A 63,814-nucleotide genomic window follows, 5' to 3' on the forward strand; every position below is an offset into this window, starting at 1 on the left:
GTGATTGATTTCAAAGGGTTTCGGAGAGTGATGTTTTTTTATCATTAAATAAAAGTTAGTGAATCTGCATGTTTTGATCATTATTTTTACACGGTGGGGTTATTATGTTGTTTGAATGCAAACTTTGTTTTTGTCCACTCACATATTTTCTGTTTTAACCCCCCCAAACAGTAGTTGCTCAAGGGAGAGTTGCAAGCCGTGTTCGAGACCCCGAATCGTGACCATCAGTAGATTAGGCTTTGAGTAATTTCTTTCTACTCAACTGGTTGTTCTTGTAAACTAAATTTGATAGATGCTCTGTTATTGCCCATGTTAGGTTTTACTTGTGAGGCCAGAAGGCCATTTAGTTTATACTGTTGAATGTTGAATGCATGCTGCTGGTTGGGACTATAATTATGTTTTTATGCATGTTGAATTTTGTTGGGATTGTTCAATTTACAAGGGAGACTCTGCCAAATTTTTGATAGAAAGTCTCGGTTTTTAGTAAGTAGGCCCCATATCGAGGTGATGTCGGTAACAAGACGGGATTTGTCTCGGTTTATGAGGAATTCCTGGGCGGGTCCTATCAGATATGCCAGTCTTCATCTCTCTCTCTCTCTCTCTACAAATTCAAAAACCAACAAATTGGAAAGAAAAAAAAAATTGAACTTTATTTGCATATGTGGGTGGGTTTGAGCGTTTGTGGGTGAAAAACATAATGTGGGAGGAGGAGGCAGGGCTCCGTGGGGTGGTCTCTCAACAACAAAGGGAAATTCGCTGGGGGGGGGGGGGGGGGGGGGGGGGGGGGGTGGGGGGTTGGGGCTTGATCGGAGGAGAAAGAGAGAGAGGGAATTTAAAATTTTGTTTTTTAATATTTTAATCAATTTAAAATTAAAAAAATGTGAAAAATATGGAACCCACAATGTCGCGTCGACAACTAATAGAGATATATCGACGGAAACTCTAATGGAAAAAAAGCACATTGTAACAAATTTAAAAAAAACCAGTGTATGTAATTATTAAATTGAGAAGATATAAACTAACATGTGTTGGGGTGTAACCACAAGATACTAAATTGTAATTAACCCAAGTGTTAATATACCTCCACTTTTTGAGAAGCCCTCTCGTTTCCCGCGATTACCATCGAGTGAAAGGGATTCTAATGCGAGTTGCTGAATTGGTCGATGCTGTAGTAGTGTGCTAGTCGTTGAATTGGTGAAGTTAGTGTGTAATTTCAGTGTTAGTTTTGGAGTTCGAATTTGGGAGTTAGAGTTAGGGTTAGGGTTTGATTTTGGGGATTTTGGAGATTTTGGGAAATTCAATAGTTGCTGATAATGGGGTACGAATTCCGTTCAGGTGGAAAGACTCCCAAATACTGTAAGGGCTTCTATAATGCATTTTATGTTGTTTTTGTTTGGAAATGGATGAGTTGTCATTGTCTGGAACTGTGGTTTCTTTATAAAGATTCATTTTTATGTGTTTGTGTTCGGTTTTTTGGTTGTTTTATGTTTAAAGTAAGGGTAAAGGAATCGTTTTCTTGTATATGGATGTGGATTTGGCTTTTGCTACATTTACTGTAGAGTGTAAGCTTTATGTATGTGGTCCCTTGGTTGTGGTTCTTGTATGTTGAATATGGTGTTTTTTTTTTAAACAGCTGTGGTCCCTTGGTTGTCTGGTTCACACCCAACTCAGTAATTGTTGCCCTTGTTGTCGTTAGCATTAACAACAAAACTATGACTTTAGAATAAGATATTGTTGTTTCAATTTTACAGCTAACAATGGAATGTGCACTCTAGAATTACATCATGGGGGCTGGTTTAAAAATGGGGTTTATAAGAAGGGTATGGTATGTTATTTGGACAATATTATAGAGGATTTTCTGTCCTTGTTAGATTTACTGAAAATTGGGAGAGGTCTTGGGTATGAGGTTGACATTTCTCAAGTTGAGCAACGTTTGGAAATTAGGTGTAAAAATCCTGAGGGTGGACTGGAGTTTGTCACATCAGATGCTACAGTGGTTGAAATGGTTGGTCACATACATCCAATAAGGTTATTGTGTTATACTATAGTGAGATTGAAGACTATCAGTATGATGCAAATGCAGAGAATTGTGATGGGGATTTGACTCAGAATTACCAAGTGAACGAGGTGGATTATATTGAAGTTGAAGATGAGGAGACTTTTGAGAATGTTGAGACAAAAGTGGCAAATGAAGATGCTGTCAAAGAGGTACCAAATGAAGATGCAAGGGCATAATTACCAAATGAAGATATAGGGGCACATTTCACTATTGATAATGAAGGGGTAGAATTGCCAAATGAAGATATAGGGGCACATCTGACAATTGATAATGAAGGGGTAGAATTGCCAAATGAAGATATAGGGGCACATCTGACAATTGATAATGAAGGGGCAGAATTGCCAAATGAAAATGAAGATACAGATTCAGAAATTAAAGACAGTGATTATGAGTTCAGTGAAAATGAGGCAGAGGATAGGCCAACTGTGAGAGAGAATATAGCAGATGAGGAGACTAGTCATGATGCTCCAGGACAGGTGTCATCAGATGGTGCTGACACGTCAGAATTTGATAGTGGAAGTGAGACTGATTCTGAGGGTAATGGTAGAAAAAAGATAAAACTGCCAAAGTTTAAGCAGTATAGAAGAGATGTGGATTTGAAAAATCCTGAGTTTAGATTGGGAATGAAGTTTGCAAACAAAAAACTACGGATAGAGGCTATCAAGGAGCATGCAATTATACATGGTAGGGAAGTGAAATTGAAAAAAAACGACAACAGATGAGTTCAGGCTAAATGTGTGAAAGGGTGTTCTTTCCAAGTATATGGATCAAAGATTAATAGAGAGGAAGGGACATTTGCAATAAAAACTTTGAGCCTAGAACATCAGTGTGGAAGAGTGGACAAGCTTAGGCATACTACATCAAAATGGCTTTGTGACAGATATGCAAACAAGCTGAAGTGCAACTCAGACTTTGATATGAAATCATTTCAAGAAGATGTGTTGGAAGATTACAAAATAAATGTGACCAAAATTCAAGTTTATAGGGCAAAGAGGCTAGCCAGAGATTTAAATGAAGGTACTTAAAAAGAATAGTATGCTAGATTGTGGGATTATGCAGAACAATTGAAAATTGGAAACAAGGGTAGTACAGTGAAGATTAAAACTCAGATTGTGAAGGGTGAGACAGTGTTTCAAAGGATATATGTGTGCTTGGTTGCCTATAAGAAGGGATTTTTAGAAGGTTGCAGACCTGTTATTGGTGTTGATGGCTGCCATTTGAAAGGGCCTTATCCTGGACATATCTTGACGGCTGTTGGGGTGGATGGGAACAATGGTTATTTCCCAGTAGCTTATGCAGTGGTTGATATTGAGAGTAAAGACTCTTGGATTTGGTTTTTCAATCTTCTTATTGAAGATTTAGGGATTACAAATGGAAAAGCTTGGGTAGTGATTAGTGACAAACAAAAGGGACTTGTACCTGCTATTGAGAAAGTACTTCCAACTGCAAAGCACAAAATGTGTGTGAGACACCTGTACAGTAACTTTAGGGCATCACATATTGGTCGTGCTCTGAAACATATATTATGGGCTGCAACAAGAGCTACAACTGTGCCTTCGTAGGAGGCAGAAATGGAAAAGATGAAAAATGAGGATGAGGAAGCATGGAAGTGGTTGAAGAAGGGACCTGCAAAAAATTGGAGCAGATCTCACTTCGAATCACATTTTAAATGTGATCTTTTGTTGAATAATCTATGTGAAAGTTTCAATGCAGCCATACTAGATGGAAAGGATAAGATAATTTTGAGTTGCTTGGAGAGGATAAAGATGTATGTGATGCTTAGGATGGCTAGTAGCAGGTCTGCATGTCAGAATTGGAGATACTCTGTTGGGCCTAGGATCTTCAAGATAATTGAGAAGAACAAGCTAGGTTCATCACAATGCATTCCTAGATTGGCTGGTGAGAAATTGTATCAAGTGAGCCATATTTATGGTGGAGAATTTGTTGTAGACCTTAGAGCAAAGACATGCTCCTGTAGGAGGTGGAATTTATGTGGAATACCATGTCACCATGCAATCTCAGCAATATTTCAAAGATGTAAAAACCCAATTGCTTATGTGGATGATTGTTTTAAGCTGGAGACTTATATGAAGGCTTATGAACCAGTGATTCACCCAATCCCTTCAATGGACCAATAGAGTAAATGTGGCATTCCTCCAATTAAACCTTCACTTTATAAGCAACAACCGGGTAGGCCTAAAAGAATTAGGACGAAGGAGCCAGGTGAGGTTGAAATACCAGCCTCATCCCACCAAATCCTATGCCTCCAAATTATATTGCCCCACCAGCCAAGCTTAGAAGGGTTTTCATTCAAACCAAAATTTGCCAGATTCAAATTTTCCAATAAACTCGATATCAGAGCAATTTTCTAAAGTTCACGGGTTTTCGGGAAAATTTCTACAACTTTACCTGACTTTGAAGCGTGGAGGTTAAGAGTGGCCCGGTGGTGGATCCTATGCACTTCTACAACCTGGTGGCGAAAAACAAGTTTTAAACTGTGAGTGGACAAAAAGTGAGATTCTTAAAATCAAGCTAAAATATAATTCCCCCATTTTGAAATAACTAGGGATATATATACATCGAAAATTTAACTATATCTCCATATAAAAGATTCTATAAGCATGAATTTGTATACTAATGAAGAAACTTACATAATCGATCTGATATAAAGATATTATTGCCTGGAAGAATCAAAGAACTGGTATACTGAATAAAAATACCAAAAATACACATGTGCAATTACTGAGAGACCAATATAAAATGGCTGAAAATCATCCTTGAATAAAAGAAAGCTCAAAATCCTTTAAAACTTCGTTCGACTGAATTTACTAAAAAAAAAAATGAGTAAACAATATCTGCAGTAAAAGCTTTAAAATCCTTTAAAACTGCCACCTAATTGTACCCCTGTTATATCCGTCAATTCCCTGGAAGGTCTCGGGCGCCACGCAGTCCACCCGAGCCGCAAACTGGCGAAATCAGGGGACTATGATCAGCCTGTCCCGCCGGCAGATTTCTCGGTGACACCAAGTCAGCTCGAGTCGCTCTGGCAGGATGCAGGGGACCGTAGTCAGCCTGATCCGCAATTCTGGCAGGTCTCGGGGACACAGAGTCAGCCGAGCCGCAATCCTGGCAGGTCTCGGGACACCAAGTCTGCCGAGCAGCAAATCCTGGCACTCACGGTCCGAGCGTCCCCGAAACTCGTGAGGCAAAGTCAAGTGCATTGACTGAACTATAATCAGACTGGATGTCCGTAGACATCGGTCCGACTCTGGGTAATCACCATAAAGAAAATGGGTACAAGGTGGGTTTAAAATAGATTCCTTTAGAAAATCCGATTAAAACTGAAATCTCAAATTGTGCTGCTGTCTCATCTGATTTCAACCTCAAACTCTGTTTTTATGACTTTTAAATAAGCAGCACATATTTATAAAACTGTTACTGTACTGATCAAGTTCAGAACCGTAATAAAACTTACTCAAGATCAAATAAAGAAACTTATTCAAATAAATTCATTTCTAAAAACTTATTTATATAAAATCAATATAAACTCATTTATAAAATTTATTTATATAAAAGCACATCAATCATTCATGAAATCTGTTTTATGAAAGAAGGTCCACTCACAGATGGTCCGAGCTACTTCGATCCCTCGAAGATCTCTTTTATAATTTTGTCGGGCTCCTGGTGCCTGATTATCCCGAAAGATTAAGTTAGTAAACTGCTGAATAAAAAGAATTTCAACTAAACACCCTGCCCCCGACTCCTAGAAATACGCGCTCTCGTTTCAGGTTACTCCTATGCCCACCTTAGCTTTTTGGACAGTTAAACCGGCTTTAATAGACCCGAACCCTCAATAAGCGGTAAGCTGCCAGTTCGGCCGATCCGGGACCCCGTTGGTCCACGATCTCCGATGGCCGATCTGGGCTCCTCTGAAGGTTTCTTACAAAGAAGGAACCATGTTCTGCGATTTTGGTCCGAAACGGACGGTCGGATTAGCCAAAATCGCGTTATCGCTGAAAATCCAAACCCTAGCCCCAGGGTTCGCGATTCCAGAGTATCCGGGACTCCGATTCGCGATCCGTCGAATCCTACGCGATCCTGAAATCACGTAGGCCGACATATCCAAAATTCAGCGCGATCCAACGATTACACGACACTGCGCCCACGGATCGCGCGATATGGAAAATCCGTTCGGGGCTCAAACGGACTCCGAATCGAGATCCGCGAAATCCCACGCGCTCGTGACGACACGAGGACCTCAAAACTGGCCAGAGCCGTGCCACCACCCTGGGCCACGCGCCGCCACACGCGCGGGACAGATCGGGTGTCCAAAGCGATTTCGGGTGGCCGAAGAATCTCGGAACCAAGACTCCAAACTCCTACCTTAGCTAAAAAACCCCATTTGGAGTCACTTTTGTTCTTGGACCACCCCCAAAAAGTGACCGGAAACAGTAGTTTCGAAGGGCCGAAGTTCGGCCGAATTTTCAAGTTCAAAATCGAACCCCTTAGAGCTAAAATCGATCGAGACCCATATACCCATTAGCTAGAACACGAAAAATAGCTGAGAAACCATACCTTCCTCGATCGATTTGGTGGAGAAACGAAGGAGAACTTCGAGCTGGAAGTTTAGGTAGCTTCGAACGAACCTCCGTCGGAAAACACGATTTTCCGGCCAGCTCAGGGCGGCCCCAGGGTTGAGGTCGGTTGGAGAAGGTAGGGGACTCGATGGCGGTTCCAACGCCACCGGTCCCGTGGCCATTGGAGCTCGGAGGCGGCGCCAGCACCTTCTGGAAGTCGGTGGCCCGTTTCGCGCAGAGTCTGGGTTTATATAGATGCAACTTCGAAATATTTACGGTTATGCCACTGAGACTCTTTTGACCATAACTTTTTCGTTACAACTCCGATTCTGGCCCACTCCGTGTCTACGGACTCCTTTCGCCGTGCTCTACGCAATGGCGCAAGCGAAATTCCCAAATTCTTTCTCGATCAAAAAGTCAAATTTTCCCCCATTAATAATGCAAGGGCAAAATGGTCTTTTTACTAAAAGATATTTTCCTTACTTTTTAGATATTTTCTTCCTTTTTAGATATTTTGTTAAAACAATGAAACCCAGCAGGTATGACTGTTAAACACCTTATTTAGTTTTATGTGTATGGCGTACTTACATTAATAATTTTGTTATACATTTGCAGGTTCATTCATCTTCAACCCAAATGGAGCAAGGTTCTTCTAACACAGTAAGAGGGAGAGGCATAAGCAGAGGGAGAGGCATAAATAGAGGAAGAGGAAATGTTGCTCAAGCTATTGCTAACCCTAATTCTCTACAAAGTGTAAGCTTTGGTCGTTCTTGTGGTTTTAAATTGCAAAAGTCATTAGGAAGCTGAAATCTTTAATTTTTTTAGATCGCAAGAGGTAATGGAGAGGGAGGTAGATGCATAAGTAGAGGAAGAGGCAATATTGCTCAAGCCCCTGTTTACCGAAATTCACAAGAAAGTGTAAGCTTTATTTTCTATTTATTTTCAATTTTTTATTGCTTATGTCATTGGAAAACAATAAAGATCAGTAACTTTTTCAGGTGACAAGAGGTAATGGACAAGGAGTCTTACCATCTTCACATATTGGTTTAGGAAGAGGTTTACCATCTTCAAAGCTAAGTGCAATTAGAGGAAGAGGCTTAAGAAGAGGCATAAGTGGAGGAAGATGCTTAGGAAGAGGCTTACCATCTTCATGATCAACTGTAGGTTTTTGTCATTTGGTTTAGTTCTTAGTCATTTCGCTAATTGCCAAATTTTCAACTGTTATACACCTGACATTACTACATTGTTTAGGTGGCAAGAGGAAAGGGACAAGGAGGACCAGCTTTGGACAACATTTCCCATAATAATAACATGGGCTCAATATAAGGGAAATTATTGCTAAGGTTGTCCTATTTTGTATATTTTGGGATATGTAATTTTCTGGCCATAGGGATTTTGTGACAAAAGGGACTGATTTTGACTTTTGACTGTGTAATTGGTTTTGAGTTTGAAGGGCTAAAACTTTGTAATTGCTTGGCTATTTTAGGTTAGGTACTTTTTTGGGCAGGAGGATTTTGTGTACTTTGTGTAATTGGTTTTGAGCTAGAACAGCTCAAACTGTGTAATTGGTTGTCTGTTTTGGCTTATGTACTTTGCTAGGCAAGTGCATTTTGTAGTTGGAATTCTGTAATTGGTCTAACTGGTCTTCAGTTTCATGGGCTGTAATTGGAATTTGAATGTTTATATGGATGTTCATTTTGTAAATTGCCTGTGTGGTCAACAATGGAATTGCTTTTACTTTGTTGTACTCAATGGAATGGCATCTCCCAGATATTCATATAACCTCAATGCAAGAACATTTCAGAACACTAATGCACATTCAAGGGGCACTTATGCACATTTCAAAACAGTAATGCGCATTTCAGAACCATTACATTCAAAAGGAACAAACCCCATAAGAATTACAACTTCCCACTCATCAAAAATGTTATAAACAAACCCCAAGACAAAATCAAGGAAACCCACATTATCAATTGTTTTTGCCCTTGACCCCATTCCAAAACCTTTTTTTCCTGAACCATTTCTTTCAATTTCTGCTGCAGTCCTTTCTTTTTTGCTTCCACAGCTCTCAATTGTTCTTCCTTTGTTCTACCTTCCCTCTCCATTGCTCTAAGTCTTCTAAGCAAACCAGGGACCACTTGTTTTCCTCTTGGACACGTTTCATTATCCACCCACTTGAAATAATGCACACCTCTTTTGCTATTCTGGCAAATCAAATCTTACTCAATTCCAGACCTCATCAAGCAATTACAAATGGAAAAGAACAACTTTTGCAACCCAAATAATAACTTATCCAATTTTTATCACAAGCATTGAACCTTCTTCCTGGGTTCAAATTTGTCCAAGAAGTCCAACGAATTATCTTCATCCCACAGGCGCAGTACTGACTTGTCCGCCTTGATGTCGTTGAAATCTCTAACATTGAAATCTCCGACATTGCAAACCTAGGGTTGGTTGAGCTTCTAACAAAAATGGGAGGGAATGCGATACTACTGTGGCTTGGTCGTTTTAGAAGAGGATGCTCACCTTAAAATACGGTTTTGTCCCTCAATTTAACGGAATAATACACAGACTTTGAAGGAAGGACAATTTTGGTACAAAATAAAAAGTTTAAGGACGTTTGAATTGAAAATTTTAGTTGATGGACCAAAATGATATTGGAGCGATAATTGAAGGACCATTTAATTCATTAACCCTTAATCCAATATAAAATGTGTGATGAATTTATGTTAGTAAGAGTAATTTAGGAATACGTGATTGGAGCAGAGAATAAATTTAAATTTCACTAAAATTTTACGTGAGTGTGTAAAGTGTGGGGTAAAATAAAAAATTGTTATTTGACTCAAATTACCCTTCTCAAATTCAATTTGGCTTACTTTAATCTCCCCACTATGCACCGAGTTCGAATCCCTCCCGTCATTTAGATGTTTGTGGCGCTCACAACGCTCAAAATTTCGTCGCTCATCCTCCGCTTCGCACCCCTAAAGAAGCCGCGCATCAGCAGCCCTGTTTGCGTGACGAGGAGTCCACGGCCCCTTGCAGCATTTAGGGTTTGATCATATTTGGATCAAACCTTTGAAATTTCCTTAAAATGATGACCCTTTCTTCAATCACTCGGTTCATGTCCTCCTCAGTTGGCCTCACAAGTCACAAATTCTCAATCTTGCGGTTCTCTTCTGCCTCAGATGGGGAGATAGTCTACAATCGGCTGCAGGAAAATGGTGGCAACATTGAGAAAACCCTTTCATCAATCAATGTCCATTTGGACTCCAAATGTGTAAGTCAGGTCTTAAAGAGATGCTATCCTAGCCAATCCCAAATGGGTCTTAGGTTTTTCATATGGGCTGGTCTTCACTCCAGTTATAGGCATAGCTATTTTATGTACAGCCAAGCTTGTGAACTGTGTGAGATTAAGCTAAACCCAGGTGTGATTTTTGATGTTTTGGAAGCTTATAGAATTGAAGGGCGCGTTGTTAGTCTTAAGGCATTTAAGGTTGTCTTTAATTTATGTAAAGAAGCTAAGCTTGCCGATGAAGCTTTGAGGGTATTAAGGAAAATACCGGATTTTGGTTTGCGTCCAGATACTACTGTGTATAATGTTGTTATAAGGTTGTTTTGCGATAAAGGTAATATGAATGTGGCTGAAAGTTTGGTGAAAGAGATGGGCTTGGTGGATCTTTTGCCTGATTTGATCACATACATGGTAATGATTAATGGGTTTTGTAAGGTGGGTCGGTTAGATGATGCTTGTGGGTTGTTTAAGGTTATGAAGGGACATGGTTGTTTGCCTAATGCTGTGGTGTACTCGGCACTTCTTGATGGGTTTTGTAGGTCTGAGAATATGGAGAGAGCTTTGGAGTTATTGACAGAGATGGAGAAGGAAGGTGGGGATTGTAGCCCTAATGTAGTAACATATACGTCTGTGATTCAAAAGCTTTGTGACAAAGGTCGGTCGAAGGAGGCGTTGGTTATTTTGGACCGAATGGAAGCTTGTGGATGTGCCCCAAGTCGCGTAACGGTTAGTATTCTAATTAAGAGTTTTTGCATGGAGGATCAAGTTGAAGAGGCTTATAAACTGATTGATAGAGTTGTTGTGGGACGTAGTGTTACATATAGTGATTGCTATAGCTCTCTTGTTGTGTCTTTGGCAAGAGGTAGAAAACCTGAAGAGGCAGAGAAGGTCTTGAGGATGATGCTTGATAGTGGGTTGAAACCAAATAGTTTGGCGTGTAGCATTATGTTAAAAAAGGTTTGTTTGGAAGGACGGGTGATAGATGGATTTTGCTTGTTTGATGAACTTGAGAAGATGGAATGCTTGTCTTCCATTGACTCTGATACTTACTCAATTCTTTTAATGGGCCTTTGTGAACAAAGGCATTTAGTGGAGGCTGCAAAGCTGGCAAGGCTAATGCTAAACAAAGAAATTAAGCTGAAAGCTCCTTATGTTGACAGTATAGCTGAGATCCTGAGGAAATCCGGAGATGAGGAGTTAGTTAAGCATGTGAGTAGAATTGCATTTTGAAGTTGAACAAAAGACAATGCTCACCTGTTTTTATGGCTTTTCTTTGCTTATCTGGAATTGGGTTCTTCTACTAAGCTCAAAGTCTCAAACCAAGTAGAAAACAATCATTGAGTTAAGTTGGTAGGTGTGGAAGAAGGGAATTCATGCCCTGGAAATACAATTTTGGTAGCAGAAGCATTGTTGGTTCGGACGCAAAACGGGTTTATTGGTGCAGGGGCTCATGCGCTGTTTTACCCGACTCTGCTTTACAATGTCATTGGGAATAAGCTTTAGGCTGAGTTTCTGTGGTGGGACAAGGTCGATGAGGTACAAATATAATTTTATCAAGCCCGTTTATGCTTATATTTGTTTGTCATATATATATATATAATTTGTTTAGGTGTCTGGTTCATTTTAAATTCTGATTTCGATTGGATAGCTTGTGAAAGTAACTGGGATCTTTTTCTCCTTTTCTTTTGTTTTTATTTTTTTAATGTGGGTCTTTATCCTTTTTCTGCAGCTGTGAATTAATTTGCAATTTTTGTTTATCTTTTGTTTTGATCTCAGTTAATTATAGATGTAAATGCGATGCAGTTAATTATATTAAATGAAAGAAACTTATTGAGTTTGCATGTGGAGTTAGATGGAATCAGCACACTTAATGAGCCATACAAGACTTTGGTTCCAACGTCTTTATATCATGTTAGTGGTTTCCTGGATTTGCATTCTCAGAGTTTGCATGGTTGGAGATAAACCGATACATTTTTCTTTCAAATGAAATATTATTGCTTCTCAGAGTTTATATATATATATATATATATATATTTATATTTTTTGCATGAAATATTTAGGGCCTGTGTGGCAATGCCTTTATAAGTGGCAAGTGCTAAAAGTACTTTCTGATAGCCAAAAGAGCTTTTGATAACGCTTGATAGAAAAGATTACAAGTGCTTCTAGGTTAGTGCTTTATGTGCTTCCCCCAGGAAGTGCTTGCAAGTGCATTTTCAGGAGTCATTTGGTTTTTTAGTAAAAGTTTGTTGTGCTTCTAACAAAAGTGCTTCTCAGTAGAAGAAGCATTCCCAAAATGTCATAAGTATCTGACAGGATTAGCTGGTGCTTTGCCATACTATTGTACGTATTAATACGTGAATGCTCTGGATTAAAATTGACTTGGGTCATGTCTATACTTGACTAGAACTTCTGCATTTTTGTTTTGTTTTGTTTACATTATTTTTTGGGCTCTAATCTAACCATTAAATTTTTGGCAGTGCCACGGAAGTAACCATCTGGTGATTCCTACAAGAGATTACTGCTTTGCACCATCACTGAGTGATACATGTTGTGCTGTAGACTTCATTCATGGTAAGCATTTTTGCATCTTTGATTTGATTATGTTGAATAGCATCTGATATTTCACGATTTAGCATAAACTAGGCTCTATGTACCTAGGACATTCTGGATACAAATGACATGAGTCATAAAACAGTTGAAGCTGAAGACACTCATCCAGTATCGTTCTGATATGCAAGGGTGCAAGTGTGAGGCTTTCCTTCTGGATTTTTCCAGTATAAATAAATTTGTGTGGTTAGAATATCTTGGACCATCTAGACTACTCATGTTTATTTTTATTTTTTGGGGATGAACTTTTAGAATCCTCTAGAGATATTTTTTGTTGAAATCTTTGTGTCATTTCCGAACTGCTTTGTGGAATTTTATTTTGAGGTTACAAAAAATCATTTAATTGGAATTTTTTAAAGCAGTTGTTGCTTCAGTAAGGGGGTTTTGTGTTAAGTCATCATTTTTCTACTTATATCTACTGAGATGTAGACTTTGTTATCTGCTACCTGGTTAGTACTAAACTCTGAAAATAACAAATTACTTGATGCAGATGACACCTGATTCTGCCTATGAATGAATATCTGAAGTCAATTTGTCCAAGGTTGCTTTTAGCCTCTTCTCAGTGACAGGTAACGTAAGAAACTCAATGAGATTTGTAATGACATTGTGGGCTCATTCTCCCTGCCTATGAATATCTGGTGTTCGAAACCCTGGAAGTTTTGTTAAATTTTCTTTCTTGTGGGAATTTTGGTGTTTTTTTTGTAGTTGATTGTAATTCGTATTTGATTTATGTTTACTGGTTTAGTTATTAACTTGCAATTTGTTTTTTCAGTTGTGTGTCTATGTATGTGATGAAGAATAGTGGATAAGAAAAATGCATTGCGTGTCTGATTAAGTTTTCTCTGCATTTGGCAGTAATAATCTATGAGTTTAATATCCTTGTTTGTCTGATTATCTTGGCTATGCAAAGAAGTATAATTTCTGAATGATCTGCGGACATTGAATTCCCAAACATGACCGATTCTTAAATTTAATTTTCTCGATTCATTTGTTAATGGTGGATTCGGAAAATGTTGTGAAGGAGAACACTGAAGATTTACGGAAGGCAACTGAACCAGAGGCTGAGGTTGTACATGAACCAGCTGTGGGAGAGAAGACAAATGCTGGTGAGACTGAAAATGAAGATATAACAAAGATAAGAAAAAGGAAAATGTAGATCCATGTACGGAAGGTACCTCTTTGAGCACCCAAACAGTGTGAGTGCCAATTACGTTCTGACTCACAATGCTGAACATGAATCTTGCGTAAGAAGGGATACTCCCCAGAACCCCTGGACCAAGGATCAAACCTGCCTGCATGCAATTTACGTATATAGTATAGATACGTTAACATCCAGCATTTGCATTTGAGAGAGACGGGAATTCCAAAACACCTGAGAATGTGATGAAGGATTTGGGTGGTGAAGAAAGCCAAACCCATTTGCCTTTCGAGGACTGGAAATGTAGAACTTCCGTCTCCACCGGACACAGCACCACCATCAGTCCAAGTACCGACAGAGTGAATTCTGGGAGGGATTTCCAGACAAACAAGGGCTATATTATTCTCCGTTACGTTTAACCACAATACTTGTGAAAGATTCTTCATGATTTCAACTCTCTCTCCATTTCTTATATATTATATCGCACGGATATGTGATCATTTATATTCTAGTTCGCTAGAGATCAGTTTTGTTAGTTTTCATGATCAGCTTTGATCAAACAATATGTTAACTGGAACAAAAACATGATGCCATGTAATGTAACAGAGAAACAAGAGGTGAGGTGAGGAAAACCCCTTTCAAATCAAACAATATGTTAACTGGAAATAACGGTCTTCAAACAAATTGACTGGCATTCCTTCACTTTCCTGCCGAGGCGAGCGAGCTTGTCAGTGTCAGAGTGGTGGCTTCACAGTTCACTAGTGATTGGATTACCCCGTATTTTACTAGGAGAAGTTGCTTTTATTTGTTTCCCGAAAGAAGCGGAGATTAAACTGTGTTAATAATATTTTGATATTTACTTTCCTTTTCCCACAAGGAAGCTGGGTGGAGTTTTGAAAGCCAAAATATTATTTTCTCCTTATTGCATTTGGAAAGTTTCCCTATAAATTCAGTTCAGACATGTTGCTGGTGAACTAACAAGTGTAATTTCACTTCCCTTCTTGAAAGTTGCTTTGCGAATCAAGCACACACCGATCATCATGGAGGCTTCAAGTCCTTCTGCTTCGTCCAGAAAAAGAAAAAGAAGACAAACCCCCATGCCACGAATTGTCCTTGCTCTCGCTGCTCCCAATAGCAACCCCGCCAACAACAATGCCATCGAACACACCGTTTCGTGCACCAAACCCCGAAGTAATTGCAGCGGCCGGAGGAGAAAACAAGAGGCGGCGGCAGCCCAGCAAGAACATGAACGCCAACTCCATATTCCCACCACCAAATGCACCGTTTCATCCACTAAAATCCAAAGCAATTACAGCCTAAGACCAACAGCTCGCGGAGGCCCGAAGACAGCGCCACAAGAACAAGAACATGAAGAAAAGAAGGGAAGGTTGAAGGTGGTTCGGATCCGGATTTTGGACCCAGATGAGACGGAGTCTTCTACAGACACCGGAGAAACTAATATAGCCGTTAACCAAAAACCCAAGAAAAAGAAAGTTGAAATAGTGCACGAGATTCGGATGCTGGAGAGAAACTCTTCTTGTCCAAAAAAACTTGAGACGCAAGAAACAAGCAAGAAAAAAGAGAGCAAGAAGAACTATATTGGCAAGAATAATAAGCAAATTTGCTTCTCATCTCGATCGTCATCACCATCTTGTAACGTTGAAGGGCGTGAAAATGAAGAAATACTAAAAGGATCATCAACAACATCATCAGTTGTGCAAATGGCAGTTAGAAAGATGGCTCTTTACGACGTGCCGGGTCCAATTCCTGACCTGGAAGAATTTTTGAAATGGGATTATGACCTTCACTTTTTGCTTACTTTCTTTGATGATTTACCCTCAGACTCCGACTGTGAAGATTATTGAGCACGATCAACTAAGTTCATTTCAAACTTTATCCACGAATATATATATATATATATATATATATATATTTTAACACAACTTAGGCATGATTATTAGGTACAAATTTTTGTACAGTCCACCACGATCTCACATTCTATTTGAGGGAAAGTGATGAAATCGATTGTGTTATGTATTCTTAGTACCTAGCTAGGGTTCTTAATTTCATGGAATTCATTGGGGTTCTTTCTTCTTACCCATGAATTTTGGGTACTAAATTTGTTTGCAGTATATATATAGCAGGCTGTGCCACAATGATCCCAATGCTTGTAATTGATTTTATGAAAATTCTATTGGAAGAAATTGAAGTGATGAATTACATTTCCTATATTATGAATAATGTGCCAAGCATTCACCTGCTTTGTTTTTTACTTTTTTGAAGCTTATGCTGGATGTAGGAGGAAGAGAAATAAAATAAAACAAATGGACACTAATTTCTTAGAAGAATAGGCTCTTTCATTATAATTCAGCACAATAAAATAACAATGATAAAAGACCTATTTAAAGACTTCTCTTATCATAACTGATTAATCCAATCTCATATCTTAGATTCTTCATCAACCCACTAATTCATGAAGCTAACAGTTTATTCAATTCATTAATACATGAACTTATTAAAACAGAGAATAAGAAAAGACTCAACATAATAGCATATTAAAACTTCTTGAATGCAATAATGATGCATATTTGGTTTAATTCTCCAACAATGCCTCCCGTAAACCAAACTTGCTTCTAACTCCCAATCTTGCAACATCTCTTTTTTAAATCTGTCCACCAAGAGGTTTTGTAAACACATCAGCCATTTGTTCATCTATCTTGCAATACTTCACATGAATAACACCTTCATTGACAAGCTCCCTCAGAAAATTGAGTGTGGTCAAATAGAACAGCATCTTTTGTTGCCACCTCTTGAAATTAGTTCCATTGAACTTCTCAAGTTTCTCTCCATGAGAGGAGGAAGCAGGGATCACCATAGGTAAAGCATGAGCCACACATTTTCCCTTCAATAAAGAGGAAAATTCACAGTTTAATTCAAAGTAAACTAACAACTTTTAAGAAACTAAAATAAATTTAAGATTTAAAAAAAAAAAACCAATAAATATAGCAATTACAAAAAAAAAAATTTCGTCCTAAGATTGTCGGAAAAAAATATAAAAATAATTGCTATATTTACAGAATTTCGAAAATAAAACTTCACTATAAATTCGAAATAAATACAAGAAAATTACGACAAGGTAAATGTTAAGAATACTTTACAAATGATCGAGTCTAGAACTTGGTTATATCTCCTTAAGACGAAATTGCCTCATCACAAGTGCTTTTAGGATTTGCTTGGCAAACGTCTCCCAGGATACAACGATGGACTTCTTGTTGAAGTAGCACTACAATCCCTAAGAAAAGCGAACTCAAACTTGTGTATGAATTCTTTCTTACTAACTCACTATATTTCTAAAAAAATATAATGCTATGAATACTCTAAAGACTAATATTATTGGATGACAATTGGATGAATGAAATGTTGTAGGATCTTCTGTATTTATAGGCAACAAGGCCTCTGTTCAGAAAAGATGTGACTGAAAAATATTAACAAATGTGTCTTTTAATGTTGCAACCATAAGCCAAGAAGTGCAATGTTTCAATTTCTATGAAACAATGCACTTAAGCCAAGAAAGTGCAATGTTTTAATTTTTATGAAACAATGCAACTTTTGTTGTAAAGTATAAAGTAGTGGAGCCCACTTACTATTTGTTTGTAGACTTTGGTGCATGAGTTTATTGCACATTCACGGGCATCATTTCCTTAGCCTATAAATAAGACATTATTGTGCCTTTGCATGTACACCTCCAATTGAGAGAAGAATGCGAGTCAGGCAGAGAAGAGGAAGAGAAGGAAGAAAGAGGGTGAGTGAGTAGAGAGGAAAGAGAGCAGAGAGAAATTCTCCAAGAGAGAAAATTCAGTGAGCCACACATATTGTAAACTCTAAAGTTGTAGCCCTATTATTTTATATAGTGGAAAAGTTACTGCTACTGCTCTCCGAGGACGTAGGCATAGCCGAACCTCGTTAAATGCTGTGTCTCATCTACTTTACGTGCAGCTCAAAATTCGCACATATCCCAGTCCATTTTATAACAACTTTTCATATATGAGACTTTGGAAAATGCCAAAGGAGAGAAATTTTTTAAAAGAGGCCAAAATGGACAAAATTGCCCTTATTTATTTTTGGATTTCCTAAAGAATCCTTTACATTTGCATGTCTTTGATTTGAAAGTTGAGAGGTTTTTCTGTCTTTTTTGAAAAAGTTTTGGCTTTTTTCAAAAGTGAAAGTTTTTTTGTGGCTAAAACCTAAATTTACTATGAAACAATGCAACTTATCACATAAAGTATTATTATTTTACAAACGAAATAAATAATAATTTATTTTTCCTTGGTTAAGAACATGACTATTCTCAATGGATACATACCAAAAAGTCAAGTACTTAAAGTCACGAGTCCCACAATTTAATTTCCATTCAATTATTAAAAAAATTAAATATAAATATTATAATTTTCTAACACAAGTAGAATCTTGGACAGAACTTATAATGATTTGACTAAAATATACGGCAAAAGAGCCCCTGATGGAAGATCAAGTTGTTTCGGTAGGAACATGGAGAAAATGGGGATCAATATCCACCTCAGCTAGTAAAAGAGCTCAAAGAATCATCAAAGAAGAGATACAAGAACCCTTGGATGAGAAACCACATATAGTAAAAAGGTTGGTTGGCGATGAAGAAGACAAAGACTGCTGCTCACTTGAAACTGTACCTGGCATGGCTGATGAGCTCTTCTTGGAAGCTTCTCTAATTCTAGAAGATGATAAGAAAGCCAAGATGTTGCAGCTCGAAAGAAGTGGCTATACAGAAAACTTCCCCAGTAGCATCCAAGTAGCTCGTTGGTATGCAAGTGTAGTTTTGATATGCTTATCATCCTTGTGCTTTTTTCTTCACGTAAATTACATACACGGAAAGAGTTTCCCTCAACATAATGTAATTCCCTTGTGTATATCAGTAAGTTTTGAGATGGGCTAGAAGGCCAAAGCTGCCTCTTCTCTTCTTTTTTTATTTGTTTATTTATTTTTATTTTTTTAATAGCAAATTAACCTCAACAAATGTTAATTTGCAACCAGATTATCTCCACACTATTATGAGTTTAGGTTTTGAAGCTTACAAAGTTGTAAATCAAATTTCATACTTACCAAGAACTGCAATATGTATTAACAATAATTTCATACTTAAAAAGTAAAACAATAAATGAAGTTACTGATCAATTAAAGAAAACAAAATTACCCAGATCAAGGAAGAAAGAAAAAAAACTACTGTGTCGTTCTTCTCTGATGAAATAGAATTACTGACTATTCTGTGGACCAAGGTGGTTGCCAAAAGTTGGATCCAAATTCCACTCTGTAAACTGGGAAGAGCCAAAACAAACAGACACAGAGATGGAGACAGTGTCACGACCTTGACAAAAGATTGGTACTTTTGCTAAATGGCATGGCCATCTCATTCTCTTCTTTTAGAATTTGCTTTCTCTCGCTCGCACTCCTCTCTGCCTTCTTCTTATCCCATAATTCATATAAAAGACATAATTCATATAAAAGACATAGCTCATAATAGGAGTACCCCAAGGTTGGAAGTAACTACTCCAAAAGTAACCTTACCCCTACGATGAAAGTTTTCCAAACAGGATTCCACTGAAAATAATAGCACCAAACCACTTGTTTGACACAAATCTGGAACCAAGACGAGCAAATGCTGAGGTAAGCTGATCATGTTCAAGGCAAAACAAAGCAAAGAAATCTTAAACCAAAATGAGCTTTTCCTTCCCTAGTGTATGAAACCCTCCAACTTATATTTTTTTCAATATTTACCTTTTTTGTTTCTCTTTGATTGGAGAAATATGCAGTATGGTAAAATTAACATTGATGCAAACGCATATTTAATCTCTATGATTACTTGAAATCAAGATCATATCACGAAAAATACGCACTTTCTGTTGCAATCAACCCGGGATGAAAGGTCAGCAGTCCATATCTGCCAAGCTAATTGCCCAGATGCAGCCCCCAAAAATGCATAGTATGGCCACCCTGCTCCATAGTTGAAAGATTGGTGTGAGGATGTGGCAGAAGGAAAAAGAATTGGACTGAAGTTCCAATAACGGTAAAAGAAAAAAATTATAAAAATAAAACAAAAAGAAAATGAAAATAAAGGAGGAAACAAAACCGATTTCAGCATTATATCCACTGAGTGCAAGACTGCTGCTGCACATAATTCCAAACCCAGTAATCCACTCCTTAGTTGAATCACCAAATCTCAATGCAGTAGACTTAACACCTACTTTCAGATCATCTTCCTTGTCCTGCAAGTATAGTCAGAAACATAATTTGTTGGATTGCATTGAAATAGTTCTCTTATTCCTACATATTCCACAGTTTCATCACACTCAAATCTTGGAAACTACAACTTCTGACCATGTGAGTACTGTGACATATTTGCTTTACCTGATGTGCGTATATCGTATCATACACAAGTGTCCAGCAAACTCCAGAAAGGTACAATGGGAGCACTATAGCTGGATCAATGCTTCCTTTAACTGCAGCCCATCCTAATAAAGCTCCCCAATTAAAGGTCAAACCTAGAAAGGCTTGAGGCTGCACCAAACGTGATAGCATTTACCAATTAATTAGTAAACTGTCATGAAGTTTCACATCAAAGTTAAAAAAGGAAGAAAACTTGAGGGTACGTTAAGAAACCGGAGGTTTAATTACCCAGAATGTCAACCTCTTCATAAGAGGATAGGAGAAAACTAGCAACAATGATGAAGCCCCCAAAACGCGGCTGTCAATTCCAATGAAGTAAACAGAGGTTCATGTGCTTGCAGATCATATTGGTTTAACCAGATTTATTAACTAAAAAAGCCACTGATGCAAGGGCAGATATACAAAGTAAACTAACCTATAATTATTCAGTTGAAGGAGAATTCCAAAACCCAAAAGCAATTGAAATCCAAGAAAACAAATCCCCTGAAAAGGTGTCAAAAGACCACTTGCAACTGGCCGCAATTTTGTACGTTCCACCTGGAGTTAAAAAGGAAAGGCACTCACAAGTTCACAACCACAAGATAGAAAACAAAACAGGCAATGAAATAAACTGCAAAGGCCAGTGGACATTACCATGGTATCAATATCCCGGTCAAGGAGATCGTTTATGGTGCATCCAGCGCCCCTTAAGAGCAGAGCCCCGCATCCAAATAGTGTCATCATCTTAATATCAGGAAGGTGCCCTGGGCTTGCAGCCAATGTTATTGACCTGCACCAACAACTATGTCTTTCACACAATTTCAACTTCAAACAAATTGACCAGCATTCCTTCACTTTCCGTCAAACCAAACAATTCAGTGGAGAGACCAAAGTTTAAGAAGTTGAAGTAAGAGTCGCTTACCACATACAAGGCCAAGCGAGCAACCAAGTGCCAATGGGCCTGTCCAGGCGAGCGAGCTTCGCATAAGGGCGAGCTTGTCTCGGCAAATACAAGTCGATCCAAGAAGCCTCAACTTCAACCTTGACGTCATTGCTGCCCTGATTTCCGTCCTTCTTGGCGCCTGTAGATGAAGACGAGCTGGAGATGTGGGCTACGAGTCTCAGATCAAATTCGACGCAACTGGGAATCCAACGGTGCCTCTGAGTGAATGGGCCCAACTGGGTTCCGTTGGGATAAGCGTTAGGGTTAGAATTTTTCGAGGTGGTGGTGGTGGTGGTTGGTTGGTAAGTAGAAACTGCGAATAGGGTGCGGGAGAGAGAAAGTGAAGGTTTCACTTTCAGAAACCTACGCGAAGCGCTAGAGACGAGCCAAAACGACGCCATTTTCAGAATTCACTTTCCTCCAAAACGACAACACTTAAGTGGGTCGATATCGATATGGAATTTCTTTCTTTTGTAAGATGTAAGAAGATGTCATCTTCTTGGATTATCTCGTCCACTGGTAAATTGAAGTGATGGCTTTGTGCATTTGCAATTGCTTTACGCTCTCAAACCACAATCCTTTGAAATTCTCAAATTCAATTCCCAGAGCTTCTTTGTTCCAAAGACACACTCATCTTCATCCTCCCAGAGAAACACCATCATCACCTTGTTTGACCAAGAGAGACCTCGGCCTCTCAATTGTCGCTATTTTCTTAAATGGGTTTTTGCCAAACTTGCAAAAGGCCATTCTCGCTCAAGACTTGGATCTTCAGAGGTACACAGATTCCAAGGAGGGTTTCACTCTCCTCCGGCCCTCCTCTTGGATAAAGGTGAACCAAAAGTTCAAGCTTGTATCTTTATTGCCCTCTTGTCACTCTGTGTGATTATTAATGTATTGCTTTCAGTTTCAGTCAGTATAAGTGGATTTTGTGTGGATGAAAATGGCTGCTTATGGATGGGCAGGTCGAAAAAGCAGGGGCAACTGCTCTGTTTGAAGAGGCAAATAACGGAAGCAACAATATTGGTGTTGTGGTGAACCCGGTTCGTCTTACGAGCCTTGGAGAGTTTGGCAGTCCTCAATTTGTGGCTGATAAGCTTATACAAGCTGAAAGGCGCAAGGTGAAAAGTGCTTCCCTTGAATGTGTTTTTGCTGTTATTATTATTATCTTTCTCTCTGAAGTTGCTGATGGTGATTTATGATTGATGTTGGTAGTAACTGAAACAAGTGAAGTGATTACATAACTGCTAAAGTTCAGTAGCAATTTTCCAAACGTGTTTTACTTAGTTCAGTCAAGTACATCTCCTTCATGACTTTGATCTGCAAATCAAAGTCAGAAAGACAAAGATGATTACAAACAACATTACAGCTACATGCTTGCAGACATAATTATCACTAGATTTCTTTATTTCTTACTAGCACATGCTTCTATTAAACTTTTTCTGCATAATCCTTTAAAATACATTGCCAACAGAAAATAGCTTGTGCATGCAACCATGAATTCATGTATGCTTGTATGTAATGTAGGTTCAAGACAGTGGCCGTATATCAAAGTAAATAAGTTCAAGATAGTCACAGATGACTGAAATTTTACTTCTTCTCTTCTGAACCATATGACCCGACTGGTCTGTAGTACTAGTATATTCTTCTTGTGTCTAATACGCCACATGAATTTTTTGTTGTAATTTGGATGAGCCCGTTTTATTATGACCTGAGATTATTGGTTGCTGCTGCTATCTTTTATCACTGAAAGGCTAATTGAAGTTGAGGGTTTGAGCGTAATAATGAAAGTTTTGATTGAAGGAATATTATAAGTTATGTATGTGCAACCTCAGTATAATAATGTTCTGATATTCCCAATTGTGTCATCACAACTTTGGATGAATATCACCGGATTGAGCTTACAGTATATTTTTTTTTTCCTTTTTTCTTTATTATGAAAAGTATCACTTCTCTTATTTTCAAAATATTAAAATTTATAATTGTCTTGTTAAACCTCTCTGTTCATACACAGGAAAGTACAAAAGATGCTGTGGTTATTGGATTTGCAGAGAGACCAGGCCAGGGCGGCCTACAAGTATACGAGTTCGAGTATGAGGTTGATAGCACAAGAGGAGGGATGAAGAGGATCTTTTCGGCTGCATTTGTGGCCTCAAAGAAGCTATACCTCGTCAATATCACTCACTCAGACAAACCAGAGAGTCCTCTTAACTCCAATACAAGAATAATGCTAGAACAAGTTCTTCATTCCTTCGATGCAGCACCTTTGACATAATATCACTGCACTTTCTTCCATCATGACTATTTTACTATTCTTGCCTCTGCCTAAGCTCAAGTAATATTTGTCTTCAACTTACTTTGAAAGAGATCAAAGTGATATTGTGAAAGTTGAAACCACAATGAAAGTAATGCGGTCTTCCCTTTATTTCTAATCTCCAAGGCATGGACCAACAAGGAACCACAAGACCACAGAGAGCCATTTGGTGTTTGGGATTTTTATGGTGAAGGAACCGGCACGTATTTGTTGTGCTTGGTGGCTCTTCCAAGGTAGGGTGAAGAATGCAGAGAGTTTTCTGTTTCTTCTGAGTGCTAGGTTTTTTCTCCGACCTCTCTGCTCCCTTCTTTCATCTTGAGGCCTCCTATTTATAGGTTTTTGTCGGATGCTTGACCTAAATAACTTTCCTTGATTTGTGGGATTTGATTTGATTTAAATCAATTCCCATAATCTGGCAATTTAACCAGATTATCTTCAATTGATTAACTTGATTAATATTTGATTTAAATCAAAGTCCATCACAGAAGATTCTTTCCTTTAATTTTGTCTTCATCTTGAACCGTATGATGCATTCCGTCGGATGTCTCCATTTGTCATTTTTGACAACTAATTCAATTTTGATGAGTCACACGCCACATGGGTGAATTACGAGGCCCACGATTTAATCCACCGAACCCTAATTATTTTCTTGTCAATGGAATTTATTACACCAAAATTTCTTTGTCTACAAATTGCCCCCACTTCATGATGCATTGTAGACATGGGCCTTTTCACGTGTAGGAGGTGCAGCTTGAAGTGTTCCCCTTTCTTTTCTTTTCTTCTCTTTTTTTTTTTTTTTTTGGGTTAGATATCATTGAGAATATCTAACCTATTTCCAACGTTGGTTTCCCTTTTTTTTTTTTTTTTTGGGTGATATTATTAAGCTTAATAATATCCAATATTGGTAAGATCTTGGAAAGCAAGATACTTTCCTAAACTAGGAATGAGAAACCCTAGCATCACTAGGAGCTTTGATGGTCTTTGGTTTCTTTAAATAACACTATGTTCATGAATATTGAGATCAACCAAATAGAACAGCAGAAAAACTCCTCTTGTTGGCGAGAAGGTCTACGACTTTGAAGTTTGCATCATCCGAATCTCAGCAACCAAAGTGGTGAGAGTTGCTTGTTGGTAAGCCTGAACCCATTCTTCTGGTTGGTAAGCCTGAATCCATTCTTCTTCTTCTTCATCTTTTTTTTTTTTTTTTTTTTTTTTTTTTTTTTTTTTTTTTTTTTTTTTTTTTTTTTTTTTTTTTTTTCCGCAGCACATCTATCCCTTTTTCAAATTTTTTTTTTTTTTTTTTAGGTGAAAGTGAAGAATTTATATACCGCTTTTGGGTTTGATTTGATAATAGGTACTTTGAAGTGGAAAGTGAAGAACGACGGCGTCTATATACCGCTTGGGTTTGATCCATCTCTCCGACTTGGTGATAACCCGCTCAAGCGCTTTAGGCAGGCTTTACGTAAGTGGAGGACAAGTGAAGAACGTGGCGTCCCCTAGGTTTATACCGCTTGGGTTTGATCCTATACCGCTTGGGTTTGATCCATCTCTCCGACTTGGTGATAACCCGCTCAAGCGCTTAGGCTTTACGTAAGTGGAGGACGAGTGAAGAACGTAAACGTCCTATACCGCTTGGGTTTGATCCATCTCTCCGACTTGGTGATAACCCGCTCAAGCGCTTAGGCTTTACGTAAGTGGAGGACGAGTGAAGAACGTAGACGTCCTATACCGCTTAGGTTTGATCCATCTCTCCGACTTGGTGATAACCCGCTCAAGCGCTTAGGCTTTACGTAGAGGAAGACAAGTGAAGATTGTTTCTCGAGACATTCCACCTTTGCCCGGCTCTTCAAACTTGTATAAGTAAGCTCTTTTTTTTTTTTTTTTTTTTTATGTGACTGAACTTGAAATTATTTGTCCAAGCTGCCTACGTACCCTCGATGAAAAGGGATCAAGTCATCATGTAGTTCAAAGATTTTTATTATTATTTTTTTTTTTTGGTGTCCTAACTTTTGCTTGAACCGCCCTTTCAGGTTTTCAGTTCAACGGACTTTCTTGCGCTCTAATTTTTTTTGCTTAGACTGCCATTTCGGGTTTTCAATCTAACGAGCCTTTTTTTTTTTTTTGGGTGCCTTGCGATTTTCTTTTCGAATCTTGTCCAAAACGGTTTTAGGCTCAGACCTTTTTTTTCTTTTTTTTTTTTGGTTTGCCTATTTTTTTTGCCTTTTTTTTTTTTTTTTTCATTTTTTTTGGCGAATTTTTTTTGGTGCCTTTTGCGATTTTGGCTCGTTTTGCTGCGAAAGGAGGCGTTTTTGCCTTTGCGATTTTGGCTTCGTCTGCGAAGCGGCATTTTTGTGCCTTATTTTTTTGGCTCATCTGGAGCCTTTTTGGTTTGCCTTGTGCGATTTTTAGCGTTCGTAATTTTGGCGAAAGGCGTTGGTGCCTTGTCTGCGTTTTTAGCCTCGTCTTGCGGCGAAGGCGTTGGTGCCTTATGCGATTTTGGCTCGTCTGGCGAAGGAAAGCGTTTTGAGTGCAATATGCGATTTTGGCTTTCGTCAGGCGAAAAGCGAAAGGCGTTTGGTGCCTTGTGCGGTTTTGGCTCGTCTGCGGCGAAAAGGCGTTTTGCCTTTTGGCGTTTGGTGCTTTTATTTTTTCGTCTTGCGAAAGGCGTTTTTGCAAACCGATTTTAATGAAAAGGCGTTTGGTGCCTTGTGCGCGATTTGGCTCGTCTTGAGTGAGGCGTTTTGGTGCCTTTGGCGATTTTGGCTCGTGCGGCGAAGAATTTTTGCGAGTTTTTTGCTCGTGCGTGAGCGAAGGCGTTGGTGCGTTTTAGCAGTTTCAAAAATGGCTGAAAGGTTTGGTGCCTTATGCGTTTGCGTTTGGTTGTCGGCGAAGGAAAAGGCGTTTGGTGTGTTTTGTGTCAAGTGAAGTGAGAAGTATCCTCCTTATGTTTTTCACCTCGGGAGGTGCTCGACGCATTATTCTTGAAGAATCCCTTGGGGAAGAAGTCATGTAGCATGATGGGGCTAGGCGACCTTTGTTTCAAGAGTTCATCTTTTGGAACCATTTTGTTCATATTTGATAATTCATTTCCTCTATGCCTTTTATGTGATTGAGGAGAACTTCTTTTGCTTACAAATCTTTTTGATCGAGGAGTTCTTGGCAAAGGTGCACTCTTATGTAACTTCTTCCGAGTAGCCAATGCCCATCCTTCATTATCGTCATCGAATGAATCGACACTACTTTGACTTTTCACTCCAACACACTCATACGGATTGAGTTGATGGGTTTCAGAGAATGCCCCTAGTGATTGAAGTGAGGGCAAACGTGCAGAACCAGATAAGACAAACGAGATCGTAGCATGGTTAGACTCTACCACCTTGTCAAGATCCATTTCGATTCTTCCTTGTTGTGCCAACTTCATGATGAGATCTTTCAACACGAAGCACTTTTCCACTGGGTGATTGATGACACGATGGTACATGCAGTATTTCGGGTGGTTAATATGATTCATCTCTTCAGGGCGTTTGCACTCAGGTAACTCAATCACCTTCTTCTCAAGTAAGTCTTCCAGCATGCCTTCTACGTCAGAGTCTGGAAAAGGATACTTCTTCTCCTTCATTTCTTTTAGGGTGTGTCGTCGTGGTTCTTGATCTTGAGTCGACTTGGCCTTCCTCGCATCTTTCTTGCCTCGAGTGGAAATCTTCATTGGAGTAGCACTGATCGTCATTGACTCCAAGATGCGTGTCCTCAAAGAGTCTGCCCCATTTCTCGACGACTTGTCATTTCGATGATCACTCACCATTTCCTTTCTTCCATCGTGATTAGCGATACTTAGCTCTATATCATGCGCATGAGTGGTCAATTCTTCAAAGGTACGGGGTTTGATCCCTTGAAGAATGTAGAGCAGACCCCAATGCATACCTTGAATGCACATCTCTACAGCCGATAACTCTGAGACTCGATCTTTGCAGTCGAGGCTTAATGAACGCCAACGATTGATGTAGTCAACAACAGGTTCGTCTTTTCGCTGCTTTGTGCTAGTGAGCTCTAGCATGCTAACTGAGCGACGAGTGCTATAGAAGCGGTTGAGGAATTCTCTCTCCATTTGTTCCCAACTGTCAATTGACTCAGGTTCCAAGTCAATGTACCAGTTGAATGCAGTGCCTCGGAGTGATCGGACAAATTGCTTCACGAGATAATCGTCGTTAGTGCCAGCGCTGTTGCACATCTCGATGAAGTGGGCAACATGTTGTTTAGGGTTACCTTTTCCATCAAACTGCATGAACTTTGGAGGTTGATAGCCCGTTGGCATTCGAAGGTTGTCTAACCTTTTGGTGTAAGGCTTGGAATAGATAAATGTATCTTGAGAAGGCCCACCATATTGAGCCCTGATGGTGTTCGTGATCATGTCCTGAAGTTGTTGGATAGATAAAGAACCCACCGAGGCTGTGTTGCCTTTTCCGTGCGACTTATCATCCGACTCTGTTTCATGGCCCAATCCTTTCTCACTGGATTCAGCTTCATGATGTGATTCTTTCTTATGCACGTCTTGACTAGGCTCCTTATCTTGATGTGTCTCCCACTTGTTAATGAGAGAAGCAATCTGCACATCCTTCTCCTCGACCATCTTAGTCAGTTTGGTGACCGCTTCGCTCATATGGGCCAGCTGTTCTTCAATAGACATAGCTCCCGTCACCATGACCTGCATAGCCATAGAATAAGACTCACCTACGGATGCCGAGGTAAGCTTCTTCTGTTGATCGTCAGGCGGGGATCCATGGTATGAGCATGTGCTCGAGTCAGCGTCTGAAACAGGCGAGAGTGAGCGTCCTCTCGAATTTTTCGAACCCGAAAAACTCCTCCCTTCACTCCGAGAGTTTCTCTCATCCGCCCGAGAGGTATTCTTCTTTTGCCCCAATGAGGCCAAATTGATAACCGGTTCGCGCCTTCGGTGAACATCTTTCGCCTTGGCTTGAGTCGGTATGGAAGTAACATGTTGAGTTGCGGATATCGCCTTGGCCTTGCTCCGGGTGACGACCCCAGCAGAATCTCCGCTTGAGAAGGAGGCGCTCACGCTTTTGCCTCTCGTCGCGGGAACAGATTGAATCTTCTTGGAAGCCATCGTTTTTGGTGTGTTGATTGATTTTGGAACTGGAGAAAGAGATGAGAGGCAGAGATTGTCCCACCGGGCGTGCCAAATTTGTAAACACGAATTTCCTGCGACAAATGAGACAAGAACACGTGTACAAAATAATATTTGTATTTATGAAATTTAGGGTTACAATCTCTGTATTGAATCCTCGGATTCGATCTCCAAAGTGTTTAAAGAAAATTTGTGTTTGATACAAGGGTCGTAGAGACTTGATCTTGATCAAACGGGTAGCACGAAGCTTGTTTGGTGTTTGGGATTTTTATGGTGAAGGAACCGGCACGTATTTGTTGTGCTTGGTGGCTCTTCCAAGGTAGGGTGAAGAATGCAGAGAGTTTTCTGTTTCTTCTGAGTGCTAGGTTTTTCTCTCTCCTTCTGACCCCTTCTTTCATCTTGAGGCCTCCTATTTATAGGCTTTTGTCGGATGCTTGACCTAAATAACTTTCCTTGATTTGTGGGATTTGATTTGATTTAAATCAATTCCCATAATCTGGCAATTTAACCAGATTATCTGGCAGATTTAACCACTTGATATCTTCAATTTGATTTTAATCTGAGTCAATCACAGAAGATTGATTTTCCTTTCAAAGTCTTCAGCACGGTGTTAGTGTAGAAGTAGCAAACATCCTCTTCGTTTTCACCCATCTTCCCTTCTCAAGCCCTCTCCCAAACTCAGTAAGTTTTTTACCCCCATCCTCCCTTCTTGTGGCCTCCCCAAAACTCAGAAAACTCACAGAGCCAAACAGTGGCCGAAGAAGGCAGAGGGGTTCATGCATTGGATGGGAAGATAAATTTTTTTATTCAATTAAAAAGTATTGAAACATAGAAAAAACAGTTATCATCAAATAAAAACCAATCACAGATTTTTCTTGGAATCAAGTACATGAGAAAAACTAAAGATTGAATGTTTCAAATGCCTAGACACCAAAAAGCATGAAATATACTTGGAATGATTTGATTGGATTGTCTTATCGCAAGCAGATTGGATCAGCAGATTTTTTTATTAAAAAAAACGCAAAAAGACAAGAGAATAACATGAGAAGGATTGAATAAAGTTGGAAGCATATATCTAGGCGTTGAAATAGGGGCGGCAAGCAAGCAAGCCATGCAATGCAATGCTATTGTATATTTATATTATTAAGCTTTGCGCAATGCTAGACTTTGCTTGTGCGACTTTCTGCATAGAAAATTTCAAAATTCCAAAGCCCACCTCCCACAGGAAGATACTGTACGTATCCAGATCCCCATTCCATTTAAATATTTCCCAGTATATTCAATGAGAAGAAAGTATCTAATTTTCTTGCCCCCATTGTCATTGAACCTCTCTCTATCTCTCTCTCTCTCTCTCTCTCTCTCTCTCTCTCTCTCTCTCTCTCTGTGGTTGGTTGGGTTACATTTTTTTTAAATTTCCATAAACAAAAATGTCAAACTTTTGACAGAAAATGTAGAAGCAGTCAAATAGTTATGCTCAGACAAAGTCAAGTAATTTTGTTCAGACATGACATCCAATAAAACAGTAAACTTAAGGAGAAAGAAAATGATTGACCTGTTTGAGGAATAGACAATTAGAAAAGTCAGACGGGGTAGGGGGTGTAGGATGATGAGTACAGAGGGAGACAGAGAGAATAGAAGTGTGAATGTGAGCTGGGGAATGGGGAGAGCATGAGAAAATTTAAAATTGGGCCGTTATTTTACATGTTGAATTGTTTAATGACGAATTTTCAAACATGGCAACTGTTTGAGGCTTACGTGCATCATCACCTAAAGTCATGTAAACCTTTAAAAAAAACTAGTGGCATTGAGTACAAGGTTTACGCTAGTTTGCTTGAGTCTCTCTCTCCCTCTCTCTCTCTCTCTCTCTCTCTTCGTTGTATAAAACCCAGTTGCATATTTATAAGCTGCTAATTTAATTTTGAGCTAAAATGGTACACAACCAAGTAGATGCATCAAGAATCCAAGAGATGGATTCAGGAGAAAAGCGCCTTAATGAGCTTGGTTACAAGCAAGAACTCAGAAGAGAGATGGTAGGTAATTTTTTTATTTGATTTCATGTTATGTTTGATTATCATATTAACTTGAGCTTTGTGGATTGGATACTTGATTTTCTGCAGACTCTGTTCAAAACTCTTGCAATATCATTCTCCACGATGACACTTTTCACTGGAATTACTCCCTTGTATGGTTCAAGCCTTGCATATGCAGGTCCTGCAAGCCTTGTGTGGGGATGGGTGGTGGTATCATTTTTCACCTGGTTTGTAGGAATTGCCATGGCAGAGATCTGCTCCTCTTTCCCGGTTTGCCACTTCTCACTTCTAATTCCTTTTTTATATATTATCGAGTATGTGTTCGCCTATCCTACTTTTACTCTCAATAAACTACCACGGAGATGGAGATTTCTTTCATCCCATTCTGCGCTTCAAATTCTAACCATTGTTCATTATCGAATAAGCATGTTTAATATGACAAAAATGAATTATTAGTTTAATTAAGAAACATGTTAAGAGGATTGTCCCACTAGAACAATTTGTTTCCTGCTTAGAAAGTATGTTTTGAGTGAGAATATTGCACTATGATCAGTTGCGGGAGAATGGAAATAATTCCCTGCTACAAGATGAATATAATAAATTTTTATTCCAGCCATATTTTGCTTGCTCTGTTAGATTTTAGAGGCAGTAAATTAAGTTGTTGACTTGCGAAACAGACTACAGGTTCTCTTTACTTCTGGGCTGCCCATTTAGCTGGCCCCAAATGGGGTCCATTGGCATCATGGTGCTGTGCTTGGCTTGAGAGCATAGGGCTCATTGCCGGCATCGGTACTCAGGTACTAATCTTTTCATTTTGAAAGAAGAAATTAGTGATATGTATATATATGTTGAATTTTGACCTAAACACTTTAAACTTGATTTGAAAGGCATATGCAGGATCACAAACACTGCAAAGTATCATTTTATTGTGCACTGGAACAAATAAGGATGGAGGCTATCTTGCACCAAAATGGTTGTTCTTATGCATGTACATTGGCCTCACTCTTATATGGGCATTTCTCAACACATTTGCACTAGAAGTAATTGCGTTTATTGACATAATATCAATATGGTGGCAGGTAAAATCATCTTTTGGTTTCTTGCCTGCTTTTTTTATAGTTTTTTTGTGGGAAAGTGGTATATTATGATTCTGTTTTAAGTCACTATTTTGTACTGTGATTGATACCATGTTAATGTCAAAAGGTGCTAATTCTACCTTTATGAATAAACTCTATGGAGGGTTTACATATTCCCATTAAGTGTGTTGGTTTTGTACATGTACAGAAAGTTCATACTCCCTACTATGTGGATGAAGAGAAAATTTAGAAAACTGATATATGAATATGATCAAACTTCCAAAGAAGCCCTGTAGATATGTTCCTTTGGTTTTTTCATTCCAAGCCAAATGCAGTGGGTCCAAATTAGGATACGTCTACATATGCATATGTAAACCACATTTACAAAAGAGAAACTACTTTGGTTTCAATTGCTGAACCTCAACACTTCCTCCCCAGGCAGGTGTGTGTAAAATGTGTTTACTTACCTTAAGTATCATATATCATGCACGATGCGTGGGTGTAATTAATAGTTAATCATCAACTAATTCAAGGCCTGTTTAGAAAGCACTCAGAAAATGCACATAGATGGAGAACAAAAAGGTGCTATGAACATTGAATCCATTTCAATATTTCCAATCTGCCTTCCATGTATATTTGCAGTATGCCTCATTTACATTACTTGTTCATTCAATTTCGCTTTATCTACCGTGGACTAAAGCAGCGATTTTTTGTTTCGCAGGTCATTGGGGGGGCGGTTATTGTGATAATGCTTCCCCTTGTAGCACTGACTACACAGTCTGCATCATATGTGTTCACAAATTTCAACGTGGCCCCTGAGAGAACTGGGATATCAAGCAAGCCTTATGCAGTGATTCTATCATTTCTTGTTAGTCAGTATTCATTATATGGATATGATGCTGCAGCACATCTGACAGAAGAAACCAAAGGTGCAGACAAGAATGGTCCTATTGCTATTCTATCTAGCATTGGTATCATATCAGTGTTTGGGTGGGCATACATCTTGGCCCTTACTTTCAGCATTCAGGTATGAGGCAAAGCCTAATTTTATTGCAATTCTGGTAGAGCGGGCACCTATTTGAGAATCCAAATTACTTTTAAGGCCTCTGCTAATTAGTGTGCAGAGTGCCTTCATTCCTCTGTTTTGAAAGTGCACAAAATGAAGTCAAATGTTAATTTGTCCATAGTGAAAAATTAATTTCACATGTGTAGTAGACTTCTATAGTTCCATAGTCCGCCGATGCGATGGCAGAAACTAGTAGAGTTTTTAGAGTTTGCGCTAACCATTTCAACCCCAAGCAGTGAAAATAATCATTGTATTCTTTATTCTGGCAATCCTTCCCTCAGTCTTTGTGCAGTTTTTCTTTTTCTGATATGACAATCTTTCATGGAATTCGATTAAAGCATAAATCGATTGTTGTAAGTGCTTTTTATTGTTGGAATATTATTAAACTGATTCTTTTTCTGTGACTTTTCACTCAGGATTTTAGCTACCTATATGATCCGACCAATGAGACTGCTGGAACGTTTGTGCCAGCTCAAATACTCTATGATGCTTTTCATGGGAGGTACAATAGTTCCGCTGGAGCAATCATTTTACTGTTCATAATTTGGGGTTCATTCTTCTTTGGCGGGCTTTCAATTACTACTAGTGCTGCCAGAGTGGTAAATAGACTTTTCCTTTTTACTCCTAAAACAGCATTTATACCTTCACTTGCTGAGAACAGCACCTTAATCCTAGATTTACAAAAGTAATCTGTTTGGTCTGGCACCGCCAAAAAAGTTGTTTACGGTTTAGGGTATTTTCAGGTATATGCTCTATCAAGAGACAAAGGGATTCCATTTTCATCCGTATGGCAAAAATTGCACCCAAAACACAAAGTTCCTTCCAATGCAGTTTGGCTCTGTGCAGCCATCAGCATTCTCCTTGGACTTCCAATCTTGAAAGTTAATGTAGTCTTCACTGCAATAACTTCCATATGCACAATTGGATGGGTAGGAGGATATGCAGTTCCAATCTTTGCAAGAATGGTAATGGCCGAGAAGAACTTCAAACCTGGGCCATTTTATTTGGGGAAAGCAAGAAGGCCAATTTGCTTTGTTGCCTTCCTGTGGATTTGTTATACCTGTTCAGTCTTCCTCCTCCCCACTTACTACCCAATTAGTTGGGATACATTCAATTATGCACCTGTTGCTTTGAGTGTAGGTTTGGGTCTGATAATGCTTTGGTGGGTGTTGGATGCAAGGAAATGGTTCACAGGACCTGTTAGAAACATTGATACTGATAATGGAAAGGTATAAACTTATTCACAAGTTTGAAGTAGTAGGTTCAAAGTTTCCCTTCTACGGCTTCTAGCATTTTGTTTTCTTGCATCTATGTCCATTCATTGCATTCCAAATTTAGAATCAGTAAGCAATCCCCCATTTGTTGCCTAGGGCATTATTTATATAAAGGGCAAATTTATGCGACAGAACAAATGCTTATGTTGCCGACTCTGTATACACAGGCACACACACACACACACACAAACATATGAATTATTCCGGAAGAATTCATGCCATAGTTAAATTTAAGAACAAGTTAAGCAAGTCAAGTACAGAGTTAAAAGCAGCAATCTTTAAACATGCATGTCCAGAATGCAAACTAGGGAACTACTTCCCCACCTCAAAGACTTGGAAATTGTTTAGTAGTCCAGAATGGATGTACCGCGGATCTCAATTCTGTCAACTCCTCCAAGAATTTTTTGTAGCTTGAATTCTTGGCTACAACGTCTTCGGAGACCTCCTTTCTTTCCACCAGTCTAGCTGCGTACATTTCAAATTTATTGATACTATCCCACAGCAAAGCCTGCTTGCTTGCATCACTCTCGCTTCTAGCATGAGCTACACATTCTCTAGCTTCCTCCACCTTGGCCCAAAAGCAGGAATCCTGAGTCAAACCTGCAAATTTGATTCTCTTACTATTTTTCTCCTCATCAACCCTCTTCTCCCTCCACCACCTGTCGAATATCTCGAACCTCCTCTCTCTTCCATGCTTCAAGTAATGACCCTTGACAAGGTGCATATTAGACCTATAATACTCAGCAATCTCCAGTGGCTCTACCAGGAGTATGTAAAACTGGGAAGCATTCACCCATTTTGCTCGCCTGTGAAAATCGTGAGGCAGCTCATTTTTGTCCAACATTTCAATCACGCCATTCCAAAATGCAGCAAGTTTGTGGCGGTTCATGTTGACTTTGTGACCCCTTTTTGAGGTGCCCCTTTGCTTGAAGGCGTCGTAGTACCCTAGTTTCTCATCAGACTTATCACAGGATCCCTTGTACCATTCTATTTCAGCTCTGTAAGGTGTGATCCTGGAGAGCCGAACAGCTAAATCAGCACACTTGAGGTTTGGTGTACGTCCCAATCGCCTCGCTATCTTTAGGCACTCTTTCGCAGGTTCTGAAGCTGATTCCTGAAATTCATTCGACAAGAGATGAATGGACGGAAAAAAGGTTAAATAAATTGGAGAATGACGGTGAAATGTTAGTACCTGCCCACTTATTCCCAAGGACTGCAATGCCAATGCAACCCCTGCGTCCCAGCTTGACTGAGGAAGCTCCCCTTGCATGAAGCTTCTCTTGTTCAAAAACTGTGAACAAAACTTGCCAACATATTCTCCGTACTTGAGATGATCCTCAATACAGCAACTGGGGTTACCAGCAATAAACGTCAAGTACATCATCTTGATGACAGATGCTGCATTGTCCACACAGATAGCCCCCTCTTGTGAGCAAAACAAGTAGTTCCCAAATGGGCAGTAAGAACTAGTTGCTCTCTCTTCCCCTGCTTCCGATGCCACTTGCAAATGAGCGGCGACAAACAGAAACAGTTCAGCTAAATTTGCTTCGTCTCCAAGCTGCACACCAAGATTTCCGAACTGAGGAGCAGTCCAGTGTTGCATTAAGAGATGCAGTTGGGTGGTGCATGATGCCAACGGAGCAAAGAGTAGCCTCGGCATGATGTCGTACTTGGAAACCACATGGCAAAAGTTGCCACCCCATCTTTCTCGGAGGATTGCTCGGGAAAGGGACTCATTGCCAAGCAATGGTGAACCAAAGGTAATGCAGAGGACTGAATGGGAAGAGGAGACAGATTGGAGGTAGGAGAGGAGCCAAAGAGCACAGAGTGAGGCAGTTGTTCCTCCTATAGAATGGCCTGTGATGACAATGGACTTGCTATTCTTTGTTACTTCCACCATCTGCACCAGCCACCACCATATATTAATTTTTTGGAGCATTAATTAATTGTATCCTACTAATCAATGTTACAATTAGAAAGCTAAATCAAAGTGGACAAGTTAATCCATTTACTTTGATTTTGATGGCAAATCACAAATCTATGTCCAGTTTGATCCCTCTAGTTTTAGTTTTCATGATTCTAGGCATGTGGTTTACTAGTTGTTGCAAGGCCAAGTCACATTTTCGGTTTTTGTGGCTTGGCTTATTTTCCACTTTGATCCTCCTCGTTTCAATTTTGGGAATATTAGACTTATAGTTTCTTAAGAGTTACCAATCAAGTCTTACAAGTCTAACATTGCTAAGAAAAATAAACAGAATTCTTATGTTTTGGGTTGATTGCAAATGTTTTGTGGAGACAAAAGTTCCCTCACATTTTGATTTCATCTATTAGTTTGACAACAGGATTATGAATTAATTGCAAGTCAAATCAAACTACAAGATTGAAATTGCCAAAATTCAAATAATATGGACCAAAGTCGAAAATTACGGAACTAAAAATGTTATTTGGCCTAGTTGCAATTTAAGGAAAATGACTTATTTTGTCCATTTTTTAATGGGAACATGTGATACACTTTTACACCTCTAAAACCTTCGATTAGTCTCACATATGTCATTCATGTGCCAAATTTGTTAACAAAATTTGACAAAATGAAGTCGTTGTTTTGAAATCGGAACAATTAGTAGGAAATTTTGATGTTGTTTCACCAAAAAAATAAAATAGAGTTCGGTTGTATCTGACCCACCAAAATATATTAGTTATTTCAGTAAGTTGTTGTCAACCACAAATTTAATTCAAGATATTTTTATTTTTTTCCTATTAAATGAACAAAAAGAAAGTGACGCCGCTAGTGAAGTCAGCAATATTGGAACATAATGTATAATGAACTACAATAATTAATTCACAAATTATGAGGTAATCATTTTTAGTATCTCTTTTTTTTTTTTTTTTTTTTTTAAATGTTTTGTTTTGTTTTGTTTGTGGAATCATTTTTAATATCAATAACGTGGCATTAAATTTTAACATTTTAATTTCAAATAACATGAGTATTATGTATACATATTCAAAAGTAAAAATGCCTTAATTAGATAGACTCGTGCACAAGGAAAGATGAATAATATCATAACTGTTATTAGAAGGTCTAATTCTGAAGGTGAGAGCAAGAGGTTGAAGAGACCTCGAGTAACACTTGCATCTAAGAGAAACGGTGAATATGAGCCTTGCAAGTATAGTAAGACAAATTATGTAAGGTCAGATGTAAATGGTAATATGAAAAAGCAGAAAATGTGGAGGTGGTTTGTTGAGTACAAAACCATACTACTTCAGAGTATCTTGAAGGTCATTCATTTGCAGGGTGACTTTCTAAAGGACATAATATCTTGTTGGTGGACATGTCTAAGAATTGGGCCCGACATGTCTAAAATCGTATGTAGGTGTAAAGAGTGTGTCCAAAAATAGAATTTTTGGGTTCCATTAAGTCACCCTAACGAAGTCTTTCATTTGAACAAAAGATAATAATAAATGTTATAAATAAACTAATTATAAAGTAAATTTTGTTAGGGTGTACTAGAACAAGGCTACCTCACCACTAGATATACTCTAAGAGACTCCAGATGTATTTATTGTAAGAATAAATAATTTAATTTTTCTTAATTTTGGTCATAGAAAGAAATATAATTTATTTTTGGCAATTTGTTGACGAAAGATTTTGGCAGTGGGAAAGCAATCTAGTCAACACGTCTTCTAAATTTGCTTTTTGTTCGTTGGTACGAATTGTTCTTTTTGTCAAATAATGCAACAACCAGCCAAACACGCAGGAAAGCCTCCAACCACAATTCCAGGTTCAAACAATAATTCTAATTCTAGCTAATTAAAGTAAATTATTTTCTCTCACTAAACAGACCTAATCAACATATAAATGTAACAAAAAATTGCCAGGGAGATATAAGTTAAAGTGATTACATGGAACTTAAAATGAAGTTTTGTTAAAATTGCTTTTAGCTTTTGCTTATTAAAGATTCTTGCTATAAGGGTTTGTAGCTGAAGTTAACCATTCGAGGTCTTCGGTTCGATTCATCTTCTCTTAATATTGCTTGTATCAAAGAAAAAAAATATTCTTGCTAATTTTGTGTTTTGGTGAACACCAATCATTAAAAAAAAAAACATGCTTAAACGAGTTCCAATTTATACTTCAAAGACCAAGCAAATCCATGACTTGAAATAGAACTTTTGACGTACACAATTGAAATCAAGTCTGTCTGGTAGTTGGCATGCAGAGAGAATATTTTCATGTGGCACTTAATATCTGGCTAAGATTAACTCTCCTTATCTCAAAATATCATGTGTGTGCTTTCTTGTGTCGATTTTTCTCGTAAAAGTAATCAAGTTACATGAGAAAAGAGATAAGCACAAAAATACGACTGCTCGTTGTAGAAATTTTCCCAATCAGAAATATTGAATTGCATCCTGGCCGTCGTCACTACATGCTTAAAAGTTTGTGTTTGTTTGTTTGTTTTTTTTCTAAGATAACAATCATAGCCTAAAATATCACTTTTGAATTTGGGTGAAAACATTGGAAATGAGTAGAAAGATTTATAACTTTTTGAAATATTTTTGTTGTTTCTTGACCAGCAGCAGCCGATGCACGCAGGAGTACAAAAGGGGTTGGAAAAGGAGGTTATTTTGAAAAGAGTCGTGGGCAATATGAAAGAAATTCAGAATATTTAAGCAATATTCAGAAAGCGAAGTTGTTTTTGCTTCTGTATTTTGTTTATTTATTTATTAATCTTGTCAAATAAAGAACAAATGAAAGCGAAATACCACCATTACTAAACTATTGACTTGACTAACTATTATTATGAACAAATACTTGACTTGTATTTGCAGTTAAACCAATCAAAGGCCCTTTATTCAAATTTTAAATATAATTATGATTTCTTATTAGACATTTATCATTGATTATTAGCATATAATATGCAACAATAATGTCCATATTTTGTTCCACTACTCTTACCTTTTTCTCTCGGGATTTCACAAATAGGTTCATTCTAACATTACATTTTATTTATAAAGATAAAAATAAAAATAAAAAATTTCCTTCAAGTCCAATATTTTAGATTGGAAAAACTCCATCGTGTACTTTCAAATCAAAAAATTATAACACACTAAGAACTAATTAGAAAATGACAATAATTGAGAGGTTTTTTTTTCCTACAAAGAAGCGTTGTAAGAGTTTTTATATAAAATATCATGTTCGAATGGGACTATCTGTAAAAAAAAACTATTCTTTCCCAGTAATAACTGTCTAGTATATAAAAAGTAGAATAGAACACAAGAAAAAGGGCTGATATTATAACTAGCGATTGCCTGGGGCGCAAGACAACTAACAAAAAGTAAAAAAAGAAAAAGAAATGCATGAATGATATCAATTATCTGACCTGGCTTTGGACAGCTGGGAAGCAGCCCAGGAAGAGATTGAGCAGCCCTGCATGCACCATGACGGCCTCTTCCTCTCCATTATTATTGGTTAATGGAGAAAAAAGGCCGTGGCCAGCGCTGCCCAACGCCACCAGATTCCTGCTGCATCTCGAATATTCTTCTTCTTCTGATGATGATGGTGGTGGTGATAGTGATGATGTCATAATTCCGTTACTGGAAAAGGCAAAGTAACAGACATCTCCGATTTGGTGGGGTACAAAGCCGCCGTATGGAGCAGCGGCCGCCGTGTTGGCTACGCTGCATAGCTTCCATGCCTCGCTCAGCAAAGGCGTCGAGGCCAAGAAACTTGCCACCATCTCGCTGCTCTCAAACCTGCATGAAAATATATAAGTATATATGAATATGATTAATTAACTAATCAAAGTCTTCCCTTTTTTGTTCAAATATTTCCGAAGAAAATTTCTTGGTCATGATCAAATTCATTATTCATGCAGGTTGGAAATTACAGGAGAGAGAGAGAGAGAGAGAGAGAGAGAGAGAGAGAGAGAGAGAGAGAGAGTTACGGCGAAGCTTCGGTATCCATGGACTGACCGAGTGATTCGCTTCTTCTTCTTCTTTGGGGTCTTTAAGCCAACCAGAGTGTTAATGCAATTTCGTGCCTATACGCGGTACTTTTATAAGGGTTGAAATAAACAAGTGCTTTTTTTCTTTTTTTTATTATTTATTTATAGGGGAGATTCCCTATTATACCTAATATAGGAATTTAAATTATTAAAAAAAATTTATATGAAATGGACACACCCAATGCTCATTTACAACATAACAAAAAGACTTTTAACTTTTTTTAAATTACAAAACTTACATTGATTTCTTAAAACAAACTCAACCCCAAAACCTCATATAAAAAAAACCCAAAACACTTAACAGAGCATCAAAGTAATTTAATAATCAAAATTAAATTCAATAGGGCCCGCTGTCATTTTTCAAGTTTTTTTTAATAGAAATTAAATAGTGTAGGATTTATCTATATTATTAGAATGGGTATATAACTAAATATCTTTTATTTTATTTTATAATAAGATGAGCTTATTAGTGAAATTCTCTTAACAAATCTTCACTATACGCATGTTATAATCGTTACTGTTAATTTCCTAAATCACAATTTAAAGATCACACTTACAAAACTCAATCGCTTTGCTTGAGGTGCAATTAGTGTAAACTTTCATTATTTTGTGAGGTTTTGGATTTTAGTGACACTAATATTATAATTAATTATAAAAAGTTAGTTGGTTGGGTCTATTTTATTCATGCAAGAAGCTTGACTGGCAGATTGAAATACCGTGTGTTTTGGGGGTGGGGCACTTATTAGGGATCTGTATGGCTGGCCTTGAGAGTTGCACGACATCTAAAATCCAAACCGTACATTATCATTATTGTTTTTTTATTTTCAAGGTACCTTTTGATGTTCTTGTTGAATTGGTCTTTTTATTTTTCTTTGGGCCACATGAGGTGAGTGCTGCTGATATAAACGCGGTTGCTTTTGCGTCTTTAAGTGGGTTGGACTTGGAGGTGAAAACCTTTGTTTTGTTTTGTTCACGCCTCCATGTCATCAACATTCAGTTCAACGCGACTCTACTTGCTGGGATCACATCTCACGGCAGAGCATCTTTACTAACTTGGAATCGGAGTGAACGTGAATCCATATTAGCACAACCCAATTATATTTTTAGAAAACAAAGAGAGCATTAAGGCCCTATTCGGTATCCTACTTAAAAAATTATTATTATTATTTTAAAATATGAATTTTAAAATAGTAATTTTAAGATTTAAAAACTTATTTGGTATTGAACTCCAAATTATTTTTAAGATCTAAAAAACTGAAATTAAAATCATAAAATCAAAAATCCTAGATTCCTAAATTGAAATTACAAAAGAAAGGAGAGGGAGGAGAGATTAAGACGTGAGAGAGATAGCATGGAGAGAGGGAGGAGAGATTAAGATGCGAGAGAGATAGCGTGGACAGTGGGAGGAGAGATTAAGACGAGAGAGAGAGAGAGAGAGAGAGAGAGAGAGAGAGAGAGAGATTTTTTTTGTTTTTAGTAATGGGGTGTTTTTGAGTTTTTAAAAATGGGCCTACCAAAAGGGTTTTTGTGGTTTTGAACTTAAAATCTGTTTTTGAGTTTATAAAATTGGATCTAAGTAGGAATTATTCTCAGTTTTCAGGATTATCCAAAGCGAAAAGAGTTTATAGCTATCAACAATTCAGACTAATTGTACAACCGGTCATTTGCCTCAACTCAGTAAATGCCATTCGATTTTCTTTCTTTCTTTATGTTGCTGGCTTATGTATAATGTTTCATTAATTGAAAACTGCAATTCATCTTTGAAACGAACTAAAAAAAGAACATTAAATCTACATGTGATGTGACCAATAAAAACCCAACCAAAACAAAACAGCAAAAACATGGTTTACTAATCCAACGTCAGAAGCTATATTGCACTGGTAAAATAGCACAATCACTGCGAATTTGGTGCATACTAATAGCACTCTTACCAGGATTTTTTCATACTTATTGCATTTTCACAGAAGAGAATGTTCTGCTGTTGGCGGTTGGTTGTTATAGCAAAGAATCCTCAATGGAGAATGTCTAAAACTTTATCACTGGCCTGACCTTGTTGCAGCCGCGAGAGGTTGAACAGCAGCTAAAGGATTCACCTGGTATGAAAATGCAAGCTGCCACAAGTCTACCAGAGCATTCTTCATTGATAAAGTTTGTCTCCGAACAATTCTGAATGAAACATAATAATTTAAACATCAAATCAGTAAAGTCTACCAGTGCATTCTCCATTTAGGAAAACCAAAAAACAAAACTGAACAAGTAACATATATATATTCAGTAAACAAGTGACGCATCAGTCATTGATATAATATCATGATGTCACACCAAAACACCATTCCAATTCTACATGGGGGTGTTACGATAAATAAGCATTCAAATCAATCATGCATACGGACATTAGTGTTGTGTGTCTACGTGCACACAATGTGTCCAACAGCCAACTCCTACAAATCCAGACATGCTGAATTGTAATGAGTCTTTTGGATTTATACAATGTAAAATATAACATAGATATCTGTGGTTTGAGCATAAGTTTTCATTGAGAATAATTAATATATATCAAAGCTATTTTGGAATATTAACCTTGTAAAAATTTCTTTGCAAACAATATTAACACCTGAGTAACTCTGCTCTCCTGTTAACATAAATGAAGGTGATTCTCTTCAAGCTTCCAAATGAAGTATTAAGCATGGGTGGACACAAGTGGTGTCCTTTGGAGAACTCAAATTCAAAAAGGTCCTACGAATCAGATATGAACACATTTTCAGTATTATCCTATCAAGTTCAATTCTTTATTCTATATCATGTGAATCATCCATATCCACATGAGACACTGACAGATAGTCTCCGCTTGTTTGTTGTCATCTAAATAATTTCAAACAATTATCCAGCATCATTAACAATTTTGTATGGCTAATGAGGTGTCAATGTGTCATCCAATTCACTAGTCAATTTTGCACAAGGGAAAGAGGGGCAACCAGTTGAGTGCAGATAATCAGCGTTCGTAACTAAAAGAAGTATAGAAGTAACAAGTTAAAGTGACCTTTGTTATTCAAAAAATTACTGAACTGTCCACCCAGGCAGTGACCACAGCATTATCAGAGCAGCGAGAAACATAAAAAGGCTATTGATTAATTTCAGACAACAGGTCCATTACCAAAATAAGGATATTGACTAATTTCATGCAAACATGTTTGTTTTACCATACAGAAGCTAACCCATGTCTAGGCGGCAACTATCTGAGATGATGACTAGAGGGAATGGAACCAATATCAAGACCATGGACATTGAATACATACATGTTGACTATGAAGAGAGAATATCTCACCTCTTTATGCTAGCTTGTTTCCTCCGGAAAACATAATATATGAGCAGAATCAAGAAGCCCAGGACAATCTTTCCATTAGATATTACCACCTGAGCACTTCCAAATTTCAGAGTGATGGTACGGAACCACCAGAAACATGGTTCCAATCTTTTAGATAAATTAAAAACTGCTTGGTTCTTAGCAGTGTCTCCCCTTGGAGGGTATTTGTTTTTTGGATATCCGTCTGGCACAGTTATCTGCTGCAAACATGACGAATGAGCTTCATTGTCGTCCACCAGCAAAGATGAGAAGGTACCTTGTGAGGAATTAGTGGCTTTAACAGAATGCAGTGAGTGTAATCTTCTAAGAAGTACCTAGGAAAACACATGGAAGAAACTGAAGTGGTATCAATTTCTTTTAACCTAAAAATTCGATAAACTGAATATACCATTTTAAATTAAGTTAAATAACGCAACTTAGCAATATGTCAATAATTCAAGAAAAGAAAGAAGTTAAAGGACAGTGTCATATCACATGGGAAGAAAACTTCTTCAATAAGTGAGTAAGCCATACTTGTACTCAATAAGGAGTGCTACTCACCATGCAAAAATGGCAGAGACCTAGTACTCCCATAAATAAATTAATATAAAAAGTGAAAGGTTTTGCATTTATTTGGACGGTTTCCAGTTCTCAAATAATTTAAAACCACATGACCTTTTCACTTTATCGAAAAAGAAATATGCTACTCAATTACCGCATATGAGTACCAGGAAAAATGTGTAAGAATACCGAAATTAAATTTGATGACAGCGTGGGGTTGGACCACTGAGTGTCTTGCGAAATTCAGTGGCGTGGTACAAAGAATAGGATACGCAACATGATTTCAACTTGTTATAAGGAAAAAGCTCATTTTTCAAGCACTAAGTTCAACCAGAAAATGTCTTATGTACTTGTGTGTGTCTAAAGACCCTGTCAGCAGACAGAAAGGCGTTGCCCTTCTAACATTGTAGAGACAGTGTCTTCTGAATCTCAGTCAAACCATATCTAGACAACAGAGTTTCTCTAGCATGAGACTGCTATTTGTGGTACAATACCATATGGGAAACCTCACTCAGAAAGAGAATCTAAACCCCACAACAAGCTTTTGTCTCCAATTTCACAAAGAAAGGCCTTCTAAAAATAAAACAAAAGGCAAAGAAGGGTGAAATTTTTATAGACATAGAGTGAACTTAACCAATAATACCACTTCAATTAATTCTCATGGTACAGAATCAAACATATGAGGAGTAGATTATTTACCTGTCTTCTGTCCTCAGGTAATTTAGCATTCTCGACCCAAGAGCGTGCAAGGTCAACATCATTCAAAATGGTTCCCAGAAGTTTCAGAACATAGACCTCAACAACTTCTAGATACTTATCAACTCCCAAGAGAAAAGGCCCATCACATTTTTCCGTATAATCTGCATTTTCTTCTGTACCAACAAGAACATATTGTTCATCGACAAAAGTCCACCTGCTAAGGAACTCTTCCAGAAATTCTTGAACACCAAGAGAGTGCCCTTCTGATATATAAAAACATATCCTGAAAAACAAATTCAGACAGAAATTTTGAAAACCACAATTTCCAATGATGCTTTTAGAATCAAACAATATGAAATCGATAAACTTTCAAAAGGCATTTTAAATACTTATCAAACAAAGAATCCGAATAAAGATAACTTGAGCAGGAGATAAGAGTACCCAGTGAGAAGAACTTGAACAGGAATAGTAGGAACAAAAGCAAATAATAGTTTGAGCTCGTGCAGAATTTCTGATGTCCTGCATCAACCCAAATTAAGTCACATTCATTATGAAAAAGGATAACTAGGAGAATTTCTTAAAGATAAACAATCAATGAGCAGTTGAAATAGAATAGAATTTTAAAATAACAAAGAATCTGCAGTTGGGTAACAGCCGGATGAATGTATTCCAAAGAACACATTACTTTTGAACTAATATAAAGCCCACTAAATCATTAACTTCCCTGGAAATTTATAAAAATCTCAGCCATAGTAATTTACATCAATTCTGAAGTGATTGCATAATATATAGAAATTACATAAAGGAAAAGACTGAAAAAGAATTTAACATACACAATGAAAGGAGTAAAAATGTGATTTTAGATATTTTCAGCGGTGCAATCAATCAATTCCACAAAGATTGAAGCTACCCTTACAAGAATAGATGGACATACCTTCCAAGTTCTCTTAAGGATTGGACAAGCACCATACCAGCCGATTCCAACATGTCATACAATTCGAAATGGTCTGTGGCTTCAAGGTCTTCACCATGTTTAGAAAGACGCTTCAAAATAGAGGAGGCTGATGACGCTGCCTCCTCATACATTGAGCAAACAAGGTAGCTGAAAATTATCACAATAAACAATTGGAGACAGAATAGGAGATAGTATTGGATTATAAAATGGGTAATGAAATTAAAGCAAAACTGACCTCTCGGAAAGCTCAATTTCTTCCCAGATTGCAGGATCGGAGCTTTTGGAACTCATCTCCATTTCACAGTCTTTCTCTGACTTGCCTTGTGAACCGGATTCTACCTGTTGAAATTGAATCAAATGGAGCATTGAATATACCAAATATTAACTTTTGCATGACAACACGTTGCTCAATGCGTACCTCGGTTGAAGACGAGCAATTGCTCTGACTCTCACTCGCCTCAGTCTTCATTCTCAATCGCACGGAAACCTAGTCCCTGGACAGAGCTGGAAAATCAGAGATTCCGTGGAGAAATGTGGAAGTTTGAGGAATGCCACTTGAAATTTTAAGCTATGTACATGATTACTGAGTGAATATTAATAAATTCTATAATCAGGGCCCCCAAAAAAAAAAAAAAAAAACTAATGAACATCCCTTTGCATATAATCGATTTTCCTGTAATCATAAGTTTCTCAATAGTGTAAAATAAGCAAATGAATGAATAAAAGCACAGAAGAGGGAAAAAGAGAAGAAGTACCTGATAGAGCTGGAGAAGGTTGCGAATTCTGTCCTAGTGTTGGAGGTTTCTGCAGACTTTATCGAGGCCGTTATGCATACAAATTAAAACCTTCTATTCTATTGCGCATTTCCTTCTGATGCTCAAATCGAACTCACAAACAGGAGTGGAGGGAAGGGAACCCAACATTGAATTTGAGGGGAAAGAAGAAACTGAGGTAGAAGAACGTGCAGAGAGAAAGGGAAAGGAGATAACTGTTTTGTGAGAAATCTCTTTTTCGGTCAAGAAACTGAATTTATTTTACCCTCCATTAATAAATGGAAAATTGGATGTTTTTACAAATCATAGATTTACTTTTAAAAAAATTATGGTGACATTTTGCTCTTTTTTTTTTTTTTTTTTTTTTAAGGTGACAAGTTAAATCTTAAAAGTTCAGGTGACATCGCTATAATTTTTTTTTAATTTTATCTTTTAAATATTTTTACTTCTATGTAATGATTTCTTACATTGTTACTCTCATTTTATTAAATTACTAGCCCCTTGAGAGTCTTAATTGATTTTTTTAAAAGAAAAAGAAGAAAACCAATTGTAAATGATTTGGCTTTGATGACAGCTTGTAAGCAACAATTGTACACAAGGAGGGATAGTAAATGAGATATTTTGCTTGATATAGAGCAAGAACTGAGATCTCTCCTTCTTCTCCTCTCCCATCTTGAGAGTTGTTAGCTCATCCTTGCTCGAAATTAGATCTGACAATATTGTACATGACCTGTTAACAAGACATGAATTCGCAAAAAAAATTAGTATTCAGGTTCGGGTATCGTGTCGTGCTGATATCCTATTGACTCGTTAGCCACACGTTAAGCTAACGAGTCATGTCTTATAGTATCAATTCGTGAATATCCATTAACCCATTAAGCTCAGGGGCATTTTTGTAAATTTATATCTTTCTTCTTTTTTCTTATTTTTCTCATTCTCTTTCTTCTCTTTCATCTCTTCCTCCCCTATTCCCCCGACTCTCCCACTATCTTTCTCTCAATAAGTTTCTTGTCTTTTCATTATTTTTCTCAAAAACTAAACATAGCTCTCTCTCTCTCTCTCTCTCTCTCTCTCTCTCTCTCTCTGTGCCACCCTCTTCCTCCTCCTCCTTAAGCGAACCCTCTCTCTCACTGGTTGTTGATTTTTTTTTCTTTCAATTTTTTCTTTTTTTGGGTTGCCGATTTGCTTATATCATGTAACTCTAATTGTGATTTATTGGTTTTAATTTATTATGTTTTGTGAAATTTTAGTTCTATGGATCCGGGGTTGGTATTTTGTGAAGTTGAGAGGGTGATGTGATTAATGAGTGTTTTTTCAGTTTTTAAAAGGAGCTTGAATTGATATATTCATAGTTCGATTCCCTTGGGTTAAGCCCAGGAGAGGTATGTTGGGTCATTAATGGAGGTTTATGGATTGGAGAAGGAGGAGAAAAAGAGGAAGATGGGCGTTGTGCAGTGGTTCTGGACATGGTTTTTTTTTTCTTTTTTCAATTTTTTTAATTCTTAAAGTGTGAAACGGGTCATGTCATGTGATTCTGAATTGTAACGGGTGGTGTTCATGTTTGACATTTTCCACCTGTTTTCTTATTGTGTCATGTCGTGTTAACCCATTAAAAAAAGCTGGTTTATACGAACTCGATACGAACACTACAAACGTGACACGAATGCTAGGCCTACTTGAAATGGGTGTTTTTCCCTTGAGCTATGTCTCATATTTGGGGCTTCTTGCCTCTTATTTTGATTTCTTTCCTTTTTGTCTTTTTTCCCTTCTTTTATGCCCAATCCTACAAAACCTGAATATGTACTATCTCCCTTTCCTTTCTCCCCCCACCCACCATTCCTCTTCACCCTCCACTTCTCATATCCACAATCCCATCATCCCCCCTATATTTTGATGTAGTCCACTGCTTGTCTACAATTGGTCCTCGACGGTTCTCAATCATGCCTCCGCTCCTCAGTTCCACGGCTGCCGCTCTCGTTGCTTTTCCTCGATGGGGATGCGATTACAGTGCAGTTTGCACTACTTTCTTGGACTATGAGCACTTCTTTGCCAATGGCTTGCTCACCCCTATTTTTTGTTCGAATCTTTGCTACATCTTGGTACTGGTTACCAGTGGCGGATCTAGGAATTTTCCTTGCAGGGGTCAACGTTTAGAAGGCAAAAAAATTCTATACAAAATAGAACCCAAAAAAATGAAACGATAATATTAAAATTCTTAATTAATAAAAAAAAACACATTACAATTGTCCACGACGAGTTTTCATACTATGAAAACGTTGCATTATAGAGTCATTATCAATACAAATAAACACATCTTTCTCAATGTAAACAAGTAAGCTATCACTCAACCATTAATCTCCCATTCGATTGCGAAGTGGACCTTTCACAATATTCATAGCAGAAAATGCTCTCTCCACAAAAGTTGTTGCAACCGGTAAAGTTAAAGCTAATGTGATAAGCAAATAAACATAATTAAATGTTCTATGCAAGCCTTTCTCCACCATTTTTCTTGCAAGGCTACCAATGCCCTTCAATTGAGAAAAATCGCTCCTCGTACGCATATGATGAATATAAATCCCAAGTTGATCTTTAAGTGCCAAGAGGTCTCAGGGAGTAAAATCTTGAGGATAAAATTCAGCAAAATGAAGTAGCTTTCGTTTGTCAAAAGCTATGAATGAACAATCCGGGCTCAAACATGCCAAACAAAGAAGTAACTCAGTATTTACCTCACTGAAACGATGATTTAATTCCTCAAGTTGCCACTCAATGATTTGAATAAAGATATCCACACGATAATGATGGAGATGTGTTATTCTAGGAGCTCTCCGATGTGATCTCCATTGAGCTACATATGCATCATCCATGTTTGGAACCTCAATATCATGTTTGCCACAAAAGGAAGATACTTGATCAAGCAAGGCTTCAAATGCATTCTCTCTCATGTGTTGTAGTTGGTTCTTGCAAACTTTGTCTAAAGTCATTGCATCTAATATCTTGGTCTTTTTTTCTAATGCTTGTGACAAGTCATTTGTGGCTCCCAATATAGATCTTATGAAAAATAGGTGAAATACAAACTCAAAAGATTGTATTTCTCTCAATGACCTATTTGCTTCACCTAGATTATCAGTGGAGCCATCCTCAATAATAAATTTGAGCACTTTCACCACAGATTTAAACATGGAAATGATACTAAGTAATGTACCATAATGTGAGTTCCAACGTGTATCACCAGGACGCTTGAGACAAGTTTCTTGATTTAAGCCTCGCCCTGTTGGAAAAGTATCTTTTTCTAGAGCTTCCGTAACATCCTTTTGTAGTTGATCTCTAAGAATGTCACGACGCTTGCACGATGCTCCAACAATATTAACCAAGCTATTGCAAGATGTGAAGAAAGTGGCAATATCAGCATTTCCCTTTGTCACGGCCACAAGAGCTAATTGAAGTTGATGTGCAAAACAATGAATATAATAGGCACAAGGATTTTCTCTCAAAATCTGTGTTTTAAGACCATTGAACTCACCCTTCATATTACTAGCTCCATCATATCCTTGTCCTCTTAGCATGGAAATGCTCAATTCCTCTCTTGCAAACAATATGTCAATAGCCTCCTTGAGTGAGTTTGATGTAGTATCCCTAACATGTTGAATGCCCACAAACCTCTCAATTACATCCCCACTTTTGTCCACATAACGAAACACCACCGCCATCTGTTCTTTTACTGACACATCACGTGATTCATCAACTAATAAAGAGAAGAATGCACCATCCATATCCTTGATGATTTTCTTAATAGTTTCAGTGGCACAAGCATTCACAAGATCTTTTTGAATTGTTGGAGCTATTAACTTGAGATTCCCGGGAGCATTTTCTAACACAACGGCCTTCACTTTCTCATCATGATCAGCAAGAAACTGTAAGAGCTCTAAATAATTCCCCTTGTTGCTTGAAGTGTCACTCTCATCATGCCCACGAAAAAGAAGACCTTGCCTCAATAAAAATCTCACACAATCAAGAGAAGCTGTCAAGCAAATACGATAATCAATACGAGCTTGCTCTGATTGCTTTATCAAAGCTGTTCGGATGTGTTGCTTTTGATTCATAAGATCCACACAATATTGTCTAGATTGATTATGAACACTTCCAACAGGTCCAACATGTTGCCTAATTTTATCTTTCTTCTTCCAATTCCTAAAACCCATCTCTGTGAAGGCGTCGCTACACCCTTGACCAATTCTGAAATTGGATTTTTGAAGAGATAACAATATTTATATATATATATACATTACACGTGGCGTCGTTTGATTGGCCAAAAAATAGTTTCATGTGAGACATGTTGTAGCGTATCCCTCAAAATTTTTTTTTCTTTTCCGTAACCCTCTCGCACGCGACTGAGTCTCTTCATTTCAGTTTTCATTCCTTCTTCTATTTTGGCCTAATCGGCTGTGCGTGTGGCTGCTGCACCTGCACCTCTGTTTCTAGACCTCACCTCAAATCTTCAATCCAGCACTCAGAAATTTTGACGACAGCATCTGTGCCGCTTCTTCATCGATCTCAGGATCTGTCGTTAGCCAGGTATCATCCCTTCTCTCTCTCTCTCTCTCTCTCTCTCTCTCTCTCTTCTGACTGTGTATTCCTAAAAGAGCCACCACAACCACCTCCATTGCCGAAGGTAAATTCTCTCCTCTGTGTAGTCTAGGGTTTTTTTTTTTTTTTTTTTTTTTTTTTTTTTTTGCTTTGAAATTTATACCTATATCAGAATGGTATATGCTATGAAGTTGAGAATATATTATTGCATTTTTTTTTGAACGATTATTCCATTCAATAATCTGTCTGTGCTGCTCAATATGTCTATGCTATGTGTTTTTTTGACAGAGTAAGGAAGAATAGATGATAGATCAATAGAGAAAAAGATAAAGAATTTACATATGTTAGAAGAATATATCAATTTGTCCATGCTCTGTCTTTTTCTGACAGAGTAATTTGTCTTTTTTTGACAGAGTAATCTGTCTATGCTCTGTAATTTTTTTTTTTTGAATGATTTATGGTTACATAAGTTTTAAATTGTGTGGCTTTTGAGACTGTTTTGATTTGAGCATGAAAGAAATTTGGTTTGAATTTTAGGGTTTTTGTAGAGCAGTGGGTATTTGGTTTGAAATTGGTTTGAATTTATGAAAGGAATGAAGCTTGTTTGTAACCTAACCCCAGTTTTGTTTTCATTCACAGTTGTTTTGCATTTCTGCTGCTGTGAGCTTTGAAAGTATCGGAAATTTTGCTTAAATGGAGGTAAATTGCTTCTAACCCTATTTTTGTTTTGTTTTGAGTTAATATGTTTGTATTCTGTAATCTATAATCTATAATCTGTTTTATTGATTCTGTGTGTGTTTTAAATCTGTTTTGACTTTGTTTAAATCTGTTTTTTTGGATAATACATATGTTGTAATCTGTTTATGGATATGAAAGTCTGTTTTCACAGTTTAAATCTGTTTTTTTGGATAATATATATGTTTTAATCCATTTATGGATAGGAAAGTAATATTTAGGAGTGATTAAATCTGTTAATTGGATTGTATCTGTTTTAGTCTGTTTATGGATAGGAATACTCTGTTTTGACTGTGTTTAAATCTGGTTTTTGGATAGAATATATGTTTTAATCTGTTTATGGATAGGAAAATTCTGTTTTGACTCTTTTTAAATCTGGTTCTTGGATAGGAATACTCTGTTTTGACTGTGTTTAAATCTGGTTTTTGGATTGAATATATGTTTTAATCTGTTTATGGATAGGAAAGTTCTATTTAGGAGTGATTAAATCTGTTAATTGGATTGTATCTGTTTTAGTCTGTTTATGGATAGGAATACTCTGTTTTGACTGTGTTTAAATCTGGTTTTTGGATAGAATATATGTTTTAATCTGTTTATGGATAGGAAAAATTTGTTTTGACTCTGTTTAAATCTGGTTCTTGGATAGGATATATGTTTAGGGAGTTGTATGGATAGGAAAATCTGTTTTGACAGTTTACATGTGTTTTTTATATTATAAGATGTATGTTTTAATCTGTTTATGGATAGGAAAACTTTGTTTGACTGTGTTTAAATATATTTTTAATTTGTTTATGAATAAGAACTAGCTTCTATTGAGGCTCATTTGCCTGGGAATGATGATTCTATACCATGTAGTGATGCTGTTGTACCTCCAACAACGTCACAAAATCCAACACCATCACCATTAGAACCTAGTACCGGGAAAAGGAAACCTTGTAAGAAGGAGAGTGATGTGTGGGAACACTTTGGAACGTATGATTTGGTATTGGATTTGAAAGGGGTAGATGGGACTAAAAGAAAAGAAGTTGAAAAAAGGGCTAAGTGCAAGTATTGTAGTGCTACTTATGCTAGTGATACCAAGAAAAATGGGACTAGCAACATGTGGAAGCATCTAAACAAACAATGCTTGTTTTATCCTTATAGGCACAAGGATAAGAACACACGGACGCTCGCATTTGATGCATCCAAGGGTAATGCTCTTGTTTCTAGGAATTTTAACAAAGATGATTGTTTGGATGCTTGTATTAGGATGGTGGTTTGAGATGAGCTACCTTTTAGCTTTGTGGAGGGTGAAGGATTTAAGGAATTTTGTAGTGTTGCATGCCCACAATTTAATCCACCCTCTCGTAGAACTCTTGGAAGAAGATTTCTAGAAATGTACACAAAAATGAAGGAGAAGTTGAAAGTTGACCTTCGTTCACATAGAATATGTCTTACAACCGATACTTGGACATCAGTTCAAAATGTGAATTACATGGTGTTGACTGCCCACTTTGTGGATTCCGACTATAAAATGCACAAAAGGATCCTAAATTTTTGTGTAATTGATAGTCATAAGTGGGAGAGCATTGGGAAATTGCTTGAAAATTGTTTGATTGATTGGGGACATGAGAAGATACTCACAATTACTGCAGATAATGCAGCTGCCAATACTAAGGCAATTGAATATGTGAGGAAGAAAATAAATGGGTGGAAAGATTCGAATAGTGTGTTAGGAGGAGTTCACATGCATATGAGGTGTAGTGCTCATATAATCAACTTGATAGTTAAGGAGGGTTTGAAGAGATTAGAAAGCTCAATTGTGGCAATCCGTAATGCGGTCAAGTTTGTGAGGTCCTCACCTTCTCGGTTGAGTTACTTCAAAATGTGTGTTGAGACGGAAAAAATAGAGTGCAAGGGGTTGGTGGTGATGGATGTGCCCACTAGGTGGAACTCCACTTATTTGATGCTTGATGCGGCATTGAAATTTCGAAAAGCTTTTGATAGAATGGGGGATGATCCCGATTCTTCCTACTTAATGTACTTCAAGGAAGAGGAAGGAGATGATGAGAGAATTGAAGGCATTGAAGGAAGTGGGAAAGGGAAGGGAAAGTCTAAGACTAATAAGAGGGTGGGTCCACCTAGTGATGAAGATTGGGAAAAAGCCGTGACATTTGTGATGTTTTTGAAGACCTATGATGTTACTTTGAAAATTTCAGCTTCTTTGCATCCAACATCACACTCAACCTTCCATGACTTGCTTGCCATAGATGGGGAGATTCGGGAGTTGTATAGATATGATGTTACAATTCCTATTGAAGAACGGACAACCATGGATACTCTTTTAAATGATATGGCAGCATCAATGAAGAAGAAATATGATAAATATTGGGGTGAACTTCATAAAGTGAACCCATTCTTGATGATAGGAGTTGTGATTGATCCCCGATTCAAGCTTCGCAATTTGAAGCACATCTTTGAAGAAATATTTGAAAATGATCCTACTTGTGATAGATTGGTGGCTCAAAAGACAAATGAGGTGAAACAACTTCTTATGAATATGTATGAAGTGTATAAGCCTAGTAGTAACAATATGGGTGCTACTAGTACTACCAATGAGAGTGGTGGTAGTACTAACAATGAAACCGACTCTTCTTTGGTTTTTGGAGGTCGTAAACGAAAAACCATGATGGAAAAGTGGAAAAAAATTCAACAAGAGAGTGAGAATGTGGTTATAACACATGAAGTGGATAGGTACTTGTTGGATCCACTTGAATCCATTGATGAGGAGTTTGATATACTAGGGTGGTGGAGAATAAATGGGCTCAAGTATCCTACTTTGGCATCAATTGCAAAGGATGTGCTTGCAATCCCTACTTCCACAATAGCTTCGGAGTCTTGTTTTAGCACAAGTGGGAGAGTGATTGACTCGTTTCGAAGCTCATTGTCTCCTAGGATGGTTGAGGCTTTGATTTGCTCTCAAAATTAGATAAGGTCCGAAGATATATCTTCATTGCAATATGTGCCAAGCATTGAGGAGATGGAGTTCTATGAATCAATTGAAATGGGTAATATTTTCATTTCTATAAGTATATTTGAATCCGATTATTTTCTTATTTTTATGTGTTCTAACTCAAATTGGTTTGATTTATTTTATTATATTTTGTAGAAATGGGGAGTAAAACATCCACTACAAATTTGAATAAGACTCTCCCTTCTTAGTGTGATGAAGATATGTTGGAAGATATTTTTCTTGCATCCTATTTTAATTATGATTTGTTGATGGTGAAACTTTGTGTTAATTCTTTTAAGTGTTGTGTAGGTTGCTTTTTAAGGTTTTGGAAGAATGGATGAAGCAGATTTTTTGCAAGGATGTTATCTTTATGTGTATTTTTGTGATGGGTTGTAATCTTTAATTTCATAAGTTTAATTTGGATTGCTTACTTTATTTGTGTATTATTTTTTTGCCATGGTTTGTAAGAGATTATATTTCCTTTCCTTGCTTGGTTGGTTGAATGTGTGAATGTGAGATTCATTTAGTTGTTTAGAAACTTAGATTGGAATGATGGATTTTTATAGGTTGAATTTGCATAATTTCAGGTTTTGAAAGAAAAGCCATTTAAAAAGTGATTTGGGCTTGTTCATGAAAATGGAAAAATTGGGCTCAAGCCCAAACTGATCACACTCAGAACCGACCCGAGAATCGAAGCCCATTTACAGTTTGGCCCAATTTCGGGTTTTGCCCTCGACCCGACCCGACCCGAGAACCGGTCTTGCCTTCGGTTTGGCCCGCGGGTCGGCCAAAAATTGACCTGACCCGAACCGTGCCCAAGCCTAGATATGCTCTTCGAACTTCGTCTCAAATGTTAGGATCATAATCTAACATTTGAGATCTAAGTCCAGGGTATGCAGGAAGATTATTCATAAAATCTTGCAACTCACTTTCTTTTGAACTACCCACATCTCTTGAAATATCCACATCTCTTAAATAACCACATCTCTTGAGTCCGAACTACCCACATTATCCGAACTAGAAGTGGTTGACGAGAACTTTCTCTTAAAGTATCGTTCCATAACTTTATATGCAAAAAACATACCAACTAATTAATAATCTAAATTGCCAAGATTTTTTTTAACTAACCAAAATAATCAAAAACTTCTAACAAATACAATCCACAACAACAAAAATGTGCAATAATCTTTATTAATCAATTAAAGCATAATAAAAGATTATAAATTAGGAAAACATAATTTCAATTTGAGAGATAAAATCTATCATATTAAAAAATTCAAACTAATTAAATCATACAAACTAACATATAATTAATTAAACACTCTAATTCATTCAAACTAATCACCATATTAATCAATCTCATCATCAAAGCATGAAAATATTATGAAATAGGATAACATACTTTCAATTTTGAGAGCAAATTTCAAATCTAATTGAATTAATTGAATTTGGGGTTTACTGCCGCCACTTGATGAGGAGAACGCCGGCGTCGGAGGATGATTCACATGGAGAGGCCTTCGGATTGAGTGAAAGTTGAGTAGAATTAGGGATTGGGGTTGGGGATTTAGGGTTTGAATGAGAGGAATGAGTGAAAAACCCATTCCCCAATCTGTTTTATCGATCTGCTGGGTTGCTGTGGGTTTTTTTATTTTTTTTCACCAGAGCCAAAATGTCGTCGTTTTGGCCAAGTTCTAAAAATAAAAAATAAAAACTCACTTAAATTGAACGACGTCATTTTGATGTCAGGAACCCAAAAAAAAAGAAGAAAAAAAAAGAAAAAGAGAAGCGTTGGCCTTGCGCACGCGCGCGCTGCGCAGCTCTGGGCTATGGCTGCTCCCTCTTTGGGGCATCTCATCAAACACATTCTGGGCATTTCCAGGGGTCAAGTTCTTCAGCTCCTATGGAGGATTCCAGGCTTTTGAGGGTCAATTGACCCCCTTGCCCCTATGTGGATCTGCCACTGCTAGTTACTCCTTGGTGGTGGTGATGGATCTGCAATGGGGAGCTATTGTTGGTACACTTGGTGGTGCGGATGTACATGTTTTCCTCATCTAGGTTTGTTTATTTGGGCGTTAACTTGGTTAATTTTATGTTTTGTATCTTTATGTTGGGCTTCTCTACTTTTGTTGTTGGTGATGGGCTTCATTTAGTTTTGGGTTCTATTTTTTGTAATGCTTCTCTCTCTCTCTCTTAATGAATAGAGTTACCTTGACATAAAAAATGTTTCTTCATTTTGTAGCAAGCATATTATTGACATTCTCAACATAGATGATGTCTTATTCAATTTTATGCAAAATATTTTTTTGACTGAGAGCTAGCACTTGAAGACCAACTTGGGACTTCTATTTGCTAATGCATGAAATTTGTACAACCAATTAGAGTGAAGTCGGCCTCAATCAACTCTCCTTTAAGAGCGTTCCTAGGCTAACTTGGGGTGTTTGAAGTTGTGTGTTGATCTTACTTGGAGTGGCCAAGTAAGGATAAGATTTCAGCCATAAATTCCTGCAAGAAAACAAGAAATTTTATAAACCAGAATTCCAATTATACTTTTACCAATCTTTTTTGTGCATGAAGGCTATACTGCAATAATGTGAATAAGGGATTTTGTGGCTCAAACTCAAAGCTGCTTTGAGCTGATATCTATAAAGAGAATATATTAGTGTCCCTTTTACTATTATAAATCATGGCAATAGGTAATCGTGTAATTCTTGTTGCAGGTAATGGATGAGCTTGAACAGTTGTTGGATGATTATTATGATATCATTGACCTTTGCTTGTCAAGAAAGTTGGCTGCTCCATCTTCACCAGTTTGTGGGTGACTTTACTTGAAGTATAACATTGGTGTACTTCTTCTTCGTCTTATTTTATTGGAGCTATATACTAATTGGCCAGTAATACCTCTGCAGGCTTATTTTATGCAGATTGATGGCACCTTGAACAAATTGTTAATTACTAATTGTTTAACTTCTCAATTTTGGTCATTGGCTTGATTGTGACCCTCCCCTGGCCTATAAATTTTGGGAACCCTTGCTTTTGCTGATCAAGGTGTGTATCTGGTGTGAGATTTTATTCTAAATATTTTTCATTAGTTTTATGCTTGAATAAATATTATTCACCTTTTTTTATGTTCATATGATTATTTGTTGATCTAATCTAGTCTGCAAGAACAAGTTCTTCAACTAGTATTTGTAAAATTGGAAGTTTCACAATGCTTGCAGTCCTATTTTACCAAATTTGTTTATGTATTGTAGGGAATTTGGTTTCCATGTTCCTTTACACGAAATGTAACTAACCAACTTTCTAGACCATGCTTGACAAGGATTTTGGAGTGTAATTATACTATGATAGTACAATTTCCCTTAATTTCCATTTGGATACAATGAATATGTTGATCTTTCTAACATGTATGACACAATTTTATTTATTTTTTTAATAATGAAAACTCTCTATTTTGGGCTATCTTATCTATGGTTGGAAGGGAAGAAAATAGTTATACTTATTATGAAGCTTGAATTTATGGATGGATTGTACTGTTATAAGGTGATTCTGAAAATAATATTAAAAAAATAAAATTTAATATTACAACGTGCAAAGAGTGTTGAAATGTAAAACAACAACACGCGCATGAGCGTTGTTAAAGTGTTTTTTTCTTGTAGTGATGAGACCCGCACTAAGTTCTCCTTGGAACTCATGACAAACCCTGTGCCTATCCAACACCAGGCAGATGTTGGGCCCAAACTACCAACTTACCCTTCTTAAGATGAAACTGAAGAAAAATAAAACCGCCTTAGGGTTAGACTCCTACCAGAAAATTGGCAGAGTCTCCCCTAAAAAAAGCTCAGCCCAACAATACCACCTACAGAAGCACAATTTAAAACCCAAACGTTCAGCATACACAAGACAAGTCCACAAACTGAAACAAGTAATCCGAATGGCTCCGGCCTCACAACAATTCATGGCTATATCAGAGCATATCTAGTTAAGTTAAGTTTACAACAAAGATAAACTACAACGATAAAAAAAGAACATCCTACACGAGGAAAATTGGGAGAGTAGTAGAAGAAGAGATGCCCTCAAGTGGTGGTCCGGTACTTGTCGACTGTCTAGGGGGCACAAAATAGTAAAGTTGTGAGTGGGCAAATATAAATGTTATTAAACATAATATGAACATACTAACCCCACCGTTTAAAAACCATTTGAAAACCATTCAAACTTCCAATATATATATATATATATATTCGTACAGGAAGACGAGATTCTATATATACATAACTCATGTGAAGAGATAAGTCAACAATGAACATTAAAACTAAAATTTAATCATCCCGAGATAAATCATCAAATTCAATATAAAACATCTCAAAGCTAAAAATATTTTCCACCTAGGTATACCCCATAAAATCCACCAATTCCAGTAGTAACTTCAATTCCTTGTACTACATATGTGGAACTATCCACTCTACATGTGTGGCACACCCTTGCAGAATCGGGGGGACACGAGGTCAGCTAGAGACCCAAATCCTAGCAGAATCAGAGGACACAAGATCTGACAGGACCCAACCCAATTTCCACTTTGGAATTCGAGCCAAGTCCCGTGCGTGTCCGACACCTGGCGAATGTCGGGCACAAAGGACCTTTTTACCCTTCTTGCTTCAATTCTTCTTTAAAATTCCCTTAGACTTCTGCCGAAAATTCGGCAGAGTCTCCCCTGTATTTTGACCATTCCCAAAACTTTTCACCTGTTAAACATTCAACTAATCCACACCAACTGCCATAATAATTCAAATAATAAAATCCCAACTCCAGTCTTTCAGTTTCAACGAGATATCAGAGCATTTCCTAAAGTTCAAGGTTTCAGGGATTTTCTATAAACTCTACCTGACTTGAAGCGCGGAGGTTATGAGTGGCCCGGTGGTGGATCCCGCGTACTTCTACGGCCTGGGGGCGAAAAACATGTTGAAAATGTGAGTGGACAAAAATAATGTTCTTCAAAACAATTTTCATAAACATAATATCCCCCTTTGTAAAAACAGAAATTTAGCTAAATAAAACTGAATACGTATTCTCTTCATCAAGCATATTCAACTCAAGGCATTCTATATCAGTCATATTCAAGCTCGAAAGTTTCATACAAAACTCCTGAAATCAAGGTTTGCACGAAAATGCTAAAATCAAACGTGTATAAAAACTATGTACTCAAATCTTGCATACTTGAACAATTATAAAGGTATCTGTGCCTGAAAAATCAGAAAAACGGATATAAAATAACTGAACATCATAATTGAATAAAAGAAACTCAAAATCCTTTGAAAATACCACCAATTTGTACCCCTGTCATTTCCGTCAATTCCCTAGCAGGTCTCGGGCGCCACGCAGTCCACCCGAGCCGCAAACTGGCGAAATCATGGGACTATGATCAGCCTGTCCCGCCGGCAGGTTCCTCGATGACACCAAGTCAGCTCAAGTCGCTCTGGCAGGATGCAGGGGACCATAGTCAGCCTGATCCGCAATCCTGGCAGGTCTCGGGGACACAGAGTCAGCCGAGCCGCAATCCTGGCAGGTCTCGGGACACCAAGTCTGCCGAGCCGCAAATCCTGGCACTCACGGTCCGAGCGTCCCCGAAACTCGTGAGGCAAAGTCGAGTGCACTGACTGAACTATAATCAGACTGGATGCCCGTAGACATCGGTCCGACTCTGGGTAATCACCATAAATCAATGGGTACGAGGTGGTTTTAAAATAAAATCCTTTAGAAAAATCTGAATCACAACTGAAATCTCAAGTTGTGCTGCTGTCTCATCTGATTTCAACCTCAAACTCTGTTTTTATAACCTATAAATAAGCAGCACATATTTATAAAACTGTTACTGTACTGAACATGTTCAAAACCGTAATAAAACTTACTCAAGATCAAATAAAGAAACTTATTCAAATAAATTCATTTCTTAAAAACTTACTTATATAAAATCAATATAAACTCATCTATAAAACTTATTTATATAAATCACATCAAATCATTCATGAAGTCTGATTTATGAAAGAAAGTCCACTCACAGATGGTCCGAGCTACTTCGATCCCTCGAAGGTCTCTTTTACAATTCTGTCGGGCTCCTGGTGCCTGATTATCCCGAAAGATTAAATTAATAAACTGCTGAATAAAACGAATTTCAATTAAACACCTTGCCCCCGGCTCCTAAAAATACGCGCATCTCATTCCAATTACTCCTATGCCCACATTAGCCTTTTCAGACACATGGACCAGTTTTAAAAGGTCTGATGCTCCGCTAAGCGATACCCTGCCCGATCGGCCGACCCGGGACCCCGTGGGTCCACGATCTCTGATGGCCAATCTGAGGTTCCCTGAAGGTTTCTCATACAGCGGGAACCATGTTCTGCGAATTTGGTCCGAAACGGACGGTCGGATCGGCCAAAATCGCGTTATCGCTTAAAACCCTAACCCTAGCCCTAGGGTTCGCGATTCCGGAGTATCCGGGACTCCGATTCGTAATCCGTCGAATCCTACGCGATCCTGAAATCACGTAAACCGACATAGCCAAAATTCAGCGCGATCCAACGATTACACGACACTGCACCCCTGGATCGCGCGATATGGAAAATCGGTTCGGGGCTCAAACGGACTCCGAATTGAGATCCGCGAAATCCCACACGCTCGTGACGACACGAGGACCTTAAAACTGGCCAGAGCCGTGCCACCACCCTGGCCCAAAAGCCGCCACACGCGCAGGGCAGATCGGGTGTCCAAAGCGATTCGGGTGCGCCGAAAAATCGTGGAACCGAGACTCCAAACTCCTACCCTAGGTAAAACACCCTATTTGGAGTCACTTTTGTTCTTGGACCACCCCTAAAAAGTGACCAGAAATAGTAGTTTCGAAAGGCCGAAGTTTCGGCCAAACTTCAAGTCGAAAATTTAACCCCTTAACGCTAAAATCGATCAAAGCCCATATATCCATCAGCTAGAGCACGAAAAAGAGGTCAAAAATCATACCTTACTCGATCGATTTGGTTGAGAAACGAAGGAGAACGAGCTCCCACAAATTTTTGGAAAAACTGTCGGACCCGGCTTGTTTCGTGGCAGTTTCCGGATACTACAGTGGCGGATGGAGGCTGAGGAGGGGCAGGGCTGATAGAGGGAAGTGAGGTGGTTCGTTTGGGACCGGTATTGCCTGAAACGGTGGCCTGAGTTGGGAGAAATCGCTGTCTAAAGTTGGCTGGTCGAGATGGTTCGAGAGAGAATGCAGCTGGGTTTATAAAAACTGAACTTCGAAATATTTACGATTCTGCCACTGAGACTCTTTTGACCATAACTCCTTCGTTACAACTCCGATTCGGGTCTACTCCGTGTCTACGGACTCGTTTCGCCGTGCTCTACCCAACGGCGTAATCGAAATTACCAAATTCTATCCCAATCAAAAAGTCAACTTTCCCCTATTAAATAATGTAAGGGCAAAATTGTCTTTTCGCTAAAAGATATTGTCCTTACTTTGTTTTGATATTTTCTTTCTTTTTAGATATTTTCTTTTGGGTTCTTACAAGATCAGCCTGAGGCCCAAATCCTAGCAAAATCAAGTGACACGAGGTTAGACCTAGAATCCTAGCACTACACGGTTCAAGCATCCCCGAAATTGGTAGGGCAATGTCATAGCGCGCTGACTTATCCGAAGGCAACCAAGTTGTCTGAAGACATTTTAATTTCCAAAGGCAACTGAGATGTTTGAGAACATCATAATATTTGAAGGCAACCAATATCCTGAAAGGGAACAATATTTTCGAAGGCAACAACTAGGGTACCTATGGTGGTTTGAAAACTTTTCCTGAATATGTTATAAAACCCTTTCCCAAAACCCTTTCTCAAATCCAGTTCTCAAACCATTCTCAACTTTCCAAACTAACATCATTTAACAGCATGCATAAACATTTAAATCATTTCAAACCAAAATCGAATAATAAATCATAAACGATATGCTTGGAAAGTAAAACGCATAAGTAAATCATTTAATAAAATCATCATAGCATGAAAACCATTTATAAAACAAATGTCCATTCATTGTGGGTCCAAGTGCGCTCAACCCTAATTAGGTACGTCAGGAGCGGTATGTGGCGTCTTTGAACCTATTTGAAAGGATACAACCATTAGTAAAACAATAGTTCTAAAACGGACTTAAAAGTGAATTCTACCTTTCTCGGAACCCTAAGTGTGTGAAACCCTAAAGGATCTGTCCCGTAGTTCCCGAACAAATAGTACCTAATAGGCCAAACCCCGATCATTGGTCAAACAACGAAGTCTCACCAATTCGAACACTCCATCGTGCTTGGGACGGCGTGGGTTGAATTATAGGGCAAAGTGGGCGCCACTGGGTGGCCCACGAGCTGCCATGCTTCGTCGGCAATGGCCAGTGGCTTGAAGAAATTTTTAACAATCGAAAAGCTCCAAATCGCCGGTCAAGCCTTATACCAAACGACCGAGCTCAACAAAGGGAGTAAGTTTTATACCTGCGTTGAAAATAAATTTGGCCATTAATGGCCAAGAAAGATTGGTTTTTCTCGCCGAAATCCTAGGAATTTCTCAGCTTCTATTTGAGTAATCCGGCGAGGTTTAAGGTCGATTTTTATGGGGGAAAGGTAGAGGAGAAGGATAGGAGTGTTTTGGGACAAAAATGGTGGTCGGTGGTGGCAGGAAACAGCCTGCGTAACTGCTGCAATTTTCAATGACGCTACAGTTTTGGGTCAGTTCTTTGGATCCAAATTCCCAGCTATCTACTAGGTTTCAAGCGTGGATCTTTGATGGGTTTTGTAGAGGAGGAAGAGAGGAAAAATTTTCGTCAAGGTTGCGCTGCCAACCATGGTTGGACGACAACGGAAAAATGACTTGAAGTGGCACTGCCACTGTTCACGAATGAAAGAGAGGGAGCTAACATGAAAGAGAGAGAGAGAGAGAGAGAGAGAGAGAGAGGGAGAAAAATACCAAAATATGATTGGCCAGTTGGGTTTTAAATTCCAACTTCGCAAAATTTACGGTTGTGCCATTGCACTTCCGTAGATCAAAACGTCTTCGTTTCAACTCCGATTTAGGTCCACCACGTGTCTACGAACTTGTGAGCTCGAGCACTACGCGATGGATTTACCCCGAGCAAAAAGTCAACCCTAAACAACTAAAAAACCCTAAGGGTAAAATCATCCTTTG

General features: G+C 38.0%; 7 protein-coding genes across 10 annotated transcripts; 3 read left to right on the forward strand and 4 right to left on the reverse strand.

Moving 5' to 3' along the window:
- Window positions 1-9,517: 9,517 nt before the first annotated feature.
- LOC117626511 (pentatricopeptide repeat-containing protein At5g47360) lies at window positions 9,518-14,194 on the forward strand. Its single transcript, XM_034358232.1, has 4 exons — window positions 9,518-11,464; window positions 12,406-12,499; window positions 13,026-13,104; window positions 13,557-14,194. Exon 1 carries the CDS (start codon window positions 9,728-9,730, stop codon window positions 11,156-11,158), a length of 1,431 nt encoding a protein of 476 aa, XP_034214123.1. The 5' UTR covers window positions 9,518-9,727; the 3' UTR covers window positions 11,159-11,464; window positions 12,406-12,499; window positions 13,026-13,104; window positions 13,557-14,194.
- Window positions 14,195-18,782: 4,588 nt separating this feature from the next.
- LOC117626090 (4-hydroxybenzoate polyprenyltransferase, mitochondrial-like) lies at window positions 18,783-21,497 on the reverse strand. Of its 3 annotated transcripts, XM_034357741.1 has the most exons (9): window positions 21,052-21,497; window positions 20,784-20,919; window positions 20,566-20,687; window positions 20,379-20,448; window positions 20,112-20,261; window positions 19,834-19,969; window positions 19,601-19,697; window positions 19,272-19,343; window positions 18,783-19,166 (listed from the first exon to the last, which is right to left on the reverse strand). In XM_034357741.1, exons 1-8 carry the CDS (start codon window positions 21,471-21,473, stop codon window positions 19,274-19,276), a joined length of 1,203 nt encoding a protein of 400 aa, XP_034213632.1. In that variant the 5' UTR covers window positions 21,474-21,497; the 3' UTR covers window positions 18,783-19,166; window positions 19,272-19,273. The 3 variants fall into 3 exon arrangements, with proteins under 3 accessions (XP_034213632.1, XP_034213631.1, XP_034213630.1); XM_034357740.1 differs by having other exon boundaries at window positions 18,783-19,343; XM_034357739.1 differs by having other exon boundaries at window positions 18,783-19,343; window positions 19,601-19,969.
- An 83-nt stretch (window positions 21,498-21,580) lies between these two features.
- LOC117626091 (psbP domain-containing protein 2, chloroplastic) lies at window positions 21,581-23,494 on the forward strand. The gene is made up of 3 exons (XM_034357742.1): window positions 21,581-21,901; window positions 22,035-22,190; window positions 23,084-23,494. Exons 1-3 carry the CDS (start codon window positions 21,605-21,607, stop codon window positions 23,342-23,344), a joined length of 714 nt encoding a protein of 237 aa, XP_034213633.1. The 5' UTR covers window positions 21,581-21,604; the 3' UTR covers window positions 23,345-23,494.
- Window positions 23,495-30,271: 6,777 nt separating this feature from the next.
- On the forward strand, window positions 30,272-34,158 carry LOC117626043 (amino-acid permease BAT1 homolog). The gene is made up of 7 exons (XM_034357679.1): window positions 30,272-30,556; window positions 30,644-30,826; window positions 31,234-31,353; window positions 31,444-31,635; window positions 32,354-32,659; window positions 33,115-33,297; window positions 33,442-34,158. The coding sequence occupies exons 1-7, from the start codon at window positions 30,455-30,457 to the stop codon at window positions 33,931-33,933; spliced, it is 1,578 nt and encodes a 525-aa protein (XP_034213570.1). The 5' UTR covers window positions 30,272-30,454; the 3' UTR covers window positions 33,934-34,158.
- An 8-nt stretch (window positions 34,159-34,166) lies between these two features.
- On the reverse strand, window positions 34,167-40,026 carry LOC117626042 (lipase-like PAD4). The gene is made up of 4 exons (XM_034357678.1): window positions 39,912-40,026; window positions 39,348-39,720; window positions 35,165-35,872; window positions 34,167-35,086 (listed from the first exon to the last, which is right to left on the reverse strand). The coding sequence occupies exons 1-4, from the start codon at window positions 39,929-39,931 to the stop codon at window positions 34,298-34,300; spliced, it is 1,890 nt and encodes a 629-aa protein (XP_034213569.1). The 5' UTR covers window positions 39,932-40,026; the 3' UTR covers window positions 34,167-34,297.
- A 1,773-nt stretch (window positions 40,027-41,799) lies between these two features.
- Window positions 41,800-46,528, reverse strand: LOC117624741 (protein APEM9). Of its 2 annotated transcripts, XM_034356167.1 has the most exons (8): window positions 46,285-46,528; window positions 45,948-46,023; window positions 45,765-45,868; window positions 45,509-45,676; window positions 45,016-45,093; window positions 44,575-44,857; window positions 43,297-43,649; window positions 41,800-42,137 (listed from the first exon to the last, which is right to left on the reverse strand). In XM_034356167.1, exons 2-8 carry the CDS (start codon window positions 45,996-45,998, stop codon window positions 42,008-42,010), a joined length of 1,167 nt encoding a protein of 388 aa, XP_034212058.1. In that variant the 5' UTR covers window positions 45,999-46,023; window positions 46,285-46,528; the 3' UTR covers window positions 41,800-42,007. The 2 variants fall into 2 exon arrangements, with proteins under 2 accessions (XP_034212058.1, XP_034212059.1); XM_034356168.1 differs by lacking the exon at window positions 45,016-45,093.
- A 2,380-nt stretch (window positions 46,529-48,908) lies between these two features.
- On the reverse strand, window positions 48,909-50,501 carry LOC117625618 (zinc finger MYM-type protein 1-like). The gene has a single exon (XM_034357150.1). The coding sequence runs from the start codon at window positions 50,499-50,501 to the stop codon at window positions 48,909-48,911; it is 1,593 nt and encodes a 530-aa protein (XP_034213041.1).
- Window positions 50,502-63,814: the final 13,313 nt, after the last annotated feature.

The sequence above is a fragment of the Prunus dulcis genome, chromosome 4 (genome assembly GCF_902201215.1).
Source record: "Prunus dulcis chromosome 4, ALMONDv2, whole genome shotgun sequence".
Classification (NCBI taxonomy): Eukaryota; Viridiplantae; Streptophyta; class Magnoliopsida; order Rosales; family Rosaceae; genus Prunus; species Prunus dulcis.

Bases quoted from the DNA above. Each gene is read 5' to 3' on its own strand.
- LOC117626043 (XM_034357679.1), top strand. From the start codon at position 30,455: ATGGTACACAACCAAGTAGATGCATCAAGAATCCAAGAGATGGATTCA. The intron at 30,827-31,233 runs GTTTGCCACTTC...CTTGCGAAACAG, and splicing joins AGATCTGCTCCTCTTTCCCG to ACTACAGGTTCTCTTTACTT. The intron at 31,354-31,443 runs GTACTAATCTTT...TTGATTTGAAAG, and splicing joins TTGCCGGCATCGGTACTCAG to GCATATGCAGGATCACAAAC.
- LOC117626042 (XM_034357678.1), bottom strand. From the start codon at position 39,931: ATGGATACCGAAGCTTCGCC. The intron at 39,721-39,911 runs GTAACTCTCTCT...ATTTTCATGCAG, and splicing joins ATGGATACCGAAGCTTCGCC to GTTTGAGAGCAGCGAGATGG. The intron at 35,087-35,164 runs GTACTAACATTT...AATGAATTTCAG, and splicing joins CCTTGGGAATAAGTGGGCAG to GAATCAGCTTCAGAACCTGC.
- LOC117624741 (XM_034356167.1), bottom strand. From the start codon at position 45,998: ATGAAGACTGAGGCGAGTGAGAGTCAGAGCAATTGCTCGTCTTCAACC. The intron at 45,677-45,764 runs GTCAGTTTTGCT...GATAATTTTCAG, and splicing joins GAAATTGAGCTTTCCGAGAG to CTACCTTGTTTGCTCAATGT. The intron at 42,138-43,296 runs GTGAGATATTCT...TGTTTCATTCAG, and splicing joins AAACAAGCTAGCATAAAGAG to AATTGTTCGGAGACAAACTT.
- LOC117626091 (XM_034357742.1), top strand. From the start codon at position 21,605: ATGGCTTTGTGCATTTGCAATTGCTTTACGCTCTCAAACCACAATCCT. The intron at 21,902-22,034 runs GTGAACCAAAAG...ATGGATGGGCAG, and splicing joins GGCCCTCCTCTTGGATAAAG to GTCGAAAAAGCAGGGGCAAC. The intron at 22,191-23,083 runs GTGAAAAGTGCT...GTTCATACACAG, and splicing joins TACAAGCTGAAAGGCGCAAG to GAAAGTACAAAAGATGCTGT.
- LOC117626511 (XM_034358232.1), top strand. From the start codon at position 9,728: ATGATGACCCTTTCTTCAATCACTCGGTTCATGTCCTCCTCAGTTGGC.
- LOC117626090 (XM_034357739.1), bottom strand. From the start codon at position 21,473: ATGGCGTCGTTTTGGCTCGTCTCTAGCGCTTCGCGTAGGTTTCTGAAA. The intron at 20,688-20,783 runs GTAATGTCCACT...TTTTAACTCCAG, and splicing joins ACCGGGATATTGATACCATG to GTGGAACGTACAAAATTGCG. The intron at 20,449-20,565 runs GTTAGTTTACTT...TGGAATTGACAG, and splicing joins CTTCAACTGAATAATTATAG to CCGCGTTTTGGGGGCTTCAT.
- LOC117625618 (XM_034357150.1), bottom strand. From the start codon at position 50,501: ATGGGTTTTAGGAATTGGAAGAAGAAAGATAAAATTAGGCAACATGTT.